The sequence below is a fragment of the Cyprinus carpio genome, chromosome A5 (assembly GCF_018340385.1).
Source record: "Cyprinus carpio isolate SPL01 chromosome A5, ASM1834038v1, whole genome shotgun sequence".
Classification (NCBI taxonomy): Eukaryota; Metazoa; Chordata; class Actinopteri; order Cypriniformes; family Cyprinidae; genus Cyprinus; species Cyprinus carpio.
Window position 1 is genome coordinate 6149093 of NC_056576.1, and position 72089 is coordinate 6221181.

Genomic DNA, 72089 nt, shown 5'->3' on the forward strand with positions numbered 1-72089 from the left:
TGTAAATATATTTAGAGAGTGTATAAATTAGAATAAATATGTACCATCCACAGAGCTTCTTACAAAAAGTCAAACTGAAATCGTGAATTTAATAAGTTTAGGACAAAATTCAGGAGGGGTACACACAGGTACAATGGATAAACCAGTATTCCAGTCTCTATTATTTTTCTCATGAGGATGTTTATGATATAAACACACAGTAAAGCAAATAAACGTTTAGTTACTAACTAGCTGTCATGATCGCTCCTGTCACCTAAAAGACAAACAACAACCTTCCTAACTATCCCAAGATATAAGCAGGGACCCCCATAACTTAGTGTTACACCACATGTTAAAACGTTTTTCAAAATCCTGATTTGTAAACAAAATAACAAATGATAATGCTAAAATGCTAATTAGCCAGAAAACTATCAATTTCTGTTCAATAACCAGATTAACTGTGTTCGTTATGAGGGCGAGCTGGTCACAGATGTTCTCTCGTTGCTGTCTGATATGAATAACATCACATCTGACTAATATTTTGGATAAGACAGGCGTAGTAAGAGCTCAGTGAACGCGCTAGTCAGGCGCTGCTAATGCTCGTGCTAATCTGCTCGATGAGCCTCGAACATCAGCGCATCATTACCTTCATTCATGCCGATAACAGCGGCTCAAACCATCACAGACGCGCCACACCGGCCGAGCGAGGCACTGGCTGTACTGTCTCATTTCATACTTGTGGAGATATCGTCCCAAAAACAGAATAAACGTGTGTGTTTACTCTGTTGTTGTTCCTGTGTTGGTGGTCCAGTAAGCTACTTCCTGCGGGTTTACCCCTCATACCGGAAGTACACCGCACTGGGAAATACCCTCTAGACTAGAACGAAGGATGGACAAGACACGCGGCCAATCACGGCTAGATTATAAAATATATAGACAGACAGAGAGATTTTAATTTATTTTGTTATTTTAAATGTTGTTTTAATTTAATATGATTTAACATATTTTTTTTTATTTGCCCTTTATTATTTACATAATTTCTTATATTAAGAGGCATGTTCAAAACTTCACAAAATACAATATCTACAATTAATAACTTTCTTTGATCAGAAGTCAGAAAGAGCTTTATTACCGAGTATGTTTACACATACAAGGATTTTGTTTTAAAAATACGGTAACAACTAGGTTTTACGGTTTTAAACACTGGTTTTAACTTAAATCTACAGTTATATAGCTACCGTAATAATAACATATATAGAAGGTGCACAGTCTCATTCACACAAGTACTAAACACCATCATAGTGAGACGCATTAAACTGAAATATGCAATAAACATTCATTTAAAAACATTATATGTGACATACAACCCTAATAAACATAACAGATCAGAAAAAAACTAAGAAGAACAGTTATTTCAAAGAAAAACATCAAATTCAAACAAAATTTTAGAATTCTGGTAACGTCAGTTTACGTTTTTTTCCCTGTAAATTTTACAGGAACTTACCGTTAACCATTTAACAGGTTTGTACTGTAGCATTTTCACAGTTTTTTACCGCTAAAATCACGGTCACAGTCATTTTTTACAGTGAATTTAGATGTTGCATATTTTTGAGGTTACCTGACAAAACATTTTTAAATAAATTTATGTTTGCTTACCCATTTATTTCTTGTTTACAGTGATATCCCTATCTATCTATCTATCTATCTATCTATCTATCTATCTATCTATCTATCTATCTATCTATCTATCTATCTATCTATCTATCTATCTATCTATCTATCTATCTATCTATCTATCTATCTGTCTGTCTGTCTATCCATCTGTCTGTCTGTCTGACCCACAAGTCTGCAACAAATGACACAGTATGGGCTATAGAATATTTTCTGCACTGTTAATATAACTGAACACAACCAACTTTGTTTGTTCTAAATAAACACAGACCATTTTTTAGGTTGCTGTAAGTTGTGTTTTATAATTTAAAATGTATGTAAGCTATATTTTACATTACATTTATATTTGAGAAATATATTATAAATATATATTTATTTGTATTCATTTATTAAAAATATATATTTTAAATATTATTTAATATTATATTATTATTATAATATTAAAATTAAATATTTTACATGCTTGCCATTTTGTTTTATTTTAAAATATTAAAAAAAAAAAAAAAAAAAAAATATATATATATATATATATATATATATATATATATATATATATATATATATAATATATATTATTCCGTATTATTTATTTATGTATCTATTTAATGTTTTTGCATACTGTTTTGTAAATTTTTTACTGTTTTCTGAATTTTGTTTTTCATAACTGTGTTACTGTTCACATTACGCTGAACAGCTTGTAATAGGCTGTTTAATGACAGTGTTTTTATTTATTTTTTATTTAATTTTTTTATTTTTCTGGTACTCAGTACCGTATATGGACTTGTAGGTTTTTTTGTTTGTTTGTTTGTTTTTTCTCCATGTGACGCGCAAAGCCGCGTGTTAATAAATTGCTATTGATAAATTGTATCAACGTGGACAGCAATGTAGTGTCATTGTAAAACTTTGCCCGAGCCTCGTCCAGACTCTGGACATGTATGATATGTATGTAACTGTGAGCACAGATGCACATTTGCAGACCCCAGGTGGGCGGAGCCGACTGTTGTGCAACACTGGGTACATCATCAGGAGGAGCTGCTGTGCTCGAGACGCACACAGGAATCCATCCACACGGATATTCTCACAACCCATTACATCTGCTGTAGATCATCCAGAAGAGCGGGCTGTGCGTTTAACAACCTGTCTGTGTTATTCCACAGCTCAACAGCAGGAAGAAAGAACACTGGAGAGCCAGTGGTTTATAGTAGCTTATATGCATCCCATTTTTATCACTAATTGATTTTCTGCCCAAGGATGGAAATCAAATAGAGGGGGATTTTCTGAAGTTTTGCTGAAGCTGCCACTGGACTGCATGGGATAACAGTTTGAAAAAACATTGCAACGAGGTAAATGATGCACAGTAAGAGCATCTGTGCACTAGACTGTTTCTGAAACTGGAAATCAGTGGATCGTTTTACTAAAGCACTTTTTTGTGTGTGTTTTCGCGCACTCGGGACTCTTGCGCATCCGTCATTTTCATCGAACTGATTCAAGACGGCATCAAAATCTCTCTTCTGTGGATTTGAAAAAAAGTCAGCGCTCTTTGAGGCGGAGGATGGACGAGCAGAGTCATCTGATGCAGACCCTGGTCGGCGTGACCCTCACCGGACACCCGGTGCCTTTACCGGTGCCTCATGACGGAACCGACGCGAGAAACAAACAGGACATCGGAGACATCCTGCATCAGATCATGACCATCACCGACCAGAGCCTGGACGAGGCTCAGGCAAAGTTAGTTTTACAATGACTCTTTACATTGCTGTCCATGTTAGTGCAATTTATTTACAACAATACAAGCAGCTTACAAGCACGACACACTTTTTACTCTGGAGAATATTTATCAGTGTGGTATTAAACGTCCATTTCTACAGTCATGACTAAAATAAATAAATAAATAAAAATATTTAGCACTTGCACAGTTGCTGTCTAGGAAAAAAAAACAAAAAAAAAAAACAAAGATAAAACTAATTTAACACTCCACACATCCTACAGCGGGGCATGTTGTCACAGTGTGACTTTACACAGCCTATTATAGGCTTTTCAGGGAAATGTGAACAGTAACACAATTAGTAAACTGTAAAAGGTTATATGCAAAAATATAAATAAAATTGTAATAATAATATTATTGCAAAATATTTAAAAAATAAATACAAACAAAAATAATAAAAAAATAAATAGAACAACAAAACTGCAAAAATGTGAAATGTAACATGCAAGCATATTTGAAAATATAATAATATAATAATAAATATTACAAGCATGTTAAAAAATACAAATTAAAATATATTTAAAATAAACCAAACAACAGAACAATACATGAAACAGTGAACAAATATAAAAGATAAAAATGATTATCTTAAATAATATTACAAAAATAAATACATATAAAATATATTTAAAATCTTTTTAAAAGTATAAAAATATGGCCTACAGAAATTTAAAATTATAAAAACACCTTACCCCGACCTGAAAAATAGTCAGTGTTTATTTAGAACAAACAAAAATTTATTTGCATTATTAATTCAGTTATGTCATGTGAAGTATGTTGTCTGAACATGTTGGTGTTTAGTTATTATTGACAATGTAGAAAATATTCTTTAGCCTATAGTGTCATTTTTTTGCAGACTACCACCTTTGTATAAATCAAGACACTATGCACCATTTACCACACTGGTGTTGTTTTAATCATAACAATATGGTTTTATATGAACGTATGCCATTAAAACAATAAAAGAAAAGTGCTGTATAAATGCACATGAAACATAATAATATTGGTTTCCTAACGAGAAACACTGGTTGAACTTGGATGGTGCTGTGAGGTGCAATCAAGTGGAATCAAGGTGATAAATTTAGTAGCACACTAGAGGAACTTTGAATGCAAAATACTGTGTTAATGATATGTATGAATGATCAGTTATTCTGTATCCTTCCTGTTTTTTTCTTGAAAGAAAGCACGGGCTGAACTGTCACAGAATGAAAGCGGCTCTGTTCAGCGTGCTCTGTGAAATCAAAGAGAAAACAGGTAAGTGCTCCTTTATGCCACACACAATACGCTGCCATAATACACCTGCACGGATGATGCTCTTCAATACAGACCGCTGTTACATTCACAAAAGCCACCAGCAGTCCTGCGGAAGCTCACGTTTATTACAGACAATAGTGTGTTTTACACTGACAGATGCTTCCTTACCAAAGTGTGAATGAGCTGTTTGTGGTGTTTTCTGATGACGTATTTTGTAAAGGTGCGGTTGATATCTTTAGTACTTCTCAGCAAATATGCAGTTTAATTAACTGAGCACTCCATGCAGTGTTCAGCTTCTTATTGATGTAAGCATAGCAGAAACACAGAAGTTCAGAAATGTGCATCTTAGTAGATGCTGTAGCCATCAGCGTTGAATATACAAGGCATTTCACAATTTTTAGGCCAACATGTTATTATGAGAGATTATGTCTGTGAAGAGATATGTTTATATTAAATTAAAAATCACCTGATTTTAGAGAGACAAGTCAGCTATTTTGGTACAGTTTGTATTTTTTGGAAGTTGTAAATGTTTTAGATGGCCCTCACTGACTTCAGTTTAGAAAAGGAAGAGTTTCTCATTTGTCAACATGCTTTGTTGTGTTTCTAAAAGAAGAAGATGAAATTCAGTTTACAGCATGCATTTTCTGTAAATTGAATTAACAATGTATTTTTATACCTGGTAAGAGAAAAACACATATATTTGCATACATTGTGCTGTAATTATTTTTGCAGATTTGGAACTGAATTTCCAATAGATTAATTGTGCAACTTAGGCACAATCTCAATTCACAACCATTCATATTTATAAATGCTATATTATTAAACAAAAGCATCTTTATCTTAAAATAATTTGTTTAGAAATGAATTCATTCAAATGAATGAATGTTTGTATGTAAAAACTTTAAAATGAAAATTACACATTTGTAATCTTAAAACCATGGAAAAAGGACTGAAAACTGTTAAACTGTTTTTTAATTAATTTATTTATTTATTTTTGGTGGGTATGCTCACCTTGATAATATTTCATTGGCTTGATATTGCTTTCTAATTAAACTATTGTTTGCATGTAATCAAATGTCTTGAAAAGTTGTGGAAATTCATTGGCTCTGTGGGGTAATGTAGTATAAAACATTACATCACATCTCTAGTGCCAGTGCAGAAAACATTCAGGTATTGAGTAACTCCCCTTTTCAACTCAGCATGCTGAATACATTCACAAACACAATTTTTGCAGTGCATGCATATTTGTAAATATGCGTTTCTCATTCTGAAAAAATCAATTGTCAGCTTTAAGTACAGCAAAGCAATTGCATTTGATTCATTAGGGTGATTTACAGACGTGCTTTATATTAAGTAAGCACTTCTGAAGTCTGCTGGGGGCATTTTAGAAATTGCCGCAATCTTACAAAAGCTAATGAGTGAAATCAATCAGGCTGAATATTATACATCTATTTGGGTAATAACATTTTATTAGAAGAGACTATAAAATATAACAGAAGTTAAATAAATATCAACATAAATATTGATTCGGTTGTGTTAGCAAGAGAGATCATATTCATGCAGAAAGTGGTTTTAAAATAATTGTTGCAGGTTTATAAACGCTAGTTGCAACAAGAACTCTGCATTTTGAACAGTGAAGCAAATGAAAATTTGCTGAAAATGTATTCATTCGAAGGCCATTCAAGATGTAGATGAGTTTGTTTCTTCATCAGAACAGATTTGGAGAAATGTGTCATTGCATCACTTACTCAGCAATGGATCCTCTGCAGTGAATGGGTGCCGTCAGAATGAGAGTCAAACAGCTGATAAAAACATCACAATAATCCACAAGTAATCCACACCGCTCCAGTCCATCAGTTAACATCTTGAGTTATTGTTACATGATCACCATTTTAATATTTATAATATACTGGAATAAAGAAGTGTTTCAAGTTATTAGAAAACCATGAACATGTCTAAAAAGTGACCTAAGTATGCTTGCAGACATGCATCTGAAATATCAGTCTGTTAATGCATATAGTACACATTCCCTGTGCATTTGCTGCTGTTTGAGTTCGTTTTCACTATAGCAGCAAGTTGTGCAATTAACTAGGCTGCACAGTAGTTAAGATGCGCTTGACTGTGGTGGGTGGATCATTACACTCTCTCTGCCCAGGCAGCTTGTGTTCAGCTTGCTTACCCTGTAGGCTGTAGAGGACTGTCAGAGACGGGCGGCATGGATCAGTGGCCTGGAAAATGGACATGAGAATGGAGCATAATTGATTTAAATGCCCGGCGTTCCTTCCCTGCTTATGTACTTCGATTTCGGTGTAGAGCTGAAAGCACAGTGTACATTTCTTGAGCAAATGTTTACTGTGTTTGGTGAGTAGTGGAGCCAAACGCATTCAGGTAATGTCAGTGCATTTTGAGTGTGCACATTGTCTTTAATGAAGAAAAATAGCAAAAAAAAATAAATAAATAAAATAAATAAAAACTTTACAAGCAAAACAAAAAGAAATGCATCAGATCTAGTTTAAAAAAGTGACCTAGTGCTAAAAATGAAGACAAAAGAGATTGTGCAACTTATGAAGCATTAGCCCAGCTAACAATAATAAGAACATTATGCGGATGTTCCTGTTAAATGTTCTGAATGTTCTCTGAATGTTATGTGAATGTTAAAGAAATATTAAGGGAACATTCCATTTTATCATTTTGCAAACATTAGAAACTTTTGAATGTTCTTTGAAGCATCTGAAACTAGTGACGTTTTCTAAATTCTCTCTAAACGTTCCAAACGTCCAGTTTTTTAAATGTTTAAAAAAATCCTTCTTATTTGTTTTTGGTTATTTGAACATTAGAGAAACATTAAGGGAATGTTCCATTTGCAAACATTATGGGAAAGTTGCTTTTGAATGTTCTTTGAACCATTTGAAACTAGTAAGTATTAACATTTTCTGAACGTTCTCTGAATGTTCAAAATATCCATTTTTAAATGTAAAAAGAAAAAAAGAAAAAAAACACACACATTTTGTGGTTATTTGAACATTAGCCAAGATGTTAAAGGGATATTTCACCAAAAATGACAATTCTGTCATCATTTACTTACCCTCAAGTTTTTTCAAACCTGTATGAGTTTCTCTTTTTCTGCTGAACACAAAATATGCATTCTGAAGAATGTGTGTAACTGAGCAGTTGCCGGTAGCCAAAAATAGGTTTAAAAATAGTTAGACAAACATCCAACTAATTTGTTTTGGAAAAATGTTCCATGAATGATGAATGAGTATTTTTTTTTAGAACATTATTAAAGACCAGATCATTTTGAATGTACAATCTGTTAGTATTACTGGAAGAATGTTTGTTCATAACTTTGAGAGAACCTTGCCAGAATGTTCTGTGAACATTTTCATAGTTCATGCAATGAACTTTAGAAGAACTGATTTCATACATTCACTTAAAATCACCAAAGCACCATCATTTAAAAATCATTCAGCAAAAATGATGAAGTCTGTTGTCAAGACGATCTGAAAGACACTGATTCTGTTCTGTCAGCAGCACAACCTCACGCTCTCGACAGGTAAACTAAATTGAGCTAAAGTATCACTGCATTCATTTTTCATTTCCCTAAAGTAAACTCTATACACCCCACCTCGTGTATTTTAATATTTTACATTTCCCCTGTGACATGCATGCGATATGAGTGCCATTTGTGATCTGCAGTCATCCGTAATTTTTCCACATGGGATAAAAGCCTGAGAGGGAAGGGTCGTATATTTTATAGAGAGAAAATATAAAACGAGTCGGGCTGCTCAAGCCATCACATGTGTGTGACTTTCACACAAGGCTGTTTCCTCTTTTTATCATGCATCAGGAAGTTGTGTGTGCGTTTTTTCATTCATGGCAATGCAGGTGTGATAATATATATATATTTTTTTTTTCCCAGGTGCAAAACAGTAATTATGTTCAATCTGTAAAGAAATTCCTTCATTTTGCTTGAATTAAATCTTGGGCCATTCTTTATGACTTAAAACTTATAAAAAATGGAACTTATTGAAAAAGGTATTGCTATTATATTTGGCGAATCTTCCATTTTTAAGAGAAAATGTTAATATTTGTGAAGTTGGATATTGGTAATTCTTCAGTTAGATCCACTTTTGACAACTTGAAATCTTGAAATATGAAACTTCTAAAAAGTTTTTTTTTTTTTTTTTTTTTATGTCCTTGAATAAGTGGCCTTGATCACAGATTTTAGTAAAAGTGATGACAAGCATCACTTTTCTTACTATTTTTGAGGAAAAAGGATAAGCTAGCAGTCACTTTATTGATAAAACCAATTCTGATTTGTACCATTTATGTTTCTGAATTAAAAATGATTTTTACTAAAAGTACTTTTTTTTCCACAAAAATGCAATTGTTTTCTAAAATGCTTGATGTGATGACAGCAGTATTTGAGACAATGATTTATTATTTAAAAATCCAGTTTGTAGGAAAAGTGCAAAGTATAAATGTTGGGGATTTTAACACTTTTTAATATAATTCTAATAAGTATATTGTTCACCCCTTTACTAAAATGACTGTCTTTGACTTTGCATAATGAGATGATGACATAAAACAACTTCCTACATCTTATATATGCATTCATTTGTACAGTTAGCTGGGTGACCCCCTCCAAAGACATCAGCAATGATTGACAGGCACAGAACCGCCTCCATGCATTCTGATTGGCTAACAGAGCAGTGTCAAAGAGGTGACTTCCCACAATACATATTTCAGGGATATCTGACAGGTAGAGATATTTTGTGTGCTAGCCCTAAAATAAATAAATAAATAACAAAAGCACATAACAAAATTACTTAAACTTTAAAACATTAAAAAGAAAACAGAAAATATATAAAAACTAATTTTAAAAAAATGATGTAAATAATAGTAAATTAACACTGATTAGATATATAGATAGATAGATAGATAGATAGATAGATAGATAGACAGATAGATAGATAGATAGATAGATAGATAGATAGATAGATAGATAGATAGATAGTCAGCGTCCAGCAGATATTTCAGAGCAGAAAGTGTGGTGCAAAAAGACTGCAGTGAAATGAAAATTTAATCAGCATTTTCTTTGACTTAACAAGGCAAGTAACCCTCATTTGCTGCTGTGGAGAAGAAACTAATATTTTATTCATATCCATTTTGGAGGTTGGTATATACTTCATTTTTCTGAGATGAAAAAATAAGGCAACAAATGGAAGCTTAAAACTTTCTGCAAAGCACAACGGCCTAAAACCCCATATGCTCTGCAATGCAATATGTATTTGTTCTTGTAATCTCATTAGTATTCATAGGAATTCATATTCATTCTAGCACACATATTTCATACATTGGGATAGACAGCAGCATACAATATCAACATGATGACAGCATCTATATATAAATGAACAACTTTAGAGACATACAGTTGACATATCCTTCAAGATTTACTAAATATTAAATTGCAATATTTATGCAATATAATAACATATGCAATATAATAAGGTAAATGCATTAACTGTTATGTAATTAGTTAAAAAAAATTAATTCAACATGTTGCAATAACATTCAATGAATTTTGCATATAACATATGCAATATACAATGTTTCACCATCACTTTGGTGTTGTTTCACTTATATTTCATACTTGTTGAGTTTTATGCTAATTACAAATAGTGCACAATTTGGATTTGCTTTATAAAATAGTTTGGAATAAAATGTATTTCAAAGTTTCTTCATTTACTGAGAAACAAGAGTCCCGCTGTGTTTGAGTCTGATTATTATAGTTGGTCACCCGTGTTGGTTTAGAGTTCCAGTTCAGACCAGTCTTCAAAGGTTTTGTAAACATTTGTATAACTTTTAAAGCTGCACATGCATAAAAGACTTTACGCTATAGATGCTGTCAGTATGTTGATATTGTTTATGAATATGATTGAGATCACTCTGTCACGACACGCACACAGACAGGTAGATCCAAAAGCAGTGTGTTTATTGGGGTGATCCAAAATCAGAAAACATCCAGGCAAAGGTCAAAATCCAGGTAATCCGTCCAAAACAATAAACATAGACAACATCCAGAAACACGAGAAACCAGGGAACCAGGAAAACACAGGGTGACATTCAACAAGGACTCCGTGACAATGACAGAACAACCGGGGTATTTATACACAGAGAAATGACAATGCTAACGGGGAATTGGCTGAGTGCAATGATTAGTAACCACGGACAGCTGAGTGCAATGAGCAGTGATGAAACAGACAAGACTATGGGAAATGCAGTTCTAAGGTGGGGTGACGATAAGGGGAAGTGAGACCTCTAGTGGCCACCCAGGGAGACACAGAACAGACACCGTGACACTACCCCCCCTCTAAGGAGCAGCTGCCAGATGCTCCTCAGAACAAAATAACCAAAAAAAAACAAAGAGACCAGGAGGGAGGTGGACTGGTGGAGGCAGAACAGGGGGAGGGATGGCGGGGAACTGGGACCGGCAGCGATGGCTCCCCTGGTAGCCCAGGTGGCTCGGTCAGATCAGGGGGCCATGGTGGGCCCGAAAGTTCAGGGGACCACGAGGGACCAGGCAGTTCAGGTGGCCACGGTGGACCCGAAAGTTCAGGGGACCACGAGGGGCCAGGCAGTTCAGGTGGCCACGGTGGATCAGTCCATTCTCGTTGTGCAGACGGCCAGGGAGGAATTCGCCATTTGAGTGACCCGAACGGAACCAGCCAATCGGGGAGCCAGTAAGGAGCAGGCTGTGGTGATGGCCCGGTCACGGCATTGGGAACGGCATCGGGAACGGCCTCAGACAAGGGCACCGCCTCGGGAACGGCCTTGGACACGGGTATCGCCTCCGGAACCATCTCGGGCACCGCCTCGGGAATGGCATCGGACAAGGACACCGCCTCGGGAACGACCTCGGCATCGGGCACCGCCTCGGGAACGGTCTCAGGAACGGCCTCAGGAATGGCCTCAGGGACGGCATTGGACAAGGACCCCGCCTCGGGAACGACCTCGGCATCGGGCACCGCCTCGGGAATGGCCTCGGGAACGGCATCGGAAAAGGACACCGCCTCGGGAACGACCTCGGCATCGGGCACCGCCTCGGGAATGGCCTCAGGAACGGCATCGGACCAGGACACCGCCTCGGGAACGACCTCGGCATCGGGCACCGCCTCGGGAACGGTCTCAGGAACGGCCTCGGGAATGGCATCGGACAAGGACACCGCCTCGGGAACGACCTCGGCATCGGGCACCGCCTCGGGAACGGTCTCAGGAACGGCCTCGGGAATGGCATCGGACAAGGACACCGCCTCGGGAACGACCTCGGCATCGGGCACCGCCTCGGGAATGGCCTCAGGAACGGCATCGGACAAGGACACCGCCTCGGGAACGACCTCGGCATCGGGCACCGCCTCGGGAATGGCCTCAGGAACGGCATCGGACAAGGACACCGCCTCGGGAACGACCTCGGCATCGGGCACCGCCTTGGGGGAACGGTCTCAGGAACGGCCTCAGGAATGGCCTCAGGAACGGCATTGGACAAGGACACCGCCTCGGGAACGGCCTCGGGCCCGACCTCGGGCTCCGCCTCTGGAACGGCCTCGGGCTCGACCTCGGGCTCCGCCTCTGGAACGGCCTCGGGCTCGGCATCGGGCACCGCCTCAGGAACGGCCTCGGGCTCGGCATCGGGCACCGCCTTGGGAACGGCCTCGGCATCGGGCACCGCCTCGGGAACGGCATTGGACAAGGACACCGCCTCGGGAACGGCCTCGGGCACGACCTCGGGCTCCGCCTCGGGCTCGGCATCGGGCACCGCCTCAGGAACGGCATCGGACAAGGACACCGCCTCGGGAACGACCTCGGCATCGGGCACCGCCTCGGGAACGGTCTCAGGAACGGTCTCAGGAACGGCATCGGTCACCGCCTCGGCATCGGGAACAACATCGGGCACCGCCTCGACCTCCGGAACAGCCTCGGTCTCGGGCATTACATCGGGAACCGTCTCTGGCACCGTCTCTGGCACGGCATCGGGCACCGCCTCGGGCACCGCCTCGGCCTCGGGAACCGCCTCGACCACCTTCTTGGGCACCGCCTCGGTCATTGCATCGGGGACCGCCTCGGGAACCGCCTCGGGCACCGCCTCGGCATCGGGCACCGCCTCGGCATCGGGCACCGCATCGGGAACCGCCTCGGCCACCGCATCGGGCACCGCCTCGGCATCGGGCACCGCCTCGGCATCGGGCACCGCCTCGGCATCGGACATTGCATCGGGAACCGCCTCGACCACCGCATCAGGCACCGCCTCGGCCACCGCCTCGGCATCGGGCACCGCCTCGGCATCGGGCACCGCCCTGGTTATTGCATCGGAGACCGCCTCGGGAACCGCATCGGGCACCGCCTCGGGCACCGCCTCGGCAACGGGCACCGCCTCGGCATCGGACATTGCATCGAGAACCGCCTCGGCCACCGCCTCAGCATCAGGCACCGCCTCGGCATCGGGCACCGCCTCGGCATCGGGCACCGCCTCGGGCACCGCCTCGGCATCGGGCACCGCCTCGGCATCGGACATTGCATCGGGAACCGCCTCGGCCACCGCATCAGGCACCGCCTCGGCATCGGGCACCGCCTCGGGCACCGCCTCGGCATCGGACATTGCATCGGGAACCGCCTCGGCCACCGCATCAGGCACCGCTTCGGGCACCGCCTCGGCATCAGGGACAAGGACGGGAACCTCGGGCACGTCCACCTGGACGACAGCGGCCTGCTCGGGAACGTCCTCCTGGACGGCAGCGGCCCGCTCGGGAACCTCCTCCTGGACGGCAGCGGCCCGCTTTGGAACGTCCTCCTGGACGGCAGCGGCCCGCTCTGGAACGTCCTCCTGGACGGCAGCGGCCCGCTCTGGAACGTCCTCCTGGACGGCAGAGGCCTGCTCGAGACCCCCCTCCGGGCTTTGAAGAACGGCTGACGCCTGTCTCCTCCTCCTCCGCCCTCTATGATGGCGAGCCGGTGGCTCCTTGACGGAAGACTCAGGCGTTGAGTCAACCATCCTGTGCTGTGGTGCTGGGCTGGCGGCCATCTTGTGCTGTGGCGCTGGGCTGGCGGCCATCTTGTGCTGTGGCGCTGGGCTGGCAGCCATCTTGTGCTGTGGCGCTGGGCTGGCGGCCATCTTGTGCTGTGGCGCTGGGCTGGCAGCCATCTTGTGCTGTGGCGCTGGCTCAGCAGACGTGACGTGAACACTCCTGGGAACCTCTGGGATCTTGTTCAACCTGGAGAAGTAATTCAAAAATGTCTCCGTGGCCATCTTGGACAGTGGCGCTGGGCTGGCGGCCGTCTGGCCTCGTGGCGTGGGACTGGTGACCACCTTGTGCTGTGGCGCTGAGCTGGCGTCCATCTTGCCTCGTGGCACTGGCCCTGGCAGTGGCATCATGGGCAGTGGCGCCACCATGGCGGACCTGCGCTTCTTCTCCCCTCTCCGTCCGCCATGGTGAGACAGTGGCTCTGATCCATCCCACACGAGCCCCGGATCGAAGGGGGGCCATGGTTGAGAGCGATGCTGAGCCTCCTCACGACCACTCACTCCTCTGCGACCTCCCCGGGTCCCACGAAAAATGACCAGGCGGGTTCCCTCAAACTCCATCCTTCTCTCCCGCTCGATGGCTGGGGGGGAGAAACCCCAAAAAACATACCGCTGGATCTAGGCATGACGGAGTCCTTCTGTCCCGACACGCACACAGACAGGTAGATCCAAAAGCAGTGTGTTTATTGGGGTGATCCAAAATCAGAAAACATCCAGGCAAAGGTCAAAATCCAGGTAATCCGTCCAAAACAAGAAACATAGACAACATCCAAAAACACGAGAAACCAGGGAACCAGGAAAACACAGGGTGACATTCAACAAGGACTCCGTGACAATGACAGAACAACCGGGGTATTTATACACAGAGAAATGACAATGCTAACGGGGAATTGGCTGAGTGCAATGATTAGTGACCACGGACAGCTGAGTGCAATGAGCAGTGATGAAACAGACAAGACTATGGGAAATGCAGTTCTAAGGTGGGGTGACGATAAGGGGAAGTGAGACCTCTAGTGGCCACCCAGGGAGACACAGAACAGACACCGTGACACACTCTGCTTTGTTAAAAGGAGGAGCTCATAAATGCTTTGCACTGGGCTTGATTTTCCCACAGTGCACTTCTTCTTTTCCCTTGTCTTTTATCATTGCAGCTCTTTTATATCGCTGTTTAGCAGGTTTGGTTTATGACTGTCTGTCAGTCAAGTCAATAGAGTCTCCTGGGAATCTCATGCTTTGAGTTGATTAGATAAAGTTTAAAGGGCTTTTAACTGGTGCTATAAAGTGATAACACACACTATAGGGCTGCAACTAGCACTTATGTTGATACACTGACTAATCTGAAGATTGTTCGACTATTTGAGTAATTTGTTTTTACAATGATTAATCATCATAGCTGATGTTAGGCTATGTTATGACTTATGAGTTTTCAAATAACTCTTCGACTAGTCAGCAAAAACATTTGTTGACAGTTTTTTATTGGCACAACTGATCACATTTACTTTCTTAATATACATCCCTGGTCTTTTTAGATATTTTAAAAGAATATTAATCTTCATAATCTTCTATTAAAACACATAGTAACTTTTTTCATCTCTATTTAGCCTTTCCAAAATATTTATATTAAGGCAAGACACCCCAGGTGAATAGGGTAAAAATTAAGCTAATAGATAACCATACTTTCCCCCACTTGATTAATCACAGTATATTAAGACGATTCTTTTTTATTACAACTTTTCCAGAAATTTGCATAGATTTACTGGATAAAGCCAGGTTCAAAATGCTAAGAGTTAAAGGTTATTATAGAAGGGATTTTTGAGGGATATTTTTATCACTCCAAAAATAAGAAAATACTGTCAACAACAGGCATAAAAAAATACATTTTCAACATGTTTTAGGAGTACATCCGTGTGAATGACATATGAACCAACCCCTCAGTATAAACCTTCAGAATAATGAGAGGAATAAAACTTTTCTTTTTCCTACTCTGAAACAAGACTAGTGCATGAAAAAAAACAATGGTTTTGCTTGTTGGGTCTTGCCTTAACACAGTAATTTAACATCCGTTTCTCCCCAAACACATAATTGCAACAAGTGAGACTGGAGAAGCAGACAAGGACACGAGACAGCGTGCTATTACACGGCTGCGGTGTCATCAAAGCAGCCTGTGAAGGAGTCTCGCACTCTCCTGTCAGAGAAAAAAAATCAATAGTGCAATCCTCCCCGTTCCCGTCCTCGCTGGCGGTAATTGAAATAGAAAATCAAATGAGCGGCGAGCAGATAATTGTTTTATCAATATCCTCCTGCCCGCCCTCCGCGGGTCAGTGGCGCATGATCACCGAGCGCTGGATATGACGAGGACGAAATGTGAAATTGAACAGCTCGGCTCTCGTTTATCAGACCTGACAACTCGGAGTGACCGACTCGCGGTACGGCTGGACGGTGCAGCTGCTCCCATCTGCTCAGACTCCCACTTAAACATCTTAACATGATAAAGTGGGTGCTGTCGTCACCACTGTCATCAGACCAATAAGATTTGAATGTATTCTTGCTCTAATATGTCCTATACTTGTACTGTAATGTGATAGATTACAGTAATCAATGGACGCTTGCGGCCACATATTAAAGGGCGATTGTATTGTACTGTACATTAAAGATGGTCAGAGGACATTTGGATCACACAGCTATGACCTCTGCTCAGCTAACAACAATACCATTAAGATATGCAAGCGTTGTTTGTTTTCTCAATGTTCAAAAGTCTTTTTTTTATGTTTTAAACACGTTTTTTTTTTTTTTTTTTTTTGGTTTATTTGAATGTTCCATTTTATCATTTTGAAAATATTATAGGAATGTTACTTGAATGGTTTCTGAACAAACTGACAAAAAATATTGCTAACGCTCCTGTTGAGTTATGAAAATGTTTTTTTTTTTGGAATGTTCTCTGAACATTCCAAATGTTCAGTTTGTATTTTAAACTTTGTTCCTTGGTTACGTGAATGTTACAGAAACATAAGGCAAACATTCCATTTGTAAACATTATGGGAAAGTTACTTTTTTATGTTCTGTAAATATAGTTTGAGGAACGTCCAACTAAAATGTTTCAGAAAAAATGAACTGTGAATGATGTATAAATAACTTTTTTGTGCTAATGTTTTGAGAACATTATCAAAGATCACCTAACTTCTAAGAAATGTTTGATTAACGTTATTCAAAGTTTGTTCTTAACTTTGGCTAACTTAATTGTGCGCAATCTATTAAAATTTTTGAAACAGATACTTTTGCAACATAATATTGAATGTGAGTGAGTAAATCAAACTTTTATTTGCGGATCTAATGCAATGGTATTTAAAATAACCTAGAAAAATCATTGCTTTATAGAGTTAAGTAGATTTTGTTTGATTTGAAAACAATTTCTTATATACCACTTGAGAAAGATGGACAAAATTCAAAATTTTAAACCAATACATGATATTCCGCATGATAATTCAGGAATTTCATGAATATTCTTAAGAAAGGCCAAAATTAAAACATTTGAAAAGAAACTGTTACTTTCAAATCCAATAACAGAAAACACAGAGACTGGGAAAAGGCGAGGTTCATGTGAAATTATGTAATGTAAACAGTGGCTGATGATGGATGACTGACTGATGGTAAAAATGTCATTCTTACAGTTGAGACTCTCTGTGTTGTTCATGGGAATATATATTATGACTGATGCCATGCTTATGAAAGAGTCACGTGCATGACTTAGAACAGTTTATGTCTAGTTTTGATTTGGGTAATGAAGAGTATAGCAGTAAATCTTTGGCTCATAGTGTTTGTTTTAAGATGCTGATGTCTGCTCAACTGCTTTAATTGCTCTCCTGGACTCTTGACCCTCTTGAGTGGCTGTCATATATCACACACAGTCATAATGAATTAATCCACTTCATACATATGATAGATAACACTCTGGAGAAATGACCTGTCTTAATTTATGATACCTCTCGGAGAGGAGGTGAGAGAGATCAGATGAGGATGTATGAAGGGAAAAGTAATGTTATCCAAATGTCAAACTGAAGCTTTAGGTAATGCAACTTTTTCAAAATCTTGTCAAACTTGCCAAACTATTAGTTCTGGCTGAGCTCTATTTAATGGAGAACCTGTGCATGCACATTTTCTAATTATGAGCCAAGCTGCAATCTGGCAGTTCTTCTCATTGGAATTATTTAATCAGATTATTTTTATTAATAAAGTAAAATGTTTATTTGGCACTTGAAGGCATCTCGCTTTATAAATATGAATGCAATTCATCTACATTTTATCAGTCCCTGATAAAAACCCTTCTTTGGGTACTGGATTCATATGAAATGCCAACTTTGCAATCAATAATATCATTAAATATCCTCTTTTACTTGTAAATGCATCATTACAGAAGGTAAATGGGTTGTGAACAGAATTTAATGTTGACTTTTACATCTACAGGCCAGCTGGAAATAGGGTTCTTGGCTTGGCAGCTTATTGAAATATTCAAAACATGCTCTAATAAGTTTTATTTGCAGATCTGACAGAGTAATTAAAATCACCTAAAAAATCTAAATGAACAATGGAATACTTGCATTATAAAGATTTTGCTTCATTTTCTACAACTGAAATGAAGTGTGTTCCAAAACCTGGAAATGAAATTAAGTAAAATCTACTAATATTGAATAAAGTGTGTGATTAAATCTAACTTAAATCCTTTATTATATTTGACCTTCCTTTATTATAGATAACTTTTATTTACAGATTTGATGCAATGGTATTTAAAATAACCTAGAAAAATCTAAATGAACAAAGGAAACTAAAGAAGTCTGAAACCCCTACTTTAAGCTACAAAACAATAAAATCTAACTTAAATCCTTTTAATTAACATACTTTTATTATCAGAGTAGATGCAGTGGCATTTAAAAAAAAAAAAACTAAAAAAACTGAACAATAGGAAGACTTGCATTATAAAGTTAAGTAGATAAAAAAAAAAAAAAAAAAAAATCATAGCAATGAAAATAGGGATACAGACAGTTTTTTTCCCTTCTGTTGTTGTCCGAAAGAAAAAGAAGTCTGAAATTCTTGACCAAAAAAAGCCTTTCTCTAAAATACAAAAGTAAATCCGTTCTGTTTTCCATATTTGAATTGATTGGTTTTGATCTGGTTAAACTGTTCCTTTAATAACAAAAAAGAAACTGTATTAAGTTCTAGTCATGCACCCATTTTTCTGTCTCAGGTGCAAATGCACGATTCAGTATTTTCATGAGGACATTTTAAGAGCACATTGTTATTCAGTCTGTCAAACACACGCGGTTCATACATTTCAGATGAGGGCAGAGGAGTCAGGTGTGGTTCAAGCGTACACATACCCATTATATGATGTGTTTGGGCTTTTCAAGCTCTTGTGTGCCAAAACCGTTGTGTACGTCTGATCAAAGCCGTACGCTCCACTGGAGACAAGGCACGCATTACTTCACCTTGGCTCTGGTGCTTTTCTTGGCATCACCTAAAAGCAGTCTTTGTTCCCTTGTTCTAGATGAAAGAATCAATCCCTGACAGCTACCATACAGGTGAGACAACAACCTAAGAGAAACCAAGACAGTTTGCTTCAGGGACGGCGGTGTTTATATCCGTGTTTGCTGCAGAAGTCGAATGCAGAGGGGGTTTTCACAGCTGAATTTTACAGATAAAAGACACAATTTTCAAGGAGTTAAAGCATTCGTATAGCTGATGACGAGAAATCAAAAAGTCTCGCAGAAGATGTTTTCTTTACAACCTGCTGATTTACAAATAATAATGCTTTTTATGAAGACAACATGCATTCTTCTTCCCTTTGAAATGTTAAAATTAGGTCTAGTACAATAGTTTAACATATTGCTTGTTTATATTTTTCTAGGTTATTTTAAATATCATTGCATCAGATCTGCAAATAAAAATTCTACATCATCATCTGAATGTTTCATGTATATTAATATTGCAATGCAATGCATATCATTTACATATCAGTTTTTTGCTCTTATTTCACATACAATCTGTTTGTTTGTACAATTTAGTGCTCCACTTTCATGTATTGAATTTGATTTTTATTTGTATTATCATCTCCTTTTTGTCTAATTTTAATTTTAATTTTATTTTTGTTGTTGTTTTGTTTTTGTATGTACATCACCGTTCCAAAAATTTAATGTCAGTAAGTTTTTATATAAAACTTTTATTCAGCAAGGATGCATTAAATTGATCAAAATCGACAGTAAAGATGTATAATGTTATAAAAGATTTCTATTTCAAATAGAACTTTTTATTTAACAGAATCCACCAAAATATGAAGCAGCACAACTGTTCTTAACACTGATGATAAAAATAAATGTTAATTGAGAAGCAAATCAGCATATTAGAATGATTTCTGAAGGATCATATGTATATAAATTAATTTAATAAAAAAAATTACGTTAAATTACATTAAATTATAAAAAGTTATTTTTAATTGTAATTATAATAAAATTACTTTTTTTTTTTTTTTTTTTTTTTTTTTTTTACTGATTTTATGATCACATAAATGAGACTTTTTCCTAACAAAAATCTTACTTAATTTTTTTGAACAGTATAAAAATGATAAAGTAAACAATAAATAACAAAAAATATTTGTGCATTTGACAGTTATGCCACAGTGGGAGATTTTCAGTAAATATTGTCTTAAAATTACAGTATACCGGGGAACATTCTCACAACTTTCACTAACATTTGTAAAGTTATTTAAATGTTAGGACAAAACGTTCTTAAAGTAATGTTTATGGAACATTCTTAAAATTGTATTCATATTTGATATATGCTCTAATAAACTTGAGAAAAAACATTCCGACATCAAGATTCTCAAAGCATCCTTATGATGTTATTCATACTTGATGAACATTCTAAGAAACATTTAAATGATGTCATAATGATGACGGAAAAAAACAGGACATTTTAACAAAAATATACAATTAAATAACGTTATTTCTTGGGTGAAAATAAAGTTACTAGAATGCTGTAAGAAATGTTTTTGTAACCCATAAATACCATTATAATCATAAAACATTTCAAAACAATGTTCCCACAACATTTTTATAACCTCAGTTTGTTATCTGGGCTAACCTGACCATTTTTGTGTTCGTCAGCCCAGTCACTACATTCATATTATAGAAATGAGCAGCTCAGAGAATTCTTTAGATAATATTAAAGAAATTCATACAGGTTTGGAATGACATGATTGTGAATAAATGTTCCTTAATATCAGACCTCCGGGTAAGAATATCAGTGTTAAAGCTCACAGTTGCTTAGTGGAAAGCTGTAGAAGCTGTAGTAAAGTCTTCGTTCAGAGGGTCCTCGAGAGAACATTGAAAAAACATTCCCCTCCTACGCAAGACTCAGAGGAGTCTTGGGAAATCAAATCGATCGATTGTTCCTGTTCCAGAAAGATTGCTGCACACACACTAACGGGTGCTGGACGCTCTCAGTGGCCTTCATTTACAGTTTCTATCAATAAATCTACATGACTAAGCATGAGCATCAGAGGTGAATTACAGCTCACATTGGCTTCCACCAAGCTTCATGGCTTGGCCTTTCCTCAGGAATGACCTCTCGACATTTACCAGTTAATCTTGTTACGACTGAGGAAATGTTTTGAAATGTGACCACGCAATGCAAGAAAAATGCTGCCTTTAAAACTGACCAGATGAAGGAATTTTAACAGACTAGATATTTTGTGAACGTTGGATTCAGATAGGTCTGGTTGCCTACTTTACCTTCACATACTGACTGCGAAGACAGCGGGGTCGTGTAGAATTCAGAATTGAAGATTTGTCTCCTTTCACTTCATTGGTATGAGTTTGAATTGAATTGGCCAAAACACATAGAAAACTGAGCTGGAATGACAGGAAAAGGAATTTACTGAATTGCAGTTCAAAGAAATTAAATGCAGGTGATTCATTTCGGGAAATGAAGTGTTCTTTTCATTCAAGTAAATTATATATTTAGTTTTTACTTACAAGTAAATTAAATCTATATACAGAATACTATAATTTATATTATATGTCCTTATTAATTAATTAATTAATTATTATTTTTTTATGATAGTAACTTTTAAATTAATTTCTTATAAGACAGTCCATTTTGGATTGGTTGGGGAGAGACTTTAAAAAATAAAGATTGAAAAAAAAGCATGGTCTCTGTACAATTAATTACATTTGTTCTTGAAATTAAGAATATTTAATGTTAAATAATGTTTTTAGAAAAATAATGAATTATTGTCAAAATAAATATATATATTTTTAAAGGTGTATTATGGAAGTTTGATCTTTGCTTCGCCATAAAATGTTTCTCTTTCCATTTTTCTAGTTGTTTTTTAAATGTAAGAACACATCCAGTACGAGTGGCTCCTAACAATGCAGCAAACGGACACATCGCGATTAGCGTCTCCTCATTAGCCTGACACTGGCAGACTGTGTTTCTTGGATTTATGCTTCCTAAACGGGACATTAACATAATACTTTGAGCAGTGCTCTCCTTATTAGCATAATTAACGTGCATTCCAATGAGAGTCTGCCATCGTTAACAAGGTATAGCTGGCTAATGAGGCCGAGTGAGTGAGGTTATATCAGGATCTGATTGGCTGGTGTGTGTGCACAGGTTAGTCCCTGAATCATGCACATGCATCTGAATGTCCATCTTTGGAAGCTTCCTCATTTTCCCACCCATTTCAGTTTAGTGTGTCTTCATGTAGTGTAAATCAATACATAAAGGGACTTTATTAAAGCAAGTATTTTAGGAACAAATGTCTGTGAATAGTTCCCATGTGTTTTTAAAAAAGGAGGAGAGTAGTGATGGGAAGATCGGATCACTTTACTGACTCTCTCATTCGAACTCACTCATCAAAATGAACTAATGTTTATTCAAGTCATTTTGTTCATTTAAATGTTATATTTTCAACAACCGAATTCCCCAAACATATCCACTCATGCAGTCTTGATCATATTCCGAATTAAGAAATCATTATAATGCACAAGATAATTTATGAGAAACATAAATGATTACTTTACCTCTGAGTCTTTCGTTCATTTGTCCCACAACAGACGCAATAAACGAATTGGTCATGAATTACCCATTACCCATCACAGACAGTTTTATCATGGATTGAATCTTGTTTCCTCCACAGGATAACAAATAATAAAAATAAAAAAGATAATTGCACCTTTTTATCTCACAATTTTCCTTTCAATTCTGAGTATATATCTTGTAATTCTGACTTTTTTTCAGAATTGTGAGATATAAAGTCTGGATTGTGGGATTTAAAGTTAAAATTGTAAGATATAAAGTCTTAATTATGTAAATATAAAGTCTGAATCGTGAGATGTAAAGTCAGAATCGCGAGATGTAAAGTCAGAATAGCGAGATGTAAAGTCAGAATCGCGAGATGTAAAGTCAGAATCGCGAGATGTAAAGTCAGAATAGCGAGATGTAAAGTCAGAATCGCGAGATGTAAAGTCAGAATAGCGAGATGTAAAGTCAGAATAGCGAGATGTAAAGTCAGAATCGCGAGATGTAAAGTCAGAATCGCGAGATGTAAAGTCAGAATAGCGAGATGTAAAGTCAGAATCACGAGATGTAAAGTCAGAATAGCGAGATGTAAAGTCAGAATCGCGAGATGTAAAGTCAGAATCGTGAAATGTAAAGTCAGAATCGCGAGATGTAAAGTTAAAATTGTGAGAAATAAAGTCAGAATTATGTAAATATAAAGTCAGAATAACGAGATGTAAAGTCAGAATCACGAGATGTAAAGTCAGAATAGCGAGATGTAAAGTCAGAATCACGTCTGAATCGCGAGATGTAAAGTCAGAATCGCGAGATGTAAAGTCAGAATCGTGAGATGTAAAGTCAGAATCGTAAGAAGTAAAGTCAGAATAACGAGATGTAAAGTCAGAATCGTAAGAAGTAAAGTCAGAATAACGAGATGTAAAGTCAGAATAGCGAGATGTAAAGTCAGAATAGCGAGATGTAAAGTCAGAATCACGTCTGAATCGCGAGATGTAAAGTCAGAATCGCGAGATGTAAAGTCAGAATCGTGAGATGTAAAGTCAGAATCGTGAGAAGTAAAGTCAGAATAACGAGATGTAAAGTCAGAATAATGAGAAGTAAAGTCAGAATCGTGAGAAGTAAAGTCAGAATAACGAGAACTAAAGTCAGAATCGTGAGATGTAAAGTCAGAATCGCGAGATGTAAAGTCAGAATCGCGAGATGTAAAATCAGAATCGTGAGAAGTAAAGTCAGAATAACGAGATGTAAAGTCAGAATAACGAGAAGTAAAGTCAGAATCGTGAGAAGTAAAGTCAGAATAACGAGAACTAAAGTCAGAATCGTGAGATGTAAAGTCAGAAAAGATGTACTTCGTTAAAAATTGTGAGAAATAAAGTCAGAATTATGTAAATATAAAGTCAGAATAACGAGATGTAAAGTCAGAATCGCGAGATGTAAAGTCAGAATCGCGAGATGTAAAGTTAAAATTGTGAGAAATAAAGTCAGGATTATGTAAATATAAAGTCAGAATAACGAGATGTAAAGTCAGATTCGCAAGATGTAAAGTCAGAATCGTGAGATGTAAACTCAGAATCGCGAAATGTAAAGTCAGAATCGTGAGATGTAAAGTCAGAATCGCGAGATGTAAAGTTAAAATTGTGAGAAATAAAGTCAGAATTATGTAAATATAAAGTCAGAATAACGAGATGTAAAGTCAGATTCGCAAGATGTAAAGTCAGAATCGTGAGATGTAAAGTCAGAATCGTGAGATGTAAACTCAGAATCGCGAAATGTAAAGTCAGAATCGTGAGATGTAAAGTCAGAATAACGAGATGTAAAGTTAAAATTGTGAGATATAAATTCTGGATTATGTAAATATAAAGTCTGAATTTCATGATATAAAGTCAGAATTTTGAGATAAAAAGTCAGAATAACGAGATGTAAAGTCAGAATAGCATGGAATTCTTTATTTCTTTGTCTATGAAATTATATTTAGTCCCGTGGTGGAAACAGTCTTCCATAATCATGACATGTGTCTGAATTATTGCATGAAATCTATGATTTGACTTTTCAGATTGCGTCTGGGATCAGTGTTTGGATTGTTGTGTTCCAGTGAAGCATGCTTTCAGTGACACAAAATCGATGCAGTGCTAAACCTGCTGTTTCTGTCATCAGGCTGTGTTTTGACAACATATAATATCTCTGCAAACCCCTTTTGGAAAGGTTTCTGTGGGTCGTTTGCCTGCAGTGATAACACACGGTCACACGCTTTAGCCATGAAATGACTCCTCAAAGACAAAACAACTTTCGAGGAGAAAATGACTTTCGAATTGATCTGTCACTATCGACAACATGCCCTGAAACCTGCGAGCAGGTCATTATTCACATTGTTTTGCACAGCAGGACCAAACATCTGAGACGGCATTGAGAAGCTGGGATTTTTTATTTATTTATTTAATACCTGGAAAGAAACAAAGCTTTAGGATTTAGAAACACACAAATCAAAATAAACTTATGCAACTTATGCACAACGAAGCAAAAAGATTTCTAGGTCACTAAAACAGTGATATTTATTATTTGTCACCTTTGCCCAGACTGAAATTAATGTACAATTTATTCCGATTTATTCACATTGCTGATAACATATTTTATAATGAAACAAATTTGACTATACTGGATAAAGAAACAAACTGCAAGTGATCTCAGACTTGTACGTAGAGTTAAAAATTAAAACTAAAATGACAAAAATGTCAGTCCAACCGAAATGTTTTGCTGTCATATCTAAGGATTATGCAAGATTTATAGACATTTCACATGTGTAATATGTGTACAAAATAGCCTCTTTGGGAATTAATTAACATTTAATTTATTAAATTGTTAAAGTGGTTCTCATTAATTCTTGTTATTGATAAATAATACAGTGGTGCTTGAAAGTTTGTGAACCCATTAGAATTTTCTATACTTCTGCAAGAAAATTACCCAAAAGATCATCAGATTTTCACAAAAGTCCTGAAAATTGACAAAGAGAACCCAATCAAACAACTGAAAAAAAAAAAAAAAAAACTTTTTCATTTATTCTGGAAAATTATCCAAAATAGCATATCTGTGAGTTGCAAATAGGTTTAACAGTTAATTTGAAGGCGCAATTAGAGTCCATCTATTCAGAGGTGTTTTCAATCAATGGGATGATTATCTGGTGTCAATGCATGCCCTGTTTTATTTAAAGAACAGTCTGATCAAAGTCTGATCATGTTTGTGGAAGTGTATCATGGCACGAAGGAGGTCTCTGAGAACCTCAGAAAAAGAGTTGTTGTTGCTCATCAGGCTGGAATAGTTTATAAAACCATCTCTAAAGATGTTAAAGGGTTAGTTCACCCAAAAATGATAATTCTGTCATTAATTACTCCCCCTCATGTCGTTCCAAACCCATAAGACCTCTGTCCATCGTCGTAACACAAATTAAGCTACGAGAATACTTTTTGTGTGCAAAGTATGTCCATGAAGTGTGGTTCAAAAGAGTTGCGCGCTTCCACGTTTGATGTGTTTAGGAATTTGCGTTCGCTTAAGAAATGAGAGTGCATATGAGTTATCAAATTGTTATCACTCGCTACAGCTGGTCTAAAATTTTGTGCTGCCACCTTGTGTTGACTTTGTGAAACTGCACAGTGCATAGGCCTATTTTGTAAATAATGCATGGCGGGTCATATATAATATACACTATTTAAGACAGCTGTGGGCCGCTTAAAATTCATCCACGGGTCGCATTTGGCCCGTGGGCCGTAGTTTGGACACCCCTGAGCTAGAGAGTCTCTCACCTGCTGTTAATCAGCCATGATCTGCTGGAATCTTTAAAAGATTTATCTCTGATTATCTTCTATGTGGTTTGTGGTTTGGATATGTGGTTGCTATGTGGTTTCTAGAGTGTTGGTATATGGGTGATATGATGTTTTGGATGGTTGCTAGGGTGTTCAGAGTTGTTGCTAGGGTGTTGCTATGTGGTTCTAGGAAGTTCTGGGTGGCTGTTGGGTTCTGGGTTGTTTAGGGTGTTGCTACATTGTTGTGTGTGTGTTTTTGTGTTCATTCTTGTTTGTTGGTTGGTTTTTTTTGGTTGTTGCTATGGTGTTCTAAGTTGTGTCTATAGGGTGTTGCTATGTCTTTGCTAGAGTATTATGGGTTGTTTAAATGGTATTTCTATGTGGTTACTATGGTGTTCTGGCTGGCTTCTAGGGTATTGCTATGTAGTTCTAGGGGGTTCTGGGTTGTTTCTTGGGTGTTGCTATATGTTCTGCATCCTCAAGTCTCTGTAATTTTTGAAAGATATGTAAGGTATGGCTCAGATATTTTTCTCAGATTTTTTTTGTCTGCAACACATAACAAGCAGCATGATTTGATTCATTTGTTTAAAATAATGACTATGCTTAAGTTTGAGCACTAGTAATAGTGATGCTTGACTTAGGAAAATCTTATATGTATGCTTAATTTTGTAATTATAAAATCTCTATTGCAAATGACTTGCACAGTCAAAAATAAATGCACAGAACTGATTGATGAAAGCAGCTCAAATTTCATCCAAATGTGCCAATATTAAACCAGTATGAACTGAATATAAATGATCACTCTTGCATTTGACTGACAGATGCTTTACACTTCAGTAAGGAGAAGACATGTATTGTGATGTAAATTCACATGCTTCAAAGCGTCTCTGAGAGCTTAACCACGGTGTGTCGTGTGTGGAAACCAGCAGCAGCCATTTTCCTGTTGATTTGCGATGAGCTTATGTGAGAATAATTAATGCCAATTATCTCTTAATTACAGTGATTAGAGCTGCAGCTGTAAGATCCTCATCTTGTAGTGAAGAGAGAAACTGATGCGCTTTAAACGGTTAAAGTCGCCCACAGTGTGTGTGTGTGTGTGTGTGTGTGTGTGTGTGTGTGCGTGTGTGTGTGTGTGCGTGAATGAACTGACCGATAAATGTGGGAGATAATGCTGAAATGAGAAAAATTGATTACTATTAAATCAGCTCATGAACATCATTCACTTTTAGAAAGATCCAGCCTAATGAATGGAGAACAAGACAATCCCTTGTTTCATTTAATTTACATTAAAGATCAAGTGTGTTATTGAATAGCAAAAAAAAGTTGAATATCTCTGAATAGTAAAAAATATATAAATAATTCATTCATTCATTCATTCATTCATTCATTCATTACTTGATTATTGGTGCACTTTCTAAAAAAAATTTTATCCTGTAAAATATCTAAACATCCATTAAACATCCATTAAGACTTTTTTTTAATGCATTTTTCGTACCCATAAATTGTTTAAAAATGGAATTAAACTAAAAAAAAATTATAAACAAATGTAAAAATGTTGGCCTAGCCTCACGCGAAATTTCTAAATTTCACATTATCCCATAAAAATAGCAAAACTGCATATAAACTATTAATTAATATCTATTATGAAATATATTGAGACTTCTTTTCAGAGAATTAATCCTAATTTTTTATCAACCAACTGGCAAACAGTTGGCAAGCAAACAAACAAACAAACAAATAAATATTTACGTAATAAATAAATTACGTAGAATAAACAAGCAAAGAAATAAATCTGTTTAAAATGCAGTTTAAGAAATGTATTTTTTCTTTCCCAATTGGCAAATAGTTTTTCTAACTAACTAATGAAATAAAATGTAAGATTTTGTTGTTTTTGTTCAAGACACATGCTCTAAATACTATATACTGTATGTCACATAACTCAGAAAACACAGCTGAATATGTTTATGGTAGTGGATTTTTAGTTTTTCTTCTGTTAAGAGCCTCAAACAAAACTCTTAATATTTTTAAAAGATTTGATTCCACTAACCTGGTGAACTTTCTGTTTGTATCAGCTTTGTAAACACAAATTTGTTTCCTGGCAGAGCCTGTGATTTTGTCAAGTGTTCAGCTTCTTACACTCAGTTTGCCGCAGGATTTGTTAATAAAGCTGGTGTTTGGCAGCAGCAATTACAGCTTTAATCTGACGGTATTTTCGAGCTATATTCATCCAAATTAACCAGTATGTTTGAAAGACTAATTAGACTACAAATTCTAATTAGCAAATTATGAAGCTTAAACCCACACAAGCAGGTTTTAGTAACAAAGTGTGAATAAATGAGGACAAGGCATCCATACAGCTTTCTAGAAAACCGCATTAAATGCCTGAAACTACCCAGCAGGCATCTATTTTCTCACATAAGAATGTTTAACGTGAAAAAAAAACCCTCATTTTATTTCGGTTGCCGTTGGTATTAGCAAACTTATTTTCGATCCCGGTGCTAATTAGGAGCAGGAGAGCAGGCTGTGGCTTTGAGAAGATTTTCTGAGCACGCTGTGGGAGAGGGAATGCTGTCTATTAGAGTCTTTATATATCAAATGTGCATTTCAGTGATTGGTTTTGCTCTGTGAAGAAATCCAAAACCACCCACAGCTCCCTCCAGCTGTACAGTTACTCGGGTTTAAAACTCTTATTTAAAACTGTCATTGCTCAGCGATGAGACCGGCTTTGAGCGTTTCACTGAGCAGATTAAATTAGACTTGTAAATGTGGGGTTGTGAAGATTTGAGAGCTCTGGATTATATTTATTTTAGAGCGAGACCCCGCTCGTGAAGGCTTATGCAAGTTAGCTCTCTTATGATTTATTTCGAGGGTCTGTTAAAGGAATAATTCACCCAAAAATGAAAAGTCTATAATTTACTCACCTTCATGTCGTTCCAAACCCCAGATGACTTACTTTCTTCTGTGAAGCACAAAAGGAGATGCTTAGCAGAAATTCCTGGCCTGTTTTTCCTAGAGTGAAAGTGAATAAGGACAAATCTCAAAGTCCAAAAATGACAAAAAAAAAATTACTATAACAGAAGTTGATATGAATTGTGCACTTTTCTTTTAACAGAATATTATGATATTGCAAAACTTACTTTGCTCATACAGGGTACAAAAATTTCCACCCAAAAATTGCATATTTTTTGTACTTTTTGGAGGATTTTTTCCACCTTGTCACACTTGTGGTGTTGCTGGTCAAAATTGGCTGGCCTACTAAACATCATACATAAATCTCTCATTATGTATGTTTTCTTTTAATTAACACACGTTTTGCATTTCTTTTTGAAACCTCATTGGTTTCAGAGTGGTTACATTTTAGTAATTTTGTTACATGCCATTGCTATTTTTATTCGTTTTTTTATTTATTTTATTAATATTATTAATATTTCTGAACAGCTTTTGTTTTTATTTTGGTTTAACTTATTTCAAATATTGCCAAAGCAAAATTTCTAATTTGCGTTTAAGTTCTAATATTTATCGCTTATTTAAGCTTTACAATTACTTCAATTACCAAAAAATATTTTTAATAGTTTTAGTTTTCATTAACAACACTGTTTCTCAGAAATGTAAAAATTAGGGCTGTAAATCTTTGGGTAGACAAACCGATTTGATTCACAACATAGATTTTCTATTCGATTCGGGAGTTTGTTCGATTCAAGTTTTGGAATTGCAGAAAGATTAAGTTTGTTTTTGACAATCAGATGTAGTTTGATTTTGATTAATCATTTGATTCTGTATTTTACAATCGCATTCACAGGATTTTGTAAATTCTTCTAATGTGTCTTAGGTAAGAAAAAGACACTTAAAAACTATCTAATATGGTTGACAATTGATCTAAAATTGAAAGAAAACATTATTCTGTGTGTGCATTTGTACATACACGCCACTTATATAAAAATCTTTAAAAAAATGACAAAAGCACATAACAAAACTACTAAAACTTAAACTGAAAATATAAAAATAAAAGCTAATTCAAAATATTACTAAATATTATGATAATACATAATTAATACTAAAATAACACTGCTAAAGTCCTAGATTTGATCCTGTGTGTCTCTAAAAGCGTAACACTGCAGGGATGTTTCTTTAAAACACTGTAAAGACTGTAAGACTGTAAATTAGCTCTATAAAATACCTCGTATCCCCCACCACAACACCAAATCCCAACCGCTGATGTATTCCTGGCATGCCCAGGCAATTTCCAAGAGTGATTAAAGATGATTATCGGAAGTCTTTGTTTGACTAATCCAGATTAATGGCATTGAAGGATTAATGCACTTGCGCTTGAACTCTTGAGCTTCCAGCAGTCAGTAGATCCTGCAAAAGGACAGAAACATCACAAAGGTTGCGTGATTTCTGGGATTTATTCTGTAAGATCTCTCCCAGGGTAGCTGAGGTTTAAACCAGACCATCTTAATCCACAGCAATCATCTGATAAAAACACAGCACAAGCCCAAAACCTGCCATTCATCTCCTCACATGCAGCATTTCAATACAGCATTCAAGTGAACATTTTTTTTTTTGTGTGATTTTGCAGTACAAAAGGCTAGATGACTGAAGAAAAATGTGCTTGTCCATGAAAAACTTGCAACCACAAAGCTGCCGATAGTGGTTGCTATGCGTTTTTGGTGGTTGCTAGGCGGCCCAAGTCGATTTTAATGGAGAAATTTTAAGAATTCTATTTTTTGTTTTTATTTGAAGCAACCAATTTTGTTATAGAGATAACCTACAGTCAGCCATTCATTTTACGAAATAAACTCAAACAGGTTATTCTGGACCCTAATGTGCTTATTGAACAGCCACTTACCAAATAAATAAATGCATGGGCATGAAATATTGATTTGCACAGATGTATATCAGTAGCAATAAAAGTGCAACAACAAAGTTTAATATTTAGTTTTGTTCAAATTGCTAACAACAAGTAGAGCAATAGTGATAGTAATGATTAGCAAGCACCATTAATTAAATCCAAAAAATGTAATTTTCAGAAACCTTTAAGTCTGCTAATGCAGAACCAATTAAAAGGGACCAAATAAAACCCTTAATTCTAAACAAATTGCATTTTTAGTTTATCTTGTAGGATTGTATTTGTTGTTTACATGGTTATTATTTGATCCTTTTAGGATTGGTACCAAATTATAATAATATATAATGAATTACGATTCTAGATTCGAAAAATCAAGTCAAATTATCCTAAATAAGACATCTAAATAAAGTTTTTTTAAAAAACAAACAAAAAGCATACATACATGTACAATACATGCATCATTACATAATGTACAGTCCTTATGCACAAAAATCTGTTTTATCTCAAACAAATAGACAATATCAGGCGTTAATGTTTGCGTATGAGTGTGTGTGGAGAGCTTGATGTGAGGTGTCAGGTGGAGAAATTAAATTGGCAGCCGCTATAGCAGCACACAGCTGTTTCAGCCTGTTTACTCACAATCAGACCTCGGTCTGTCATCAACATCTTTACACATCAGGCAAACAGAGGATGAGGACCATAGCAATACAGAAAAATATTTTTTATGTTTGATAACCCTGACATCTTAATATAAACTTTTTATATAGACAGATAGATTTAAGAATTAAAATTAATGAATAAAAAAAAATGATTATATTAAAAAAATATTCACGTGTGTGTGTGTGTGTAAACTTTATTTTTAATTAATTTATATATATACAGCTATGGAAAAAATAACACCACTATTCTGTAACCAATTCTTAATATTAACTTGCCTATTATTAACAAATTGGTTATTTATTAGTACTTATAAAGCACATATTCTACATTCTAATCCTACCCACCTAAACTTAACAACTATCTACTATCTAATAAAAAGCAGCAAATTAGTAGTTTATTGAGGCAAAAGTTGAAGTTAATGGTTTGTTAATAGCGAGACTTGGACCTTAAAATAAAGTGTGACCAAAAATTCATAGTTTCTCTGTTTTTACGATTCATTGTGTATGAATGAAACTTAATTTTTGTTTTATTCTTTAAACTACTGATGATATTTCTTCCAAATTTTAAATAAAAATGTTGTAATTTAGACTTAGAGCATGAAATGACAATGGATCAAAATAACATTAAAGATGCCATGTTTTCAGACATGTTTATATTCATTTTTAGACAACACAATGGCAATGTTTTCACTTTAGAAGAGTTAAGAAATCCAAAAACAAACAAACAGATTTTCAATCACAGCAAATGAAAACATTGGTTATTTTGACGAATTGTCATTTTCTGCAAAAAAAAGAAAAGAAAAAAGAAAAGAAATTGCTATAAAAGACAATATTTTTATTTGAAATTTAGAAGAAATGTTATCAGACCTTTTAGAATAAAACAAAAATTAAAATTTCATTCAAATCCATACAATATATCGAGAGAAACTGTGAATTCTCAAGTGGTCTCTTATTTTTTTCCATTTATATATATATATATATATATATATATATATATATATATATATATATATATGGTGAAAAATTTACATTCTGATCATTTCCAAATATGACGGCACACATCTCCTCATCTGATACTATCATCACTAAACCATGGTATTGCAACAGTTACTGTTTTTGTGGACATAATTCAGAAATCACTACAGTCGTGAATTGGTTTGTCTCTCTATGTACATGCACCTCTCTGTCGATCCTGTTCCCGTTCAGTCACCGTTAACTGATTAGACGTCTGCTCAAACTGAGAGCCGCTGTCTGAGAGATGCATTTCATGCGATGTGCTCTGTGCTGAATTAGCATTTCTGTGCCTGAGGTCTGAATAGGGAATGTGGCTACCTTTTCTATTTTGTTGCCATTAAAAATGAAAGCGACACCAAATTAGAACACCGGAATGATATTAAGAGTAGAGCAGAGCAGAGCAAATGTTCATGCTTTGTCTCATATTCACCCCTTCTATCTTGTATTTGTTTGCCTTTGTCTGCTGTGCTTTAAATGTCATCTTGCATTGACCTCATGAATACTGTGTGTGTGTGTGTGTGTGTGTGTGTGTGTGTGTGTGTGTGTGTGTGTGTGTGTGTGTGTGTCTGTTTCTGGAGGGCAGTGGGTGTGTGTGGATCTTATCCTAGTCATTCTAAGCAGCTGTGGTGTGTTTACAATCTTGTCCTCTGTTTTTTTTTTTTTTAAAGAGCATCTTCAAAATCACCTAAAACTGTAGAACAATGGCATTGCACTTAATGTTTCCTCAGCAGAGAGTTTAATTGCTTTTTCATAGCTTCTTTAATGCACACCGTTGTTTCTTAAGTATCAACATTCTCTAAAACACCTAATGAGAAAAATAGACACTAATGAGTCAATAGCTAACATCCAGTAGAGTATAGGGCTATAAAATGAATGTTGCAGCTCAGATCATTTGCACGAATCAGCACTAACATTTAATTCATATAATTCTGGTTCTATTGGAGAAAAAAAAAAAAAAAAAAATATATATATATATATATATATATATATATATATATATATATATATATATATATATATATATATATATATTATTATTATTATTATTATTATTATTATTATTATTATTATTATTAAAGCCACGTAAGCCACGTGGCTCCTTACATTGCACATAAGGAGCCACGTAAGCATCCTCCCAGCTGCCTGCAAAATGCAAAAAAACATTTTTACAAATAATTAAAAATCATTAATAACAACAGAGTTAGAATGCAGAATGACAAAATCATGAAAAAATAATTTTAAATATGTAAAGATTAAATATGTAAATCTTATATCATCCACTATGCTAATCAATCTATCTATCTATCTATCTATCTATCTATCTATCTATCTATCTATCTATCTATCTATCTATCTATCTATCTATCTATCTATCTATCTATCTATCTATCTATCTATCTATCTATCTATCTGTCTGTCTGTCTGTCTGTCTGTCTGTCTGTCTATCTATCTAGCAGAGTTACAATGCAGTATATAAAAAAATAAGTTTTTTTTTCTGCAAAACACTTTTTTCTCTGTGATTTTTAAAAATGTAAAAGATTACATAAATAATATATATATATATATATATATATATATATATATATATATACATAACATTTTAAAAATTCATAATAATCACATATACAGTATATATTTTTTTTTCTCCTGCACTTACATGACCATCCACTCTGCTGACTGCAAAATTAAAAAACGAACCTAAGGTGCCAAAAACGTGGAATTAAAGGAGGCCGTGTTGGGTGGCCGCTGAAGCACATCTTAACGGCTCACGGAACTTTTATTCCACCCACCTCAGTGAAGAGACCAGCCACTGTCAATCATTCTCTTGTAGTCAGCGCATGGCACAAACACACCTCGACCCCTGATAAACAGCGTGTCATAGCAGACTAATCCTGCGCCGTGCCTTAATGGCTGAGGATGTGAGGGGCTTGCAGTTCTGCGGTGGGCCTGTCTAGTCACTTATTCACTGTAGAGTGATAAGAAAAATTACTGGCTATCTGAAACCTGCTTTGGGAGGTCCAGCTGTTCAAGAAATTGTCTTTGCATGTCTGATTGTGTTTTTACACCAGCTCTATTTCACACTTTTTATTTTGCTGTAATTGTTAAGTCTACATTGCTCATTTTATTATTATTATTATTATAATTGTTTTTAAAGGGATAGTTCACCCAAAAATGAAAATGTGATGTTTATCTGCTTACCCCCAGGACATCCAAGATGTACTGTAGGTGACTTTGTTTCTTCAGTAGAACACAAATGGAGATTTTTAAATGAAAGCGTTGCAGTCTATCAGTCTTATAATGAGTGTGGATGGGAATCACGGCTAAAACATACAATAAAACTAAGAAAAAAACATACACAAACAAAACCAAATTAAACCCTGCAGCTCGAGACTATACATTGATGTGTAAAGACACAAAACGATCGGTCTGTGCAAGAAACTGAACAGTATTTATATAGTTTTTTACTTCTGATTCACACAATGTTCGAACTGTTAGAACTCTCTTGAGCGCGTTCTCCTGAGCGCATTCTTAGCAGGCGTCTTCTTCTTCTTGCTGTATGGCGGATCGCAGACTTAGAAGTGCATTACCGCCACCTATCTCTCAAATGGACCATTGACACTCTATCTACAATCTCAGTTAGGAGTGTCAATGGTCCATTTGAGAGATAGGTGGTGGTAATGCACTTATAAGTCTGCGATCCGCCATAAAGCAACAAGAAGATGAAAATGCCTCATGCACCTGGCCACCTTCTGCTGAGAACAAGCTCAAGTGAGTTCTAACAGTTTGAATATTGCGTGAATCAGAGGTAAAAAATGATATAAATACTGTTCAGTTTCTTGCACAGACCGATCGTTTTATGTCTTTACACATCAATGTATCGTCACGAGTCGCAGGGTTTAATTTGTTTTTTTTTTCTTAGTTTTATTGTATGTTTTAGCCGTGATTCCCATCCACTTACATTATAAGACTGAAAGACTGCAACGGTTTGAGCCAAAAATCTTGGTTTGTGTTCTACTGAAGAAACAAAGTCACCTACATCTTGGATGTCCTGGGGGTAAGCAGATAAACATCACATTTTCATTTTTGGGTGAACTATCCCTTTAATATCTCATTAAACAGAATCCCTTTTCCTGTAAAAATAGGATTTCATCATCATTTACCCTCATGTTGTTCCAAACCAGTGTGCTGGATTTCTTTCTGTGAAACACAAAAGAAGACATTTTTAATCTTTACCCATTTCATACTGACCACAGCCAACAGGCTAATAAAACAACAACAAATAAACACACACACACACACACACACACACACACACACACACACACACACACACACACACACACACACACACACACACAAATATGTATATATACATAACCAATACTGAATACAGTATATCATGTAGAATATTGAATTGTGTGTGTGTGTATATATATATATATATATATACTGTAGATAGATTCTTGTCTATTGCATATTTATATTTAAATTGCCTATTTTCCGTATGTGTTGTGGCAGGTCTCAGTATCCGTGGCAGTCAGGATGAAGATCCTCCAGACCCTCAGCTCATGCGTCTGGATAACATGCTGCTGGCAGAGGGCGTGTCCGGACCGGAGAAGGGGGGCGGGGCAGCGGCGGTTGCTGCAGCAACAGCAGCAGTGGGAGTGGGAGCTGATAACTCCATCGAGCACTCAGACTACAGAGCCAAACTCAGCCAGATCAGCCAGATCTACCACACCGAGCTGGAGAAATATGAGCAGGTCTGTACAGCAGTGCACAACTGTAAATTAATCAGACATCCTGGTACTGCTGGTTTGAAAAGTAGCTTCTTATTGGAAAAATTATACTACATATCTGAACAACTAGGAAAAACCTAGATAGGTCCTTTTTTTTTGAAAACATAACACATAATGAGTAGTGTTATTTCATATAGGTTATAATTTCTCTTTTGAATTAGCTTTCATTTTTATGTTTTCAATTTAGTTTAATTTTTAGTAACTTTGTTATGTGCTTTTTTTTTCATGTCTCATCTTCATTTAAAGTTTTTCATCTAATATTTTTATTTTATTTCAGATTTATTTCAAATAACAAAAATGTTATAGTAAATAGTTTTGTTAATGCTAATAGTTTTAATACATTTTTAGTCATTTTTCTTTTTTAGTTATTTTTATCTGTTACTTATTTTGTGTACTGAAAACACACATAAATATGCATATTAAGTAGTTATTTTAGTATTATTCAGATACTATTATAATTTAATTTTACTTTGAATTAGCAATTATTTTATATGTTCAGTTTAGTTTGATTTTTAGTGTTTTTTTTCTTCTCTTTTTTAATATAATATTCAGGTTTATTATTATTAATAATAATAATAATAATAATTAATATATATATATATATATATATATATATATATATATATATATATATATATATATGTATGTATATATTAGTGGTGGGCCGTTATCGGCGTTAACGTGCTGCGTTAACGTGAGACTCTTATCGGGCGATAAAAAAATATCGCTGTTAATCTATTCTCAAAGTTGGGTTGAGAGCTGGGTCTATACTATGCAAGCTATGATGACTTTCACCGTGATAGTTTAGCGCGGATGTATACCTAGACGAATTGCACTGTAGGGGGCGAGAACGAGTCTTCGAACCTGTGTGTATGCCTACTGTGAAATTACCAAGCTTCCCAAAAAAAAAAAACCTTGACAAGACTCACGCCTGTTTCACACATACTCCGTCTGCAGTGCGTATGCAGTCCGTGTGTGTGTGGTGCAGAAGCAGCACGGATTCATTGTGCTTTCACACAGGACGCGTTTGCAGTCCGCTACTGATCCGCGGCTGTTTAGTGCACAAAACAATATTTGTTCATTATTCTATATTTCAAACCATGTTTAAAAAAATAAAAAATTTAACTCTTATCACAAAACAGTAACAATCTTTCATAATCATAGACATTAGTTTAAACTTAATAAATATAAACAACATATTATTCATGCATTTGACTTCTAGGTTTGTATAATAAGCTGATCAAGCAAGCGGCAAAACATTTAAACACATCAATTAGCCTACTTTTCTTGTTGGGATATCGCAAATGTTTAAAATTAAAGCACCGCTGACAGAAACAGTCGACTCTCGTGCCTTTTGCATTTAAATCTTTATTACAAGCAATCGCACGGTTCTTAATGAACTTTGTCTTTATGCTTCCATAAAAGTGCATAGGCCTATATCATGTTGCCTCGTTTATCTAAAGGTGCTCTTTTTCTTGTTTTAAACCTTGCCAAAAACCCGTGTTGCGTGTGAAACACAGTAGGCTTTAATTAGTATACATTTATGTGAAATTACTGCATTTCCGTGTCAATCCATGTTAATTTTTACCGCGAACAATGCGCTGTCATTTTAATTCAGCGCATGCAGCACAGCAAAAATAGACTCGGTACGTAAACGATTGCTGCACTGCTGCAGACGCACCGCTCCTGGAACGCACTGACGGACCACAGCTGCGTGAACGCTGGAACCCGTTAACATGGGTGCGTAAAAAAAAAAAAAGCAAACCCATACGCACTGCAGACGGAGTGTGTGAAACAGGCGTAAGGTTGTTTGCAACTTGTGCAATGCGGAATTAGTTTACTGTAGGAGTTCTTCCAGTCTCAAGTACCACCTAAACGCAAAGCATCCCTTAGCTAATGCTGAAGATGCCGGACCAAGCAATGTAGCGCAGGGGAAGAGTCGTCGTCAAACTACTATGTTTGAGTGCAGCACAGCTCTATACAGTATATATATATATATATATATATATATATATATATATATATATATATATATATATATATATATATATATATATATATATATATATATATATATAGTAATTTTGAAGACCTCAAGATTGCTTTACAAGAAGTGGAAAAATGTTATACAGCAAGACAATTAATACAAAACAATACAGAACATACAAAACTAAACAGAACATTTCATTTATTTTATTTTATTTCCAGATAATAATTTTAGTGATTTAATTTAAATGTTTCAGTTAGTTGCCAAAGCAGCATTTCTAATTTTCATTCAAAACTTTTCACTGAATATTTCCATTTTATTTTATTTCAGCTTAATTTAAGTTAACAAAAATGTTTTCATAGTTTTAGTTTTAGTTAATGTCTTGGCATTATCAGTTATGAGTAATCTGATTGGTTCACAGGCGTGTAATGAGTTCACTACCCATGTGATGAACCTGTTGAGGGAACAGTCTCGCACGCGACCCATCTCACCCAAAGAGATCGAGCGCATGGTGAACATCATCCACCGCAAGTTCAGCTCCATCCAGATGCAGCTCAAGCAGAGCACCTGCGAGGCCGTCATGATCCTCAGGTCTCGCTTTCTCGATGCCAGGTCAGAAACTGTGTGAAACACATTTACAGTCATGCATTTGGCAGACAGTTTTATCCAAAACATCTTGCATAAAAGTTATTGTCTGCATCTTGTCAGTATATATGTTTAGAAAAGGTGTGTTTTTTGTGGTTTTGACAAGCTATTAATATTTTGAATTAGCTTTTATTTTAATATTTAAATTTTTAGTAATTTTGTTATATGCTTTTGTCAGTTTTCTGCTTTTTTATATTACAATTTAGGTGTAATTTATTTTTATTTCAGTTTAAGTTTGATTTATTTTTTATCCAAACTATCTTGCATAACCTTTAATCCATGCATTCATGTTTCCTTACATGAATGAGGTGCAATCTATAATGCACTTTGTTCAAATAGAAACAGTGTTTTTTCTAGTATTACTTATATATTACTAGAATGTACATTTCCTGAAGAAAATGTGAGTTGTGCATGCAGTGGCAAAAATCAGCATTTAGTTGCTAGGGTGTTGCTAAGGTGTTCTGGGTGGTTGCTAGGACGTTGCTAGGCGGTTTGGTAGGGTGTTATGAGTTGTTGCAAGGTGGCTGCTGGAGTGTTCTGGGTGGTTGCTATTGTGTTGCTATGCGGTTGCTAGGGTATCCTGGGTGGTAGCTAGGTTGTTGCTACGTGGTTGCCAAGGTGTTCTGGGTGGTTGCTAAGGCATTGCTAGGTGGTTGCTAAGGTGTTCTGGATGGTTGTTTGGAATTGCTAGGTGGTTTCTATAGTAGCCTTGCTAGGATATCCTGAGTGGTTGCTAGGCAGTTGCTGTGGTAACCTGGATGGTTGCTAGGGTGTTGCTAGTTGGTTGCTAGGGCGTTCTGGGCGGTTGCTAGGGCTTTGCTAGTGTGTTCTGGGTGGTTGCTATCGTGTTGCTAGGTTGTAGGTAGTTGTCACAGATCGTTACTATGGAGTTTTCTTAGCATGTTCTTAGCCTGATTTAGCACTTAGCTAATCACTATTAGCATGTAGCTATTCACTGCTAGCATGTGTAGCATGCATGAGGGAAGTCCTGTTTGCTATCACGACTCAAAAGAGCAAAGCCCAATGTTTCTATGACACGTCTATCCAAAGATATTCCTTTTCATCTGATTAAATGGAAGTCTATGGGGTGGTTGCTAGGCTGCTGTAAGTGGTTGCTAGGGTGTGGCTATGAAGATTGTAGGTCATTACTTACTGGTTACTTGAAAAGATACGTCAAATGTACATATCTAGTTTTTATTAATATTCTTAATTAGCCATTTTTTTTACATTTTTAGTAAAGTTAGATTTTTAGTAATTTTGTTATATGCTTTGTCAGTTTTCTTTTTTTATACTATTATTAAGGTTTAATTTACTTTTTTCAGTTGTAGGTTTTTTTTTTTTTTAATCATCTTCCACAACATTTAAAGCATGCATTTTGCTAGTATATGTGTTTCATTATGTGAATAAGGTGCAATCTAGACCGCATTTAAATGGAAAAGGTGTTATTTAAGTATTATTTATATATGCTTTTATATGCTTATATGCTTAATTTAATTTTCTCTTTTTTATATTGTTATTTAGGTTTAATTGATTTAATAGATTTTTTTTCAGGGTTTTTTTTTTCCGTAACATCTTCTATAACATTTAATGCATGCATTTTGCCTGTACTGCATACTGCATATGTGTTTGCTTATGTGAAGAAGGTGCAATTTATATAACACTCCACATTTAGACAGATAAGCATAGATCTAGAGAAGATAATACTTGGATTAAAGGTGGTTAGTGAATAAGCCCCAGGTATCTGCTCTAAAATACAAAGCTCAAAACTGTTTAGTGAATTCAAACATCATTTTGCCCCAAGAGACTATCCTACTAACAATACACTTCAAACAGCTTTAGATAATAAAGCATTTTTTTAATAAATAATAATTGTTATTAATTGTGTGTTTTTGCGAGTGTGGGTTTGATTCTGATTGTATTGGATGTGCTGAGAGTGAGGCGTGTGTGAACGAGTGGGTGATGTGATAATATTTTAAGGTCTTATGAGTGTTTTGCTTAAACTGGCAGAAGGATAAATTGAGTGGGATTGGGACACTTGCCAATTAGCGCCGGTTAGCTTGCAAGGGCACGAGTTACTTAAATCAAAGAGTAAATTCTGCATAAATCTGCTCATCATAAACTTATTCAACTGGAATGCAAATGAAGCAAACAGTGATTGGTGGGCTCAGTGATGACATCATAAAGAGAGAGAGAGTGAGAGATTGGCTGCTAAAGTCAGATTTAATCGAGTCTCACTGTTTTAAGCGAATAAGTTTTTATGCCACATCAGGGAATGTTTACTGGATACAACCTAATGACAGTGGCTGACCTATAACTGCCAATAATAAATACATGCAATAATTTATACTTTAAGTATTGTGGTATAGTTATGGCATCTACCAGCAGGGGATCGTTGGATCATACTTACTGAAACACGTTGGGCATTTGATTTATGTTGAAAACCTACTTTTTCGAACTCCTCCTAGACCATTGGTCCGATTTTCACCAAATTTGACTCAGGTCATCTTTAGATCATGCCGACAAAGAATTATCAAAAGCTTTTTGATACACCTAACCATTTTTGAATAACGCATCAATGAAATTGTTGGCATGATGCCAAGCTGATTCTGAGGCTGCAACTCTGCAGTGATTTGCCAAACTTTTTATGTGTCAATGTCTCTTCACACTGAACTCACCATAAAAATTTGATAATGGTGCCACCTATTGGTCAAAAGTGATAAACCAGAAAATCATATTACTACAATAACTTAAGATTTTTCAGCTATTTTGACTAAAATCATTTTTAATTTTTAATCAGCTTTAATTTCTCAGTGTTGTAGTTGGACTGATGCTCCATGCCATGCTTAGTTCCTCATTTTGCCTCTGTTGTGCTTGGTCCCTTAATTGCTGCTTGCAGCTATATTTAATCTACTACTGTAGTTTTTTATTAATATTTTATATTAGCTTACTTTTATATTTTCAGTTTAGTTTATGTTTAGTAATTTAGTGATCAGTTTAGTGATTATGTTACATGCTTTTGTCAGTTTCCCTTTTTTAATGTTACTATGAATTTTTTTCTTAAGTCTTTGTTACATCTGTGGTGTTCCCAGTATAAAATGACCAGCCTTTTATGCAACATGATCCACAAATCTTGGATTCACTCTTTTTATCAACTTTTTTCTTTCAGTTAACACAGGTTTCGCATTTCTTTTTTGGAACTGATTGATTGAAGGCCTCACTGATCTGAACTTATGCACCTCAATTTTTGAGTGAGCATTGGCAAAATTATCCACAAATAATGTTTTGTTTTTGTTTTTTTGCAGCCAAAAAATGAGGTGCATAAACTCAGATTAATAAGGCATATGATGAATCAGCTCCAAAAAGAAATGCAAAATCATTGCTAATTGAAAGAAAACAGTTGACAAAAAGATTTAATCAAATATTTTGTAATAATATAGTGTAATGGGCAATTTTTAAGGCCATTTTTGACCAGAAATACCAAATTACTGCAGGTAAAGGATTTTCAGCACAGCACAAGGGTTAAAGCAAGATACATTTACTTGAGAAATGAAACGATTTTGTGCTTAAAACAAGAAACTAAATCTACCAGTGATGTCAGAACTTAATTCAAAGGGAAAACAAGAATATCTTTCTGACCCTATTGGCAGATGCCTTTTCTTGTTTCAGCCATAAAATCACTTAATTTTGATAAATTATTCAGAAAGCAAGACTTAATATTTTATGTCATTTTACTTCTCAAGTAAATATAGCTTTAATTTAAGAAAGTACTGAAAAACACGATAAAAATACTGAGGAAGAAAGTCATTTTTTTGCAGTGATGTTGCTAGCAGAAATACACACAACTTTAATAACTTTTAATAGTATATAAAGATATTGAAACGGTTGAGGATCTAACAATACTAATGATTCCTCTTTCTCCAGGAGAAAAAGGCGCAACTTCAGCAAGCAGGCAACAGAGATTCTGAACGAGTATTTCTACTCTCACCTCAGTAACCCGTATCCCAGCGAAGAGGCCAAAGAGGAGCTGGCCAAAAAGTGTGCCATCACTCTGTCACAGGTCAGTCTGTCCTCCTGTAGTCCAGATCTCGGACGATTCTGCGCACACGAGCCTTCAGCTGTCAAACAAGAAGATTTTATTCACAATCTGAGCAAAATAACTAACACATTTGTTAGAGGCGGTCTGTGACACTGTGAAGGTGCAGAACATTTGGCTCAAAATAGTGATCAAGCACAGCGATGCTGCCCAGTAACATCTCAACATGAGTGTGAAGTGATTTAGATCGCAACAGTGAGTACCCAGTTTTCTCCCGCATGGATCCTGGAAGTATTTTCCCATTGGGATTTCAGAAAGTTTCTCAATAAATTTAAAATAGAATTTAGTAGATGACTCACAACATCACAACATTTGTTTTGCAAAGCCGTGTGTGAAAATTGAATGACAAAAGGTCTATTTTTGTGTACAAATGTGCAAAAATGTACTTTTGAAGGAATTAAAGAGCTACGACTACCGTAAAGAATTGCAAACAATTTATTCAGTTCAATTGGTTGTTAACACAACTACAGTCTTTCATCCTCCAATGCTACAATTTCCCATATTAACTAACATTAAGTAGGTGGCTAGTTAGTCTCAGCCTCAGTCCGCACACCTTTGAGCAAGTAAACATTAGTTGCAGGTAAACTGTATAGATATCTATGTGCAGACTTAAACTCTGAATACTGTACTAATTAGTAATCATTAATTTTGGTCAGGTAGAAATCTAAATCATAAAGTCTATTTCTGCTCATTTTCAGATAAATCCATCCCTAAATGATACAAAAAAAATGAACTGTTGCATGAGACTAGTAGACAGTTTTATTTTAATATTATATAATAAAGTATTTCCTTAGTATTTTGAATTAGCTTTTATTTTTATATTTCTTTTTTTTATGTTTAGTCATTTGATATGTGTTTTTGTCCTTTTTATAATTTTTTTAATAATCTAAATATTTTTCATTTTTTTTATTTATATTTAGTTTTATTATATTTATTTACATTTAATACATTTCTCATTGTTTTTTATTTAACTTTATTTAGAATTTATTTTAAGTTATTTAATATGTGCTTGTCATTTTGATTTTTAAAAATCTAAATATTTTAAATTTATTTTTACTTAAGTTTTTGTTTGAATTAGCCTTTAAAATATATACTTCTTTTTTGTTATTTTGATATGTGTTTTGTCTTTTTTATTACTTAGTTTTTAAAAAACTATATTTTAAAAAAAATTTTTTTTTCAGTTAGTAATTTTAGTACTTTAACTTAAACGTGTTTCATTTTCACTTAGTTTAAATTATTTGTGCATAACATTTAATTTATATTAGTTTTATATAAGTTCATTGATATTTTATTTCAGCATTATATTAATTAACAAAAAGATTTTTTTTTTTTTTTTTTTTTTAGTAACTAGATAACCTTACCTAGAAAAGCTCCAAACACAACCCTCCTTACAGCAATTACCATTTCCACAGTAACAGCTGCGTCAGGATTGTGGGTAATGTAGTACTTTACAGGAAACTGCAATATATTACTGTTAAAAAAAAATAAAAAATCAAAGCAATTTCTAAATGAAAAAGTTTCAAAGTAAATCCTACACCTTTTTTTCAGTGCAGAATCATAAAACAACCTCAGAGCTCATGGAAGCTCATGAAAAGGTCACAAAAAAAAACCCCAAAATCACTCTGAAGGGCATTTTTTACTTTCAGAACCCGACTGAGATGGACACACATTATGAATATTCAGCCTGTTTTATGTTTGTGTAACGGGTGGGTGTGTACAGGAAGTCGTTACTGTAAAAAAGCCCCTTCTTTTTGTGCCCTTTAGGGGAAGGGAAGCACCATCACTGTGTCACAGGTATGTCACTAAAACATTCGTCCATCCGCTGTGTTGTCTGTCGATGTTGGTTGCAGTGGCAGCCGTGTCTCTGTGTGCTGAACAACAATCAATGCATCATATAGTCATTTATCCAGCAGCTGGAATTATTCTTTACGGCCATAAGACACACACACACACACACGCTCAGCCAACCATGCATACATTTCCTCACCGCTGCCGACAGTTACATGCTTTCTTGCACTTGGATGGTGTCTTCTGGCTGTCTTTTATTGGATCCTGAGATTATGACATCAGCGAGGCGTTTTTATAGCGCTTCTTGAACTATTCCGCCTCACATTGGCAGTTAAAGGCTTGTTTGGAGATATTTTATGAAGGAGCCATTGCTCGAGGTGGATGTAATTTTAATATGTCTGGGTTTGCAGCAACGTTAATGTTCTTGCAAAAGGTTGGTACATTTACAATGTCTTACAAATGTATGAGAATAACAGTAGCTGTAAAACACATAAAAATGCATGAATTTTTCAGAGAAGCCATGAATGTTTGGCTTGCAGCACATATTTCACTAGACTCTGCAATGAAGAAACATGTTTTTTAAGAATTATATAAGAGCAACATAGTTTTTTTCATTATCAGAAGAAAATGTGATTAGTTTCAATTCAAATAACATTACAATGGAAAAATTATAACCATCCAACTCCTTAAGGAGGCATCCTCTTCATGCAAAATATATATATTTTTTCTTTTAATTTTTTTTTTTTTTATATATAATATTTCCACATAATATTCATCCACATTTGCCTCTCTCTCTTTCTCTATCTCAGGTTTCTAACTGGTTTGGTAATAAACGTATTCGCTATAAGAAGAACATCGGTAAATTCCAGGAAGAGGCGAATCTGTACGCAGCGAAGACGGCAGTGACGGCGACTCAAGCCGTAGCGGCCGCTGTACACAACAGCCAGACCAACTCGCCCGCAACGCCCAGCTCTGGTACACATGAACGAGATCATTGGAGAGACCACCGGGGCTAGTTGTCACAAATGATATATCTTAGGTTTTGAGTCCAGTAGCACAAATACTTGTTTTCTCCAACATTTGTTGTCCAAAACAATATTATTCTTAAATTAACCCCTTAGCATTCCTGTAAAATTTGCCTAAAAAAAGGCATACCCAAAGTAAACTGCATGCTGTAAATTGCATCCTAAACAGAACAAACCTCAGAATCACTGTATGTCTTACTGAATAAGGGAACACACTGAATAAGGGGAAAAAAACAACATTCCGCCTACATTTTTTTTGTAAATAGATGCCTGCAGATGACTATAGCTGGGAGCTATTAGCTGGAAAACACAATAGGATCACAGCATGAAGCCTTGTTGGCGGTCTGACAAAGATTCTGATTGTTCCTGCTGTGTTGATTGTATCTTAAAATGGTATCATTCGAATCACAAGAATCTCAGCTTTCCACAGTTATGTGACATATTTAGTTTTTTTTTTTTTTTTTTTTTTTTTTTTTTTAGTTGGTGTATGTCACGAAGTTAATCCTCAAAAACACACAGTGTACCGCAGGCGATACAGTGAAACACTAACAGGTTCATAGCCAATCATCATCAGATAAATGACTTAAATAACCTGTTGTGACAACGTGCCCTGCTATAGGGGACGTATAGGCGTGTTACAGTATATTAAATGTATCTTGTTTACTAGGCAATAACAGTGGAAATGTAGACATAAGAATAAAAACTGTGATAACTAGCCCCAGTCTCCCTTATATTGCACTTGCATTATATTGTTCCCTTATATTGTTCAAGTGCAATTATTGGGTCTTGAACATGAATTTTTGAAATAAGTAATTAAATAGTTTAAACAAGTTCAGTTCTGTCATTTTCTCTACAGGCTTTCAGATGAAAGATGAAGACTTTCAATTGGATGCAGCAGAAGATAAAAATAATCTGTTAAACAATATGTTCACGGGTATGTTACGGTGTTTAATGCTTTAGTGTCATTTGAGATACTATTATAGTTTTATTCATATTTTGAATTTTTTATTTTTTATTTTAATATTTACTGTTTGCATTTTTAGTCATTTTGTTTTGTTTTTGTCATTTTTATTAGTTTTTTAATGTCTATATAGTTTATATTATTTTTAAAAATTAATATTTTTTAATTTTATTTTTATATTTACTGTTTGCATTTTTAGTCATTTTGTTTTTTTATGTCTATATAGGTTATATTATTTTTTTTTAATTTAATTTCAATTGTTGTAGTACATCAAGTTAAATTAAATTAATAATAATAATTTATTTATTCTTTCTTTCTTACTTTCTTGTGGTTTTAGTTGTTTTGTGGCTTTAGTTTTTATGAACTATAATAGCGTTGGACTTGCAGACACTTCCTGTGATGATTTGTTAATTACAGTGAACTTCCTCTGTCTGTGTTCTGTTCTTCCTATTCGACACTCCCTCACTGTTTATGCACATGCATATACATTGGCCCAAAAAACATCTGGACAATATTTTAACATGCATGTCATGCTTAAAAACGTCAAAATTACTCATGTCACAGATAAAATGATCAAACCAAGTGGCATCTGCAAACAAATAATGCTAGAGCTCTTCTCAGAACTAGCGTCACTGATCATGTTCAGAGACTCACAGTTCCTCTTTCTCTCCGTCTCTTTGTAGGTTCTTCGGGTTCGTATAGTTTGCCAGGTTCAGGAGACATTTTTATGAGCATGTCCGGCCTGAATGGATCCTACCAGCCAACCCAGGTCCCCAACACAGGACAGACACAGGTATCACACACACCAACATAGATGCAATATGTAATATATATACCACATATATAAACAACAATAAAATTATTTACAACACAATATAACTTGAATATTTTTGAAAGTCTTCTTCTCACCAAGGCTGCATTTATTTGATCAAAAATCAAGTAAAAACTGTGAAATATTATTACAATTTTAAATAACTGCTTTCTATGTGAATATATTGTAATGTATTGTATATGTTTTCAGCATCATTACTGCTTAAATGTGAAGTATTTGCTGTTTTAATGGTGTACAGTAGTTTATGACTCTCTTACGCTGAATCTCCTGTCTCTCTCTCTGCAGGGAGACTCCATACGTCACGCCATCGGTCAGTCGTTGGGTTACAGCGACGGTCTGCGGGGAAACCCGCTTTACAGCCCACATGGCTTGAACGTGAGTTTGACAGAGAAACAAAACAAAACACTTTAGCCAGAATTACAGATGAGAATGCTTGGATGCTTTCAACTAAATTCTGACTCGAAACAGACTCAAATCTCCAGCAAAAGCTCTAGTGTAAAAGTACATTTGAGACCTTAATATTACTGACACACATATGCAATATACACACACACATGCCGTCTCATGTGGTGGGAGGGAATAATCTCTTCGCAGCAGGTCTCCTGGAGTCATTCAGACACACGTCGAATGATCAAACTGTCGCTTCATGAGCCGACAAAGACGACTGGGAAGAGGTGATGCCGCTTATGTGAAAAGGCAAAGATAAATGTATGGATTCATATTAATATTCACACATGCACATGGGGCTGTTTGCTGGAACAGAAAGCAAATGCATTCCATTTCCATTTTCCAAAATGCATCTAATAACACAACGACATGCATGGCTCTTGGCAGTATATATCTGCCTTCTTATTGAACCACACTCTCTCTCTCTCTCTCTCTCTCTCTCTCTCTGAGAGAATTTGCAGTCCATTTCCTTATCAATATAATAAAATACGAAACTGGAATTGCCTGCAGCTTTGTACAGATGTGAATAGCGTCTTCCCAGATGAGGTCTGATAAGACACGCTTTATAATGGAGTTGATCTGGAGTCACAGCGTTAAAGGTTCATTTATCTATTGAGGCAGCCATGTCGACTCTCTAATACTGAAAATAATCACCCACAGTCATATCACAAAGAGAAGTAAAGGGCAGTGCAAATAGCTCCAGATGTCATGGATACTTACTAATGTTTCATCTTAACATTTATACAATTGTCTCATAATGATTTCCAAACAATTTTCTTTTAATTAGTGTTGTTTTCCAGTTTAATTTCCAGCCTGGAATTGAACTGCTGGTTTCGTCTGGCCAGAAGAAAACTGAGCCTGGTTTCTCCCAAGGTTTTTTCTCCATTCTGTCACCGATGGAGTTTTGGTTCCTTGCCGCTGTTGCCTCTGGCTTGCTTAGTTGGGCACACTTCATTTACAGCGATACTGTTGACTTGATTGCAAATGATTGCACAGATACTATTTAAACTGAACTGAGCTGGATAATGACATCATTGAATTCAATGATGAACTGCCTTTAAATGAAACATTAGTGTTTACTATTGTCATTTTGCATTATTGACACACTATTTTCCTAATTAATGTTGTTCAGTTGCTTTGACACAAACTATATTGTTAACAGCCTTTATAATCACTGAAGCTGTCAAACAGTTCAGTTCAGCGCTATATATATATATATATATATATATATATATATATATATATATATAAATAAAGGTGAAGTGACTGGATTTGACTTATGAGGAGATAATACTGCATTAACATCTCAAATTGTTAATACGAGACTTGTTAATAAGTATAAACAAGTAAAACAAATAATAAAGAAATGAACACACATAATTTAAGGTATTAAAGTAAAATAAAACACTATTAACAAAGAGAACAGACAATAAATAAAAGATATAATATGGTAATAAAATATAGAGAAAAAGAAAATATCAATAGACAGAACTGTGAATGTGCATATGCGCTGTGTACAGATGAAAAGTTTTTTATTTTATTTTTTTTATTTTTTTTATACAGATGTACAGTCCTGAGATGTGTAATGTATTGTTTAGGTGGAATATGGCCTGGTGGAAAAAGTTGTTCTTGTGTCTGGTTGTTTTGGCGCTCAGTGCTTTGTAGTGCCGGCCAGAAGGCAACAGTTCAAAGAAGAAGTGTGCTGGGTGTGAGGGGTCCAGAGTCATTTTACCAGCCCTCTTCCTCACTCTGGAGGTGTAAAGTTCTTGGGGGTTAGGCAGGGGGACACCAATAATCTTCTCAGCAGTCCTGACTGTCTGTTGTAGTCTCCTGATGTCTGATTTGGTGGCTGAGCCAAACCAAACAGTTACAGATGAACACAGGACAGACTCAATGATGGCCTAGTAGAACTGTGTTTAAGCGGTTTTTCAAAGTTTAAGGTGGTTTTAAGTTTAAGCTGACAGGTGTCAATAAAGCTTCTAAAACCATATGAACGGACCAGCCTAACCAGACCAGCCAGGTTTAAGATGGATTTTGTTTCAGCATGGCAAACAACAGTTTAAATACAATAGATACAAGCAGAGCAAAAAATAAATTAATTAATAAAATCTGTCAGCAAAGAATAGGATTTTTGAATGTTTACACTAAAAAAAACTAAATTAAATTACATTTTAAATGTATCTAATTTATTTGCACAAGTATGAGAAATCTTTTTAACCATGTAAAAACAAACAGAAAAAACAGCTTAATCCAGCATATAGTGGTTGTGTGATTCGCTGGTTTTGCCTGGTTTTAGCTGTTTTCCCAGCTGACACGTGTCAGAAAACATTCTAAAACTTCATAAATAGACCAGCCTAACTAGACCAGACTGGTTTAAATTGGAATTTGTATAATCAGTTTAGTTACAAAGGATACAAACAAAGCATCTTATCTGATCCTACCCTTAAAAACCAATACCGGCTAATGTTTCCATTCTGACATTAATTGAACGTCTCAAATGGTCTTTTCCATGTCTGTTTTCAGGGTAACGGTGGCTGGCATGATGCTGTCACTCCGTCTTCTGTGACATCTCCTATAGAGGGAGCAAACAGCATTCACTCGGATACCTCTAACTGACCAGGCCTGCCGTCTGAAGTCCCTTAACTAACCCGCAGGACAACCAACACCACCCAACAAAATCTCAGACGAGAACTCAAAGAGATGAGCGCATCAATGAAACAGACTCAAAAGCGCTTACTTTGACCAAAAGAGCACCACGTTGGAAAAATGAACCGATAGGATTGACGGTACCAGTTCTTTCCAAAACTGGTGATACCTCAATAAACATGTATGATTGTGGAAACAAGGGATGCTTTTGTCATAATCTCTGTGAACATCTTTGAATAGGTTTCAAAATATATCATGATTTAAATTTACTTGTAACACTGTTTCATTGCACAGTACAGTAAGTTTGTTCTTAAAGCTGATTTTTCTCGTACAGATCAACAACACTGATTTTTAAATAGTGTATTTAATGATTTAACTTGAGCATTAATGTTATTCATTATAAATATCACTTACATTTTGGTTTTACTGAGACTTTAACAAATTATAACATATGACATCAACATTGCAGTCTTGCATATTCAGATTCATATTCAGCTGTAAGGTTGCAGAAGTAAGATGTCACTGATAATCTCCATAAAGAAATTGATTTTTGGCAATAATGTACAAACTGTTGATGTGTACTGTATGAAGTGATTTTATATACTTTTTTAGAACCAATTAGTTTCTTTCAGGTCCAGATTTGCTTACAAATCCAATGTCTTTGGAGAAAATGCATGGAAAATGTATTTCTGAAACCTTATATCATTATCAACAGTGTCAAATTTCTACATAATTTATCAAATTATTTTATAACACCTCCTACTTAGCATTGCTGTTAACAGAAAGATAATGCAAACCAAATTTTAATTTGATAATGGCATATAAACGATTATACATATTCAGCACACATACTGTATCTGTACATAAAAAAGCATTTTTGAATGTTATTCTTTTCTTACTGTATACATTTGAATTATTCATGTTCAGACAGGCTACACTGATTCTAAGTTTGATTTAATTTTAAATTCATCAGTTCATTTGGATACTTTATCATTTGCAATGCCATTTTGAAAGGTTGTAATATTGAAAAAAAAATGTATTAACAGAATTTACACTGAGCAACTGAGAAGAATATTTCATGTAATATTATTAGTTTTTGATAAAGGAAATACTTGTGTTTCTGGCCAAAAAAGTGTTTCAATAAACATTTTGAATTTAAATTCTTACCAGCTAACTGGATGATCATTTTTAATGTTTTTCCCTTTCATGTTTAGTGGGTAAGTTTGCACATACAGTACACTGACTGTCACAGAAGTTTTCTGTCTTGTCAAAGCATTACAAATGGCTATTTTGCAATGACCTTTTGTGTCTTGCCCTCGTTGTGCAAGGTGTCAATGGTCGTCTTTTGGACAACTGTCAAGTCAGCAGTCTTCCCCATGAATGTGTAGCCTACAGAACTAGACTGAGAGACCATTTAAAGGCCTTTGCAGGTGTTTTGAGTTAATTAGCTGATTAGAGTGTGGCACCAGGTGTCTTCAATATTGAATCTTTTCACAATATTCTAATTTTCTGAGATACTGAATTTGGGATTTTCCTGAGTTGTCAGCTATAATCATCAAAATTAAAAGAAATAAACATTTGAAATATATCAGTCTGTGTGTAATGAATGAATATACAAGTTTCACTTTTTGAATGGAATTAGTGAAATAAATCAACTTTTTGATGATATTCTAATTATATGACCAGCACCTGTATATTCTGAAGATTTTTACTGAGCAGTTTGTTGATATATCACTCATGCTGATTTCTATAACATTTTACTCCTAAAACACAGGGTGAAAATGCATCTCTTTAAAGGCCATGCGTTTCTCTCTCCACTTCAGCAGCACTTAAATACATCAAAACTTACAGTTTTATTCCTATCTATATTCTGAAGGTTTTTACTGAGGAGTTTGTTAATATGTTATTCAGACTGATTGTTATACCATTTTACTCCTAAAAACAGGATGAAATTGCATATCTTTGAAGGCTATGAGTTTCTTTCTCCACTTCAGCAGCACTTACATACACCAAAACTTACAGTTTTATTCCTATCTATGTTCTGAAGGTTTTTACTGAGGAGTTTGTTAATATGTTATTCAGACTGATTTATATAATATTTTACTCTTCAGAAGCACTTACATACACCAAATGGGTGCAAATGTCTGTGCGACAGACTGAAGAGCATGCATTTGACTGTCTTAAATACAGTTGTTGATTAGAGTATGTGGAGTATCAGCTGATATGGTAGGGATCAGTAGTCTGCCTGAACTACTCTTAAGTTCTGTTCGGTCACTCAAGCTCTATTTTTATTTTATCTATATTCTGAATATACTGTATTGTTTTTACTGAAGGGTTTGTTAATATATCATTCACAATGATTTATACAGCATGTTTTCCCTAAAAAACTGGTGAAATTGTGTTTTCTGGCTGTTGACAGTATTTTATGATTCATGTAGTGATAAAAAAAAGAGATACCAAAAATCCCTTCTTTAAAATCTTTTAAGTCTAATTTTTATTTTGTCAACAAAATAAAATAATAATTTTGAATCTGGTTTAATCCAGTGTTCAGAAGGAAACAGTACAAGTATTTTCCACATTACAGACAACACAAACAAAATCCAATGTTCAGATTTCTCTTCTGGAAATGTATGCAAATTAGTACATTTTTAATTAGATAATGCCTCATTTCTGTCTTTAAACATACCATTTCATAAAACTTGTAATACAAAACAATTGGAGATGTATTGGTTAAAATTTTATTCACCTGTTCACCTGTCGTGTCATGCTATTTTTGTCCCCTCACATTGGTCTGATAAGAATCAGGTAAAACATCTATTGGAATATCAGTTTGTTTTGAATGGCTGTAAATGGAAAAATTTATTTTTGTAGTTACGTCATCTAATCACTTTAACCAGCCAAACCCTTGGCATTTACAGTGACAAATGAACCAGAATTAGAATCAGCTATAATTTTTTCATACCTATTTCTTTAAACATTATCTGTCAAATGGTAATTTTTACACAAAATTGGATTAAAAAGGCAAAATAATTTATATTTCCAAGATAATAACTGGACAGCACTGATTTTGTCCCCTTATTAATAGGAATAAATAGAATGCAAATTAAAGGATGCATTAAACTGATCAAAAGTGACAGTTTAATGAAATAAATGCAGCTTTGGAGAGCAAAAGAGACTTCTTTCAAGAACATTAAAAATGGTGTACTTTCCTAATACAGATTATAAACTAAACTACATTTTTGCATTATATGAGCGGTGCTTTCTGTGATTCTTTTTTGTTCTTTGCTTAGGAAAAGTTAAAAACGCAGCCTATACGTCACCTCAACTAGCCAGATGACTTAAGACCTATTCGCATGGGATTATTATTATCTGGGGACCTTGTGTGATTTTGAAATTACCCCCCACATCTGAATTACGTGTGGTGCATTCGCACAGGATAAGCGAAGCCTGTGATTTATCTCCTGGATGTCAAGGCTTTGAGAGTCCCGTTCTATGGTCCAGATGGATTTAAAAAACATAATAATATCTCAAGCTTTATGCTTGATTTATTTGTAACACATTAACCTCAAAACCTTTTCAGCATTCTCTTTCTTTAAATTATATGGTGTAGCGATATGACAGCACCCAAAATACTATTAAACACTCCAACACAACTCCATTCTTTGCGAAAGATGGATAAAAAGGCGCACGGGAAACAAAAACCTTGAAAAATGATATACGACCCGACAAATCCAGGCCAAATCACAGAGATGTTGATTCGGACGGGACGTCTCGGTTATGTATGGTAACCCTCGTTCCCTGAAGGAGGGAATAGAGACATCACATCGGTGACCGACGAATTGGGATATCGCTTCGATAGACCAATCTACTTTGAGTGTAAACTAAACGAGCCAATGCACATTGGTATGCAATTATTGCATCCAGCTGCCACTGATCACAGCGTGAGTATAGTAAGGCAGCAGGTGCAATGCATACCAGGTTTATACCGCCACATCTGGCTGCCTAGGGTGATGGAGGATCTCAGCAGGGTCTACTGTACAGACACTCTGGAACAATTTTAGCAAGCTGACACTAACCGGGCCTCTCGGTGCCACTACCCGTTTGAGGTGAGAACACAGGAGGATACCGGCTCTACATGAAGGCTATAGAATTTAGTGAACGTGTTAGGGGTCGCCCAGCCCGCAGCTCTACAAATATCTATCAGCGAGGTGCCACGAGCCAGCGCCCAGGAGGATGCAACACTTCTAGTTGAGTGAGCTCGCAACCTGAACGGTCAGGGCACACCCTGTGCCTGATAAACCAGGGTGATGGCATCCACAATCCAGTGGGCCATCCTCTGCTTAGAGATAGCATTCCCCTTCTCCCAGCCTCTGTAACAGACAAAGAGCTGGTCTGAGGTCCTGAAGCTTTGTGTCCGATCTACGAAGCATCTCAGTGCTCGGACGGGACAGAGCAAAGCCAGGGCTGGGTCTGCCTTCTCCAGGGGCAGCACTTGCAGGTTCACCACTTGTTCTTTGAAGGGTATAGTGGGAACCTTGGGTATGTAGCCGGGCCGGGGCCACAGGATAACCTGGGAGTCAGCCGGCCCAAACTCTAGGCACGAATCGTCGACCGAAAATGCATGCAGGTCCCCTACCCTCTTGATGGAGGCCAGTGCAAGCAAGAGCAGAGTTTTCAATGAAAGAAACTTTAGCTCAACTGAAAGCAAACGCTCGAATGGGCCCTGCTGTAGTGATTTTAACACTAGAGTCAGGTCCCCAGAGGGTATAGAGGGGGGCTGGGAAGGATTTAACCTCCTGGTCCCTCTAAGGAACCTGATGACGAGGTCATGCTTACCTAAAGACTTCCCATTCACGGGGTCATGGTACGCAGCAATAGTGGCAACCTGGACTTTGAGGGTGGAGGGAGACAGCCTTCGCTCCAGCCCTTGCTGCAGAAAGGAGAGCACGACCACAATCGGGCATCTTCAGGGGTCTTTCCGGGCGAGAAGAACACCACTCGACCAACAGGTTCCACTTCAAGGTGTAAGCGTGTCTCGTAGACGGTTGTCTTGCCGAAGTGATGGTGTTCACTACCTCCTAGGGTAGGTCACCTAGAACCTCCACGTCCTGTCTATATATATGAGCAAACCCCTCAGTAAAAATCTTCAGAATATAGATAGGAATAACACTGTAAGTTTTGGTGTATGTAAGTGCTGCTGACGTGGAAAGAATGTCACTAGCAAGACTTGCTCCTCGTCCTCCCAGACTTTGCACAGTGTCTGTGTGAGAAGGCTCACTGGGGGAAGCCCTGATTTGTGTAGGCCCCGCGGCCAGCTATGTGCCAATGCGTCTGTGCTGAGTGTTCCCTCGGTCAGGGAGTAGAACAACTGGCAGTGAAAGGTCTCTGGAGAAGCAAACAGGTCTATCTGAGCGGCTCCGAACCATCTCCAAATCAGCTGGACCTTCAGGGGATGGAGTCACCATTCTCCCGGGAGCATTGCTCGAGACAGCTTGTCGGCTGCAGGGCTGAGCAGGCCCGGAATGTGAACAGCATTAAGTGACCTCAGAACCTTCCGCCTCCAAAGGAGGAGGAGTCGCAACATGCGACGGGAGTGCAGACAACCTTGTCGATTGATGTACGCAACGGTCACTGTGTTGTCCATTTGGACCAGCACGTGCTTGCCTCATAAGCGACCACTGTTAACAACTTTAGGCAATTGATGTGCCAATGCAGCTGCAGGCCTGTCCAAACACCTGAGACTGCATGCCCTTTGTACGTGGCCCACCAGCCGGTGGTGGAGGCATCTGTGTGAACCAAACCATGTCTGGAGATCTGCTCTAGGGGCACCCCTGCCCGGAGGAATGCAAGATCTGACCACGGGGTGAGGGTTTGGCGACAGGCCGGTGTAACTTGGACCCAGTGAGTGCCGCGCTTCCATGCCCACCTCGGGACTTGGCCATAAAGCCAGCGCTGGAGCGGTCTCATATTTAACAGGCCGAGCGGTATAAGTGCCGCTGCGGCCTCCATATGCCCCAGGATTCTCTGAAAAAGTTTCAGTGGGACCGCTGTCCTGCCCTTGAACGCATTCAAGCAGGCTAGCACCGACCACGCACGTTCCTCTGTGAGGCGCGCTGTCTGTTCGACCGAATCGAGCACGTTGATATGTGAGGAGCGGTGTCTGATCGCGGCAGCGGCAATGGGACTCTGCCCCCCTGACGGTAGCGGAGCCTGGCTCGCAGCTCCAAGATGGTCATCTTACCACAGTGGGAACGTGACTCATCCACGAAGGCCACCACAGCGTGCTTGATGCCCAGCCACGTGAGGCAGCGATCGTGACCATTACCCGTTGACAGGTAACGACTGCACCCAGAAATGCATGGGTGAAATGGCATCCTTATAAGGACGATCCATCGTCTTTACAAAGTTCTTTTAGTGAAGCTCTTTTAGAGAAATTTGCTCTTTAAGAAATGCTCTTTTAGTGCTAAGGTGCACAGGGGAATTGGCCGCTTGCAGCACGACAGGGGTAGTGCAGCCTGAAGTGCGCAACCCACTCGACTCGGGAACAACCACTGCTGAAGCGCCATCTCACCAACACACGAAGCTTCTGAGAGCGTGCTAAACTCGTAGTTCACAGCTAGACACAGTTTGAGCAGAATGATACTAACGCTCGGCTCCGAAGCAAAAAGCTGGTATGCATTGCACCCGCTGCCTTGTTATACTCACGCTGTGATCATCGGCAGCTGGATGCAATAATTGCATGCCAATGTGCATTGGCTCATTTAGTTTACACTCAAAGTAGATTGGTCTATCGAAGCGATTTCCCAATTCGTTGGTCATCGACGTGACATCGAGAGTGACCGACTGAAAGGGAACTAATATTATCAAAGGACCTCGGTTTTTGGCGAAATATGGTAGGTCTTTTGCGGGGGAATTTTTACTTTACAAATTAAAGACATGGCCGATTCGCACGGGATTAAAATCACAGACAACCTCCGCAATTATTACAAATGACTGGAGGTCACCAGGTAATACTAATCTCATGTGTATAAGGCTTTAAAGGGATAGTTCACACTCTTACAATAATGGTGGTTTGAATTTTATTGATTTTGATTGTCTCAATAATATGTTTAAAATTAACTGGCTAAATCAATACGTATCAAAAACCAGCGTCTATTTGGAATGTTTTTCTTCAACTTGTTTTTTCAAAAACAAGTATTCACTTTCTCCTAATGTGTAATTATGACATATCCAAACTTCCTATTATACTTTCCAACTTTCATCAACAGGTTCCCTTAGCGTGGGCTTTAATTTATAAACATAATTTTTCACCACAGACGTGTTTTATTTGATATAATAAGAATATTTTATTCAAGAACAGATCTCTGTTTTATGATAATTGGTTTAGTACTTGTTTCTTTTTGGTGGAGCAGTTTGATAACCAAGGCCTTTGTTCAGGTACTCAGAATGTCTCTCCAAATACCAAATACCAATAACCCCAAAATAATTTGCTATAGTTATAGGAGCTATTCGTTCTGGATTGTGTATCCTTTACTGTAACTGTAATGACATAATAACTGCAACTTCCTAACCCTTGTGATACTCCTGTTTCAAATTTGTTTTTCTGAGTCAAGATCCAAAACCTATAAAAAAAAAAGATCTCTGTTTGATTTCTGACCCACCTGTAAAATCTTTTTAGAATAATTTTTTTTGATAACTTTAATTAAAAAAAAAAAAAAAAAATCTGGTCTCTACAGCAAAAATTCTTTCTCACAAACAAAGTGAAAGAAGTATCTTTTAAGCTAATTCACCGGTTTTATCCTGTCAAGAAATGTATATAAAAGTTTAGAGCTGGCATTCAGCTAACATGCTCCTTTTGTTTGATCTCTGATGAAACAGTGGGACAATTATTTTGGTCGTGTTACTGCTCTCAGAAGTTTTGGAATGATATTTGTGTTTTGTAACATTTTGCCAAGCTTCCAAATTCATCTAAGACACATTATGTAAGGGATAATGTACATCCAGCCGGTTGTTCTCGCAGAATTAACCCCGACAGGGTGATCAGGACCCCGACGTGAAGCGGAGTGTATACCACGACACAAGCGTGTGTATTCCTCTGCTTGTAAACAAGGCTCAGCGCATGTGTGTTCTGCGTCAGAACGCCGGCTCCTGTGTCAGCACGCATGCGTTGTGATACTCTCTTTAATTCAGAAATAGAAACAAGCTGCAAAGTTTAATACTTAGGAGTTTGTGCAAATCCCTGTGTCAAAGCAATATGAATAATAGTATAGTGATGCTTGCAAAACCTAAAAAGGTTACAAATGAAGTACAAAGTGATTAAAGAAAGACAAAAGCATTTGAAAAGCTTGCGCTGAATTTCGGTTTGATTAGTTAGTGTCTCTATAAACCTACACACACAGCATCGACAGCTTTGGCAAACAGAGCTTCATTAATAATTCCACCTGAGTGGCAATAAATCTGTGGTGGTTCTCGATGAAGCGGCAACACACGCTCATAAATCAGTGAGATTACAGGACGATATTTCACGATCTCACGTCTATTTCTGTCAGTCGAACTAATAGCCTCTGCCGATCCCTCACAGTGATAGCTCATGAATCCGAGATTTGTTTTCAAAATGTCAACAGTGCAATATGCAATCTCACTGACAGCGGCAAAATGCCCTTTAATTATTTATTTACACTCCGCTGTCAGTTAAAGGGCTGAGGCCTGAAGACGAGAGGTCAGGTAGAAACACGAGGATGCGGTGGCTGCTGCATTAATGAGAAAAATTCCTGACATCAAAACAGCAGAGGAGGCTGAAATTGCCTATTGATGAAATGTCCACAGCATATGATCCTTTGTGCAGCTTAATTGCAATTCAACAGCCTATTTAGGGTGAAAGATTTGTTTGTCTGTGACGTGAATTGAGCTCAAGTTGTTGCCCTCGGGAAATTATGAGCGTCAGTTTTGACAAGCGGAAAAATAACCTCTTGCCAGTAGAGGACTACATTTGAGCAACATTTACTACACAGTGTTGGGGAAGATACTGTAAAAACACAGCTTGCAAAGTCAACGTAATAACAAAACTGACTCTGTTTACCTTGTTTTTAAACCACCTGTGTTTTTGAGACACTCTTAACCATACAACCAAAAGCATTTTTTTTTGTTTTTTTGAATATCGCAGTTGACTAATTTGTTGACTGAAAAAAAAACAACAACAACTCTAAAAGTAGGGCACTAAACTAAATAAACAGGACAAAGTGCAAACAGGAAAAAAAAAAAAAACATAATAAACCTGAACTGAGCTAGATGCATTTACTAGAGAAGTAACATAACAAAATATATAAGTCTTGCTTTTAAAAACAAAACAAACTATATATATATATATATATGTGTGTGTGTGTGTGTGTGTGTGGTGTGTGTGTGGTGTGTGTGTGTTTTTTTTTTTGTGTGTGTATATACTGTGTATGTTTATTATGTATATATAAATACACACACATGCATGTATATATTTAAGAAAAATATGTTGTTTATATATTAAATATATTTATAAATAATATAAATTATAAGAATATACATATATGCTTGTAAATACATGTAAATATTTTTAAAACATATACATGAATGTGTGTATATTTATATATACATAATAAATATACACAGTACGCACACATTTATTATGTAAACAAAAACTTTTATTATGATTAATCATTTTTGACAGCACTAATCACGATTAATCATTTTTGACAGCACTAATTCAGATTAATTTGGTATTTTTTAGTTACAGTCCATTTTGGATATGTATGAATTTGTGTTTTGTTTTTCATGTATCTTTTTTAAGGTTTTTATATCTGTAAAATATTTAAAAAGTTTGCAGTGTATCTTCCCTACTTTTAGTTACTCACCAACACTACTAGACATGTCACTAGTGATGTCACTAGTGATCACCTTTTGTAGAGTCAAAAAACTAGCAGATTATCTGACCAACCCTGTGGCTATTGAAAGTCTCTGTGGAATAGAGATACACACACACACACACACACACACACTCCAGCCTGAGGACACAGACTCTGGGAGTAGCTGCTCATTAGTGCTCACCATGCTGCTTGAGACACAATCCATTAAAAGTAAACAAAAACCAGGCGTTTTTCGCTTTACCTGTGAGCTATAAGAATCAGCATTGTACATTAAGGAAATGAAGGTAAAAGGTGTCTGAGGATAAAGAACTATAGCCATCAGAAGCATGCAACGTTTATATGATGATGTTCACGACTTAATCACGTCTGCTAAGGCAAGCAGCACTATTTCTGCTGCTGAAACTTATGGACTTATAAGGTGTCCTGTTACATTTCTAAGACATAGCACTTTTTGTCAGGAGGACGATAAAAATAGAGAGTGGAAAATAAGTCTGAATTGTAAGGGAAAACAGCTCTGCAGCCAGCAGGCATCATAAAGGCTATGCAAATCACACCGCCTGTCTGGCTTGTTAATATTAAACACGGGTTATTAGATGGAGCAAAAGCCTGACCCCTGGAGCGGCTCACCACACCTCCTGAATAATTAATGCCGTCTGATTATGTTAATCAGGAGCGTTCCAGGAGAGCAGTAAGGATTTGCTCAGGGTGCGGGAAGACTCGAGCCGTGGGCTTTTCTTTTTATGCCCTGTCAACTCAAACTATGTTATTTCGCTATATGCTTTTTCTTCCCTTGTTTCTTTTTTTTTTTTTTTTTTTTTTTTGATCAGCTTCACAAAAGTCCTAATATATATATATAAATATATATATATATATATATATATATATATATATATATATATATATATATATATATATATATCTATATATATATATATATATATATATATATATATATATATATAAATGCCATTTGCAACAGAATTTTTGTTCCACTTTGTTATTTTATATTTTATACACCAATATCCCCATAATTGGTTACTGTATGATCACAGAATGTGCTGCAATATTAAGCTGCCTGTAGGTCATTTTTTAACACTATTTCAACTGCACATCTTAGTCTCATTGATATACTACTATAGGTTTTGATAATATTTTGAATTAGTCTATATCTGTATATTTTTCATTTTAATTTGTTAAAGTTTTAGCCATTTTAGTTAAATTTTTAATATATTATTTCAGTTAGCAAAAATGTTTATTATTATTATTATTATTTATTTATTTAGTTAGTTAGTTTTAGATTTTTTTGTTTGTTTTAATTTTAGTTATTGATAATGACCCCGATCTTAGTCATGTCTAAAAAAAAAAATAGATTAGTGCTTGTTGTGTGTTGTGTTTTTTTTTTTTTTTTTTTTATGTATATATAGCCTTTATTAATAGTTATTTCTGTTTTGGTTATTTTAATATTCCAGGTTAAAATTTAAATGATTAATAATGCCTTGATAACTACCTGAAAGTTTAAGATTTTTATATTTTATTTCAGCTAACATTTATTTGTACCTTTATTTTATGTAATGAAATTTTTAAAGGTTTTAATTTTCATTTTTAGGTAATAATAACAATAACCCTGATTTTAATCATGTCCGATCATTTCTTTTTATATTTTATTTAATTTCAGTTAACATTTATTTTAGTTCAAGTCCTTATGAATTTTTAATTTCAGCTTTAGTATTAGTTATTTTAATATTTCAAGTTAAACTTAAAATGAGAAATGAAGCCATGGCAACTTGCTGAAATAAAACAAGTTTAATATTTTTATATTTTAAATTAATGTTTATTTTATTTAAAGTAATGAAAAATGATTTTTTTTATGGTTTTAGTTTTCATTTTATTTAATGATAATAACACTGAATATTTAATGTTTCATATTTAATATTTCTTGAAATAACATTTTAAATTAAACTTAAATAAAATGAGAAATGATGCAGTGGCAACTAGAAAAGATTAATTAAGTTTAAGATTTTTATATTTCATTTTAGCTTTATTTTATTTCAAGTAACTGATTTATTTAATGGTTTTAGTTTTAATTTTATTTAATGATAATAAACCTGATTTTACTCACGTCTGATTATTTCATTTTATATTTTATTTTATTTCAGTTAATGTTTATTTTAATATTTTAACAAACTTAAAATGAGAAATGATGCCTTGGCAACTAGCTAAAAAAAAAAAGTTTAAGATTTTTATATTTTATTTTATTTCAGTGCATGTTTTTTTTTAAAAGGTTTTAGCTTTAATTTTAGTTATAATTACCGATAATAACCCTGACTTTAGGCACAACTACACACAGTAGCAAAGGGCATTTGATTAGAGCTTTAGCCTGACCTCCACTTGACCTCTCATTTGTACTGGATCTTTCTGCTGGTTTCCTCTGGGGATGAAGACCAGCAATGAATGACCAATGGATCCCACAGAAGAAGATCCAATCAGTCACCGCTGAGCAGAACCACCCTGTGAAACTCATCAGGGAGAAAGATGGCCAGTGACTCTCGGTCTTCCCAGAGAAAAACGGCCCCAGAAATGATACGATCAGCATCTGCCAGTAAGACTGCGCTCAAGGCCATTCTTTAGCTTCAATATCCTGAAGGAGAAGATGAAAATGATTGCCAAAATAATGACTTTGCAAGGCTGGCGAAAAGATTAATATGATATATACGGACAAAATATGAGATTTGTTTTCAGTTTTAGGAATAGCTCAACATTTATTTTTTAGCAAAGTCTTATTCTCACAGATACTGTCCTGTCATAAGAACACACTCTTAAAAATGAGGGATCCAAAAGGAGGTTTTCGCCATAGAAGAACCATTTTGGGTTCCACAAAGAACCTTTCAGTGATCCGTTCTTAAAATACCCTTTTTTTTAATGTGAAGAACATTTTAATAAGAGCTTTTTTCACAAAATTGTGCAATAACAAGGTTCCATGGATGTGCAACTTAAACCAGGAGGGATTTACAGCTGGTTTGGTGCTAACTGGTTAATTGCATTCACCAACCAAAAAACACATGGTCTTTGAAGAGTTGTGACTACAGAAGCCCTGCCTAATAAAAAGAACAGTTCACCAAAAATTGATGTCCAAACTTCACACTGTTAAGGCCTGTTCTCGCCGAGGATGACAACTATAAAGATAAAAATAAAGATATAGTTCTAAAAATCATTCTCAATATTAAAGAATAGCAGAGTTCACACCACAGCTATAACGAGAAAGACAGAGAAATGCTGGAATCACTTTCAGAATGACTTTTTTTCCAGCTGATGAATGATAAAAAACATCGAAAGCCAATCAGAATCAATCCTGCTATAACCAGCTGGAGAATTCAAAGCGGCAGACGAGCATGCGCTTAGAAAAAACAGAAATATCGTCTGCTCGTGAGGAAGCTAATATAGTTATCTTAATTGTTATATTTAGTTTATAGTTATCATTCTTGGTGTGAATGGGTCTTTAAGCTGCAAAAAGTACACAAGAGCACATACTGTAAAAGTAGTTCATTATGACTAATTCTAGCAAATTCTCAAACTCAGCTAAATCCAAATTAGAATTATGACTTTTCGTCACATTGCTTGGATCAGTGTTACTTTTGTATCATTGAGATATTACAGTTTTTATTATTATTTTGAATCAGTTTTTATTTTCATTTTCTGTTTTTGTTTTAATTTCCGTTAACCTTCGAATAATTTTATGTTTTGTCATTTTTAGTATTTTTTTGGATATTTGTCTATAATTTTTATTTCAGTTTTAGTTATTTTAGTACATCAAGTTAAACTAAATGAGAAATGTTGCCTTGGCATCTAGCTGAAATAAGTTTTTAAATTTTGTTTTCTTTCAGTTAACCCCATCAATTTAAAAAAGCTACTCTGAGGTCCTTAGCTTAGTGAAAAGATTGTCATGAAAATTTGAAGCTTGGGAGTACATTTTAAAGAAGACCCTTGGCAGATTATTGTTGAAGTAAAAAACTTTGTAAAAAAAAAAAAAAAAAATTAAACCAAAAAAAGTGTTTTTAATTTATGACAATGATTTATGAGAAAAAATAAATATTTTATTAAACATGTTGAACTCAAAAAATTAAAAGCCATAAATCTAGTTGTGTTCCAAATTTGAGGTTGATATCTCAAAAAAAAAAAAAAAAAAAAAAAAAAAGAGCTTTTAGGAAGATTTTGTTTGGGCGCAGTACCAAACTTTTCCCATTAGATTCCAGCAAAGCTCCGCTGGCATACACAGCGGTGGGATTTGTGATTCGCAATGTATAATTTCTCTCTCTTAAACATTACAGGTGCACACACACAAACACACACACGGTTTTTAGGACATTAACACCAAACTCTGACATCTATACCAACACACTCACACAATCATAACTGTATAATTCATCCAATTGACTTTATAATACAGGAAAAGCAGAAAACAGGAAAAATGTATTTGCTTATAAGCCAAACCTGAGAAAATGGCACCATCTGGTAAAAAAGTCCTGAGTGTAACTATTTTGTATACCAAGTGTAAAATAGATTTATTAAAGGAAATGCAGGTGAAATATTAAAATTCTAATAAAAATACACACTTGTGCCCAAATGTATGCAGATGGCATTAATACAGGCAAAATTATATATATATAAAAAAAGACAAAAATGTCCATTAGAACGCACAAGGGTTATCGTTTATTTCAAGCTACAATTTTTTTTAATGGTTTTAATCTTAGTTTCAGTTTTAGTTAAAGCGATAGTTCACCCAAAAATGAAAATTCTGTCATTAATTACTCTCCCTCATGTTGTTCCAAACCCGTAAGACCTCCGTTCATGATCGGAACACAAAAGAAGATATTTTTGATGAAATCCCAGAGCTTTCTGACCCTCCATAGACAGCAACACAACTACCACATTCGAGGCGCAGAAAGGTAGTAAGGACATCGTTAAAATAGTCCATGTGACATCAGTGGGTCAACCATAATGTTATAAAGCTACAAGAATACTTTTTGTGCGCAAAGAAAATAAAAATAACGACTTTATCCAACAATTTCTTCTCTTTTGTGTCAGTGTCCGACGCCATTCACGACCGTACAACAACGCACAGTTTAATCATATTTCACAATATTTCTGTTGTCAGTGTGTTTTTAATCAAGTGAATGCAGCCTTGGTGAGCAGAAGAGACTTCTTTAAGGCACTTAGAAACCCCAGACTTTCTATCAGTATGTAGTCGTTTTGGTCTGCTGCAGTACTAAGTGGCAGCTAATTAGTGCAGGATTAGCATTCATGTGTGTTCTGAGAAATTTAAAGGCCTTCTAGGGACAAGTTGGTCATAAACACTGATTCATTTCAGCTCTGTTTCAGCTGGGATGGTGTTCATCGTTTGCTTGTAATTGATTTTTTTCTGCAATGTTATTACTGGCAGACTGTAGCACCTGCGAGTGCCGCTAATGTGCCATCTTCCCTTCAGATGCTACTTCACCGATCACTGTTGCCAGCGTAACCGTTTCATAAAATTTCACGGCTCGCCATCTGCTCTGGCCAGACGGCAGCTTACCGCGCCTCATCAGCAGCTCAAACGAGCTTTAACACGCTGATCTCAGCCGCTGAGCCAGACAGGTGCTTGGTATCGGTTAAATACCAGCACCTCTTCATCAGCACACTTTTGCACTTTTTGAAAGAGAGAGAGAGAAAAAACTCCCTTAAGATATTTCAATAGGATTTTTATTTATTCATTTTTTAAAAAGAGAATATTTTTAATCAGCAAGGATATTAAATTGATCAAAAGTGACAGTAAAGACATTTCTAATGTTACAAAGATTTATATTTGAAATAAATGCTGTTTTTTTGAACTTCATATTCATCAAAAAACCCTGGAAAAAAAAAGTTTCTGAAAATGACCAAGTAATGTAATTTTTTCATTAACAGTGTCTATATATGCTTCGTTAGAAAAATCTGTTATTAAAAATATTTTATTTTTTTTATTTTTACATAAATGGAACTACTTACAACCTGACTGGACATTATAATAAAACTATTGTGTATAAAAAATAATTACTTTGTTGTTTTCTTTTTCTCCACACATCACATCTAAAACACACAATTGAATAATATATATATTTTTAATATTTTATTTTGTATTTACATTTTTTGCATAAATTGACCAAATTACAACTTATTAGACACAATAAATATATTGTGCATGAGAGACATTTTCCTTATTTATAAATATATATACATATAAATATATATATATATACTTGTTTTCTCCACATATCACATCTAATCCTGCTGGAGAAAAAAACTTTATAGGGACAAGTCATGTCATGGTGTAAAAATATGTCCTAATTATATATATATATATATATATATATATATATATATATATATATATATATATATATATATATATATATATATATATATATATATAAAGAATATCTTTCTACATTTCACTCTTCTTTAACTTGTTTCCTAATCTATCTTTTTTTTTAAGTAAACCTACCAATGTATGAATATTGTGAAATTGTTTGTTATTTTGTAAGTCTCTTGTTGGTAGAAATGTCTACTAAATGAATAAATGTTAATGATTTTCTTTTTCTTCTTTTTTTTTTATAGTGAAAGTCTGAATCTGGCTCAAAACCAATCAGTATCAGCTATTCCAGAAAGCCATAATAAATGAACTGATAGGTGCCAAAACATGTTATGTATTATGTACAGTCTGTTTAATACAGACACAGAGCACCTGTATATAAAACACAGAATGAGATAAACAGTAAAAGTAATGCCTTCCTTCTGCTGGCACCTTCAGCTTACGATAACACAATAAAAGCGGCTGATCCCAAATGCCTTTCTTTTAATTATTCTTTGGCTTGTTTGCCTTTACCGCTGTTTCTCAGTATTTTCTGTAAGAGCCGCGGCCTGAGCTGTATGATGAGATAGATGGGCTTGTAATAGTCAGGCAGCATGAGTTAAACTAATGATTATGATTATGATGATCAGTGGGGAATATATGGAGTAAAAACTGAGTTAGAGATGATTGTCCCATTCTGTTGTTTAACACTGGGACTGTATCTGTACTGATTTACATTGTGTACATCTTGATCAGTGGGTTTCGGGTCCTTGTTATATTAACCCTTTGATAGCCATGTTACAAGAAACGTTTACCTTATCAAAGCTATCAGAAACCGCTTGTTGCTAGTGATGTTACGTTCAAACTCCAAATACTGTGTAAAAAACCAACACATTTCATATTAAAGCAATTAATGTGAATTCCAGCATAGTTTTCCTTACACTATTACATTGTTGTTGTTGCTTGTTTTTTTTTTTTTTTTTTTTTTTTTTGCAATTTCATAATTTGCATCAAAAGCGCAAATTAACTTTGCCTATGAAATGACAGTCGAAGCATCAGTGCATAGTCAAAACAGATTTTATTTAGGAATTTATGCCTTAGTTATTTCAGTGCAGTACACTTTATAGCCATTTATTTTTGATGACCAGATTTGCAAAGCTTTGTTTAGCCATCACTACTTAGCGCATAAAATAAAGAAATAAAGAAATAAAACAATCCAGCAGTGCTATTTATTAATTTACAGATCTCCAAAGCTTTGTTTAGCCATCACACTGCCTGCTATTTCATATAAAATAGTATGCTAAAGGGTATGCATTATGTATGCAGTACGCATTTTAAACACAATTGTTGTCACATCACATCACATGACCTCATTATGTTTAATTCTGCAAAATTCTGATCAAATATTGAGCCAAGATTTAAAAAAAAAAATATATATATATATATATAATTTGAAGTTACTGGTCATCTCTGTGCATGAAATATGGCTTACTCTGCACAGCAAACATGTGCATGTACTTCTGAGAGACCTAAATCTGGCCAAATTCACTGCACAGAAGTCAATCCCACAATTCATTGCAGCAAACTGAGTGAAAAGATCTGTCAAAGATGGCAGACAAAGGAAGAGAGATGTTAAATATAACTGTACTTCATTCCAAAATGAGTACTTATATTGATTTTATTGCAGTATTGCATTGCAACATACTGATGCAAACTAAAATCAAGTCTTTTGTGTGCTTCATATGATGAGCATCATTTAAACCGCTTATATAAAGCACTCCAAATCGGATTCAAGAAAAACTCAAAAGCTTCTAGAAGAACTGATACAAAAATTTTCCATGCCAGGTGACAGTACAAGTAGGCACAACCATACTGTCTCTGAACAAACAGGTGTTTCATTTGCATAACAGCACAGCTTGCATGTGAAAATACACTCTCCACGTCCTGCGTGGCCTTCGCTTACATTCGTCAGAATATCTTGAGCTCGACTGATAATGTGTCGCTATTTTCTTTTGATTAGAGAAGAAATAGGCTGCAGACAGCTTCTGGAGTTATCTGAAGAGAAGAAAGACAAAATGTGTTTTTACAGTAAAATAATGTTAAAATCATTGTTTTATAAATAAATAGCATGAATAATTTTATAAATAAATTGCATAATAGCAAATATAATCATTAATAAATAGCATGAATGATTGTATAAATAAATAGCTTAATAAAATTGCAAATATATTAAATAATTTTATAAATAGCATGATATAATAGCTTATAAAATAAACACTTTTATAAATAAATAGCATAATATAAAAGCAAACACAATACAATAATTACTTTTATAAATAAATAGCATGAATCATTCAATAAATAATTAGCATATATCATATAATAAACATTATTTTATAAATAACTAGCATAATATAAAAGCAAAGACAATACAATAATTACTTTTATTAATAATTAGCATGAATCATTCAATAAATAATTAGCATATATCATATAATAAACATTATTTTATAAATAAATAGCATGAATCACCTTCATTCCCAGATGCAAGTCCTTGCATGACCCATACAATTTTGTAGCATTTTCAAAGTTTTGTTTGCATTTTTATAATTTATTGTTATTTTTAGTCATGCAATAGTCAGTTCATTGCTATTATTTGCTATGAGTAGCATACAATGCTTTATATTAACAATTTTTTCCCCATAATGCCAAAAATGTCAGTAAAATTTTTCTATAGAATCAATCGTATTTCTGGTTATGTATTGCATATAACCTAGTGACTAACAAAACAGAAAATAAACAAGAATTGATAACATTTTAATATTTGCATATTGTCTGCAAGCATGCTAAACACACTGACACACACACACACACACACACATACACATATTTAATCTCTTTAATTAAGACGCTAAACAGTGGCACCCCAAGACAGAGTATTTAAGCCAATTCAAGTATTAATAACCTCATTAATTGAACAACATAATTGCCTATCAAGAGACTGGCTGCTGTGTGGGTTCAGAGGGGAAGGGTTAATTTGCTCAGGGAACCAGTCATGCATTATTTACATACGCAGATGAATAATACATCGCAGCGGCGTGAAAAATACCCCCCACACCCCCACCACCACCACTCAGCAAACCTGCAGAAAGCAAATGATTTTAATATTCATGGCTCGCGTGAAAAACTGCGAGCTGCGGTTGCAGGAAACAAGAAAGACTACTTCTCATCTCCTCCAGCTATAAATAAAAGGTGCACAGGAACAAACTTCATTTATTTTGCTAAACAAATGACTGACCTGGCAACACTTGTGGTAGAAACAAAAGAAACATTAGAGAGATAAATGGCGCCCGTGATAATGTGCAGTAGAGAAGGGTGAGCACGCCTATTAACATGTATATTATTATGGCAAAAATTCTCTGGAAAACAGTGTTATGAGGAATAAAATGAGCAGAGGGATTTATCATGTACTCAAGATGAGGAAATTATCATGTAAAATCACACCAGCCACAGTAACACAATCATTATTATACAGCAGTACTAAAACAAATGCAATATATCTGGAATACAAGAGTCTGCAGAACAGCGGTTAAGGGAATAGTTCAGACAAAAATGAGAATTCTGTCAACATTTACTCATTTTCATGTCATTCTAAGCCAGTTTGGAACACATAATTAAAGCTGATGTTGTTTTTTTATCTATACAGTAAATGCAGTAAAAAGTATTTGTGAAGTGCAACAGGAACAAAATATATCATAAAAGTATGCATTTTAGTCTGAAAAAAAAAAAAACTGTTAAATGTGATTTTAATGTTTTTTTTTTTTTTCAGCTGTTTAGACTCTCATTCTGACGGCACCCATTCACTGCAGAGGATCCATTGATAAACAAGTGATCATTGTTGGGGGTAATGCATTACAAGTAACGCGAGTTACGTAATCAGATTACTTTTTTCAAGTAACTAGTAAAGTAACGCATTACTTTTTAATTTACAAGAAAAAATATCTGAGTTACTTTTTCAAAAAAGTAACGCCAGTTACTTTGTATTCCCATTTTTTGACTGACAAGCCTCCTGTTCCCATATTGGGAGAAATCGGAAGTATGGAGGCGTTGTGTGCGCTGTGTGAACATGATGTTACTGTAGTTCTAGACTAAATGTGAATGTGCATTAATTCATCCCACTCACAAAAAAAAACAAAAAACAAAACAGATTTAGTATTCATCAAAATTAATCAAAACAGTGAAATGCAAACTCAGAATATGACGAAAACCTGCAATAACTAAATATATTAAATAACACAAATGTATCTATTCCCATTTTATTAACAGTGTCTTTGCTGCTGACCTTTAATGATCCAGTTTAACCATACTAATAATCAAAAATTACTTTAGATAAACTAATAATTGTGCTTCATTGTTTTTTTTTTTTTTTATTGCTGAAGAGCTGTTGAACCTTCTTCTCCTGTGTTCTACTGTAC

The 72089-nt window shown here is 35.7% G+C and overlaps 1 protein-coding gene across 2 annotated transcripts; it reads left to right on the forward strand.

The window, feature by feature from the left end:
- The first annotated feature begins 2641 nt into the window (after positions 1-2641).
- LOC109080555 (pre-B-cell leukemia transcription factor 3-like) lies at positions 2642-52514 on the forward strand. 2 transcript variants are annotated; one of them, XM_042752161.1, is made up of 11 exons: positions 2642-3378; positions 4596-4669; positions 36653-36894; positions 39339-39529; positions 43484-43619; positions 45420-45449; positions 46253-46418; positions 47325-47402; positions 48113-48222; positions 48547-48636; positions 51232-52514. In XM_042752161.1, exons 1-11 carry the CDS (start codon positions 3203-3205, stop codon positions 51322-51324), a joined length of 1386 nt encoding a protein of 461 aa, XP_042608095.1. In that variant the 5' UTR covers positions 2642-3202; the 3' UTR covers positions 51325-52514. The 2 variants fall into 2 exon arrangements, with proteins under 2 accessions (XP_042608095.1, XP_042608101.1); XM_042752167.1 differs by lacking the exon at positions 45420-45449 and having other exon boundaries at positions 2647-3378.
- The last annotated feature ends 19575 nt before the right edge of the window (positions 52515-72089 follow it).

Coding starts and splice junctions, on each gene's coding strand:
- LOC109080555 (XM_042752161.1), top strand. CDS start 3,203: ATGGACGAGCAGAGTCATCTGATGCAGACCCTGGTCGGCGTGACCCTC. Junction 4,670..36,652: donor TGAAATCAAAGAGAAAACAG/GTAAGTGCTCCT, acceptor GTGTTGTGGCAG/GTCTCAGTATCCGTGGCAGT. Junction 47,403..48,112: donor GTTAAACAATATGTTCACGG/GTATGTTACGGT, acceptor GTCTCTTTGTAG/GTTCTTCGGGTTCGTATAGT.